The sequence below is a fragment of the Rhipicephalus sanguineus genome, unplaced genomic scaffold (assembly GCF_013339695.2).
Source record: "Rhipicephalus sanguineus isolate Rsan-2018 unplaced genomic scaffold, BIME_Rsan_1.4 Seq8838, whole genome shotgun sequence".
In the NCBI taxonomy this organism is placed as follows: Eukaryota; Metazoa; Arthropoda; class Arachnida; order Ixodida; family Ixodidae; genus Rhipicephalus; species Rhipicephalus sanguineus.
In genome coordinates, this window is record NW_023616208.1 from 13,361 (window position 1) to 85,449 (window position 72,089).

Consider the following 72,089-nt stretch of genomic DNA (forward strand, 5'->3'; position numbering starts at 1 on the left):
GGGTTTCACGAGGTACGCGACAGGTATTTTGCGTTATTCATGTCACGACCAGTGAATCGTGTTCGTCATACACTGATCCCCTGCTATGTCAATTTTGGTATATTACAAGTTATGGAGATGACCAGGAGAGCGCCCAGACGTAGGCGGCTAGATAGATAGATAGATAGATAGATAGATAGATAGATAGATAGATAGATAGATAGATAGATAGATAGATAGAAACGGCCAAAGTGCCTGAGGTTCACTAAGAAATGCTTCGCATTTAATAAACTTCATCTCAAGCCACATATCGCGTATTGGCCGCCACTGTCAAAGTCATGCCGCACAGAAGTAAAACTTACCAGGATAGAATAGGACACACACACAGAACCCATACATAGATTCTATTCGGTGGTGATCCACCCATGTGCGAGAAATGTGGTCAACCACTTACAGTCCTGCACATTCTCATTCAATGCAGTGAGTTAGACCCTATTATAAAAAAGCACTTCCCATCACCCTACCGAGAGCAAATACCACTTCATCCATCTATGTTCAGCGGTAGGGATCCGCTTTTCAAACTTGATTCATTGTTCTCGTTCATAAAAGATCTCAATAGTTTTCACGCGATAAACCCAGGTAATTCGCAGCGCGACCTCTGAACAGAGGTCACTGCTGCGGTAGCTACATTACCGAAAGCACCTGCCTCGCGGCCCTTGGACACAAGGGCATTGACGAGACATTGGTGCTCATACTATGTGTTTATCGTTTTATTATCGCAACCGTTTGCCACTGATTCTCACTGCACACATTTCATGTCATGCCAATGATTTTAATACTTCTATGTTTTACCCGCCTTTTTAGTGCGCGGAATTTTAAGGCCCTTATACAGCCACTTACCGAAATCATTGTTCACGTTTCTTGTTCCATGACCTGGCGCTTTTTGGCCATCAATTGGCCCTTGCGCCATTAAAAACCAGATATCATCATCATCATCATTTCGTCTCTGTGAGCTGTAAAGCCTGTTAACATATGGCAACGATTTGACTTCAAAAGCGGTGCGGCCGCCGTTGGGCGAGTGTTTTACAGTGTTTAGAGACGATTGGAAGTGGTTGAATTTTTGATGAGAGATATATGTTACTAGCCTTCAGAATTGCTTTATTCTGCGATTAGACAATGTATTCTAGTGTTTGGAGACGATTAGAGGTGGTTGAATGTTTGATGATGTAAGCTTCTAGCTTTCAGAAATGCTTTATTTTGCGATTTGACGACGCTTTATGGTGTTTGCGGACGATTGGAGATGGTTGAATTTTTTATAAGATATATGCTTCTAGCCTTCAGAAATGCTTTATCCTGCGATTTGACGACGTTTTATAGTGTTTCGAGACTATTGGTGTTGGTTGAATTCCTCATCAGAGATATAAGCTTGTAGCCTTGAGAAACGCTATATTCTGTGATATCACGACGTTTTCTGCTGTTTTGAGGCAATTGGAGGAGCTTGAATTTGTGATCACAGATACATGCTTCTATATTTCAGAAACGCTTCATATTGTGATTTCACGAAGTTTTATAGGGTTTGGAGACGATTGCAAGTCGTTGAATGTTTGATGAGAGATACGTGGTTCTAGCCTTCAGAAACGCTTTATTCTGCGATTTGGCGATGTTTTATAGCGTTTAGAGAAAATGAAGGAGGTTGGATTTTTCATGAGAGAATAAGCAGAGTCCTTCAATATTCTACTGGTCATGAAGCTGCGCCGTAACTCTATGAGGGAGCTTTGTGCGCTGCAAGCGGAGGCCGTGGGGCGGCGCTGCATCCAGTCCGTTGGCATCGCGCCGACGGCAGCAGAGGTGGCTGCCGGTGTCACTGCGAGATATTGTGGCATGTTAGCACGTCCTTTTCGCCGTATGTCTTTTCATGTGACTAGCGAGTTGTGCCTGAAGGTCGGGAAGGATGCCGCGTATCTGCTGCGTACTGGGATGTCGATCCGGATACAAGGGAAACGACGAAAAAGTGTCGACGTTCTCGCTTCCTCTAGACACCGAACGGCGGGAAAAGTGGAAGCGCGCCATACCGCGACAAGGAACTGGTGGTTTCACATTCGATTCCCCACATGTACGCGTTTGTAAAAAGCACTTTGATGAGAGTGACATCGTTCGCGTGGACCAGTGGATAATAGGAGGTGCTGTCGTGACTCCTGCCGGACGCGAGGATTTTGGATGGCCTCCCGGCGTATTTGTCAAGCGCGAAAACGTCCAGAGCTCACCTGCCTTGACAACAAACGCTTTCTAAGCGTCGTCGGGAACCATCACCAGATGTGGAGACCGTTGAGGCTGCACCGACACTGTGCACGAGCCCCTCTGACACAGCTACTGTGGAGAATAATACAGCTAATGAAGGTGAGCATATTGACCGCCTTGACGCACACTTATCGTTGCATGCCCGTAAAACATGAGTTCAAGGAGTGCAATGTTCGCCGTTTTCTTTTACACAGGCACTGAGACCACCAAAAACGTAGAGGTGGCATGCCAAACAGGCGGAGCTATATGCAGTTCCTCGCACCTTCAAAAATTGGAAGCACACGTTCGTTGCCTGGAACAGCTACTTCAGCACTACTAGCTGAAGCTTGCTAGGGTGACAGCGCAAGAGAGGTGCACCTTCGTCATGCCAGCGAATGATTTCTTTAAAACGTTTAATATACACACAAGATATATGTTGTGCATGTGTACTAGGGCAAACGTCTATACTAAATAAAAACATTTGGTTTTGAGTGCTGGCGATCTAATAGAGTTTCAATCTGATTGACCAATAAAACAGTTCCTAACAGTCGTGCGTAATAAGCCTGGTTCTGACGTGCTAATTGTATATGTATCAACACTTAATGAAGACCGAGACGCTTACGAATGCCGGAAATAAAGAAAAATAATTTAGCGGAAGTCGCAACTAAAGAGCGCAATAAATACGTTATCACGAGATCATTTTATTGCGATCGCCGCCGACGATCAATTTTCGCGTTTGATGAGGCATGTAAGGCTTTCGCTTTGACAGTAAAAACAGTAAAGAAGGATTGGGAAAACTACACAGTACTGCATGAGCAACCGAAGTTTAAACGTGGCACGGCACCGTAGTGATAAATGAACGCGAAATAAAACACGAAAACCTGGGGAAAGCCCTGTGAACTATCCCTTGATCATCGTCAATTTTCAAAGAACTGATTTACTCAAACTGGCTCTTGGTTCTTTAAATACGAGGCTATATTGCGATATCTTCGTATACAATGATATATCCACGTATAGCCTGAAAGATTTGATACGCACGATCAAAAGTTGCCACCACTGCATTTCAGCGACGCGTGAAGATCCGCCAGAGTCCTTGAAGGACTCTCTACCATCCAGAAAGTTCCCCTAGATTTTTCAGGGAAAAATCACAGCATGTCCACGTGGTGAATGATGATGAGTGGGGTGAAGCGAACTCGCGCTGCAGCACGGCGATGGCACTGGCGCGAGCGTGGTCCTTCTTGATAGAAGATATTGTGACTAGATTGTTTGAGAACCACAATCTGTTGCACACACCGCAACTATGGCTGAAACTGTTATCAAGGAAGTCCCGCTTGAAGCGCGCGTCGGCGCCTTCGGGCAGAGCCCGCCTGATGCGTTTTGTAGCCATTTCACGTGCTCGCACAGCCTCGGGCTCTGCCTGCCGGTATGCGCGCTTTCTCGCCGCTTCACGGTCCTTCACATTTTGAAGATCCGATTCGCGCCGCAGCCGTGCAGCTGCGTCCTCGCGGGCTCGAACGGCGGGGTCTTCTCGCCGCAGCCCTGCAGCTTGTCGAGCAGCTTCGGGCTCGCGGGGTCTTCTCGCCGCAGCCGTGCAGCTTGTCGAGCAGCTTCGGCTTCGCGGGCTCGAACGGCGGAATCTGTTTCGCGGCGTCGACGTGCAGCTTCGGCCTCGCGGGCTCTCACCTCAGGATTCTGTCTGCGAGCGCGCGCTGCCGCCGCCTTCCGTGCCCTCCGTTCCGCAGCCTTGTCTTCCATCTAGAGACTCCGAGCTAAAGAGAAAGCGTGCCAAGAGGGAGCCTCATGGCGCGTTACTTCTGAAATGTTGTCTTCGGGTGTCGTTGAAAACACGAGACGTAGTAAAGAAGAATGAACGCCACACAGGCGAACACGCACGAAAGTGTCACTCGTCAACGTTGTCTTCTTCTTCTACTGCATACCAGAACGCGCACAGTAAAGAAGAAAGAATAACACACAGGCGAACACGCACGAGAGTCTCACTCGTCAAAGTCGTCTTCTACTGCATACCAGAACGCGCGCTGCTCACGAGCTAGAGGTGGCTACTACAACGCTACAAACAAATGGAGGATGGAAAGACCCACGGCATAAGGAGCTTCACCCCTAAAAAAAGCCTTCGTTTACAGCGGTAGTATATCGCGCACAGGGGAAGCAGCATGCGTTTGCTGCCATCGAATTTCAAACTTCAAGTGCTCAGTCGATGCTAAATTGCACTGTATTAGACATTCGCCGAATTTCTGTGAGGGTAACATCACTCTAAAGATGTATAAACGTTCACGGGTACAGTTTCAATCACGTTTTGCATTTCCGACGGATGCCTTACAACTTCAGCGCCGGTGCCGCTCCGATGCCCACGCACGGGCGAGGGCGCCCCTAGCGGATGCTCCTGTCCCTATATCAAACTTTTGCGGGAGCTTCATGACCAGGAGTATTGAAGGACTCTGATATAAGATTCTGGCCTTCTGAAATGATTTATTCTGCGATTTGAGGATGTTTTCTAGTGTTTGGAGACGCTTGGAGGTGGTTGAATTTTTCATGGTGTAAGCTTCTAGCTTCCAGAAATGCTTTATTTTGCGATTTAACGACGTTTTATAGTGTTTGTAGGCGATTGGAGGTGGTGGAATTTCTCATCACAGATATGATTGTAGTCTTCAGAAATGCTATATTCTGCGATTTCACCACGTTTTCTACTGTTTCGAGACAATTGGAGGAGGTTGAATTTCTTATCAGACATACAAGCTTCTAGCCTTCAGAAACGCTCTATTCTGCGATTTCACGATGTTTGGTAGTGTTTGTAGACGTTTGGAGGTGCTTGAATTTCTAAGTTTTAAGAGTTCAGAAACGCTACATTCTGCGATTTCACGACGTTTAGTATTGTTTTGAGAGAATTGGAGGTGGCTGAATTTTTGATGAGAAATATATGCGTAGCCTTCAGAAATGTTTTATCCTGCGGTTTGGTGATGTTTTATAATGTTTGGAGACGATTGGAGGTGGTTGAATGTTTCATGAGATACATATGCTTCTAGTCTTGAGAAGTGCTTTATTCGGCGATTTGGCGATGTTTTATGGTGTTGTTTTGTAGGGTTACGTTGAATTTATAGTGTTGGGAGAAGGTTGATTGGAGGTGGTTGAATTATATGAGATATAAGCTTCTAGCCTTCGGAAACGTATTTTGTGATTTCACGAGGTTTTATATCGTTTGGAGACGATTGGAGGTGGATACATTTTTGATGAGATATACACGCTTCTAGCCTTCAGAAACGCTGTATTTTGCGCTTTCACGACGTTTTGTACTGTTTTGAGACAATTGGAGGAGGTTGAATTTCTGATCACAGATATCAGCTACTAGCCTTCAGAAAAGCTGTATTTTGATTTGACGACGTTTTATTGGGCTTGGAGGCGGTTAAATTTATCAGCTTCTAGCCTTCAGAAACGCTCTATTCTGCGATTTCACATTTTCTAGTGTTTTGAGACAACTGAAGGAGGTTGAGTTTGTGATCAGAGATATAAGCTTTGTGGGGATGGGTTTAGCGCAAAGTTTACCCTACGAGGCGACCGTGAAGGGACGCGACGTTCTCCACTGCCGCAGCGAACAAAGACGCTACGGCCGGGTTCGTCGACTCCGGCACGGCGCAGAAAAGGCACTCGAAGCATGATGTCAACAAACAACACGGGTTTATTAACCCAAGATACAGCACAGTACGACTGTCACGGGCTTGCAGGCCGTAAAGGGAACTCCGCAAGACCGATCGAGTACGCTTGCCAGCGGCGCTACGACTATCACACAAAGGGCAGCAGTCGAGCACACGAACGAGAAGCCGCCTGCTAGAGCAGCGTGTCAACCTCTCGTGCCAGCCTGAGTGCATCTCACGCGGGCAAGCCAGCGCCAGACAGACGCGAGCTCAAGGGGGAAGGGGATTGTCACTGGCGGCCAATGAGGACAGGCGTTGCGCAGTGACGTAAGCTAGCGCGTTGGCTTGTCAATACATGACAGGACGCGTGCCTGCGCGCGGGGAAGCCGACACCTGGCTCGCACTAGACAAAAGGCCTGGCGCCGCCGCCGTGGTCACCATACTGCCGATTAACGGCGGTTCCCGGCGCTCAAGCCGCGCGGGGCCAACACGCGCTAACTGGGGAACGAGGCGCCAAAGGGGAGGGCGCTTGTTGTCTTGCCCTACCTTCACAATATTAGTCACAATCTAATGAAAATTGCAAATCGTGTAGGTGTTGATGTTGCGCTATCTGCTCCTTTGAAGCTGTCGAGCTTGTGCGCTAGAGTGAACGTGGGTGTTCGCAAGCAACGCAGATGCAACAAGAATCACCGCGAACCGTTTGTCTCCTGTGTAGAGGGAGTAGTATATTCTATTCCGCTCACATGCGGCAAAGAATATGTGGGCCAGACAGGCAGATGCATGAATGATCGTCTGCGGGAACATAGGTACAATGTGGGAAATCTCGCCTTGTCAGGCCACCTCGCTGCGCATTGTGCGCGTTGAGGTTGCAAGGCACTATTCAACCGTGCGCATTCATTAGCTAGAAATTCGGACCAACTAACGCGGGAAATTATTGAAGCGGCAGGGATAAAACATAGAGACGCGGTAAGTTGCCCTTCAATCCGTCTATCAGAAAAAGAAATGCTATTTTTGTCGCGTCAGCCGCTTGTGTGATATGCTTGGTTGATTGCCTTGTGTGTTCCTTCGCTCCCCTCGCCCCCTTCTGTTTACTTTCGCGCGGTGTCATGTGCGTATATATGCTGTGTCCCGCCTTGCTCTGTCGTCGTCTGTGTGGAATTCTTGCGCAACTGTTCAGAGTTGAATTTATGATCACAGATGTAAGCTTCTATCCTTCATAAACGGTGTATTTTGATTTGACGACGTTTTATAGGGCTCGGAGACGACTGGAGGCGGTTATCAGCTTCTAGCCTTCAGAAATGCTCTATTCTGCTGTAGCGCATCCTCTTACGTCGCGCCCCGAAACCGGCGCCTGCGGCATCGCAAGAAAAACTCTCTTGCTAAGCCGCCGCCGCCGGTCCGGCGGCGCAGGGAAGAGGGGACAACTCGAACCGCGCTCCTTCTCTCCTATTTCTCCTCTTTCCCTTTCGCATCGCCCCGCGCGCCTGCTCGCGCCTTTGGGAAACAATAAACAGTTCCTAACCAGATGTTGTAGCTCTCGGTTCCTCCTGCGCGCGCTCTACAATTTGGTGACCCTGTTGCATACACGCCCTTAATTCAAGTTAGAGTCATGTCCCTCGCAGAGCCGGACGCACAACTGACACTAGGAACCACCATGCCACAAGACCAGGCAGATCCCCCTAACATCGGCCGGAATTCCCACACTGCAGACGCTCCCGGTGACGCAGTCTCTGCAGTGTCCCTACGCCTGCCACAATACTGGGAGCGCAACCCAACCGTCTGGTTCCTGCAGGTGGAATCGCAGTTCCACATCTGCCGTATAACATCGCAGCTGCGAAAATTCCACCACGTCGTCAGTGCACTGCCGCCTACTGCAGCAGAAGAGGTCTCCGACATACTGGTTTCCTTCAGGACGAACCTCCCGGCAGCTCCCTACGACGAACTCAAGGCAGCGCTGCTCGACAGAACCGCTGCATCGGAACGGACGCGAATTCAGCAGCTGCTCTCAACTGCGGAGCTCGGCGACCGGAGGCCCACGCAGCTGCTTCGTCAGATGATGCAGCTCCTCGGTTCGCGCGCCCACGCAATGGACAATGCCGTGCTACGCGAGCTGTTTCTCCAACGCTTGCCGTCCAACGTGCAAATGGTGCTGGCCACCGCTTCCACTATGGATTTGCCGTCACTCGCCGCACTCGCCGACAAAGTCATGGAAGTGGCGACGCAGCACTTGCAAGTCGCTGCCGTCAGCACTCCTTCTACACGACCCCCGTCGTCATGTGCTGCTTCTAATTTGACAACCGCTACCACCTCGCCTTCCCACATCGACCACCTCTGTGACAGGCTCGAAGAAATAATCGTGGCAGCCACGCGACAAGACTATGCTCCACGCCGTTCGCGACAACGTGGCCGATCCTCAACCCCCCACCGTGCTGGGGAACGTGATCGGAGTGAGTCTACAGGCCCAAGCTTGTGCTACTACCATCGCCGTTTTGGAGCCGAAGCCCGCCACTGCCTGTTGCCATGCGCTTGGACGGGAAACCCGCCGGCCGACCACTAGCGGCGACAAGCGGTCAGGGCCTCGAGGAATGTCGCCTCTTCCACGTCGCCGATCACACCACAGGACAGAAATTTCTCATCGACACCGGAGCCCAGGTCAGCGTCCTTCCTGCAGCAAGGTCAGAACGTACTTTGCCTGCCATTTTATACCTTCAAGCTGTAAATGGCACTCGCATTCCTGTGTACGCACAACGTTCCCTCACGCTGAACCTGGGGCTTTGCAGACTGTTCCGGTGGGTGTTTTTAGTCGCCGACGTCGGGTCCGCAATAATAGGGGCCGATTTTCTTGCCAAGCATGGGCTCCTCGTCGACCTCAGACACAAACGTCTCCTGGACTCAGCCACGAGCCTGTCTGTCCAAGGCATCGCTGCGGGTGCAACTACTGATGTGGCACCTTCCTGCGCTGCAGTAGCCTCAGAACCGTTCGCCGCCTTGATAAATGAATTCCCATCCCTGACATCCCCACCAGATTGGACTCAACCTGTTGCTCACGACATTCAGCACCATATAATAACATCCGGCCCACCTGTTTTCTGCCGTCCACGGCGCCTTGCCCCCGACAAGCTCAAAGTGGCCCGTGCTGAGTTCGAGCACATGTTGGAACTTGGCATAATTCGACCGTCATCCAGCAGTTGGGCATCCCCCCTCCACCTGGTCCCTAAAAAGTCAGGTGACTGGAGACCATGCGGAGACTACCGGCTCCTGAACACCAAGACCGTCCCTGACCGGTACCCACTGCCCAACATCCAAGATTTCACCTCTGCTCTGCACGGTGCCACCATATTTTCCAAAATCGATCTTGTTCGTGCATACCACCAAATCCCCGTGGCTGAAGAAGACATCCCCAAAACAGCCATAACGACACCATTCGGCCTTTTCGAATTTCTGCGTATGCCATTCGGACTCCGAAATGCTGCGCAAACTTCACAGCGCTTCATTGACACAGTGACACGCGGACTACCATTCGTGTTTGCCTACGTCGACGATTTGCTCGTAGCAAGCTCATCCTTTGAAGAGCATGTGCAACACCGCAGTGACTATTCTGTGGTCCAGACCACGGAATAGAGTGCAGCTTTATTCTGTGGACCAGACCACAGAATAGAGTGCAGCTTTATTCTGTGGACCACACAATAAACTTGCGCGCTGTGGGCACTGTACTGTGGGCTGTGCTGAAATGTTCTGTAGCCCAAGCAGCCCACCTCTCTTGACGACGGTTTCTGCGCACCAGACCACAGAATAGAGTCCCAATCTATTCTGTGGACCTGACCACAGGGTAAACTGCAGCTTTGTTCTGTGAACTAGACCACAAAATAAAGTGCAGCTTTATTTTGTGGACCACACCAAAGAGACTTGCTAGAGCCACCCTAGACTTGTGCTGTGGACCGTGCGCACCGTGCGCACCAGACATCGCTGTAGCCCAAACAGCCCACCTCTCTTGACGACCGGTTTCTCTCACAAATTGGTAGGGTTTATTCTGTGGTCTAATTCACAGAATCTCTCGCGAATCGCAATATTCGTTCACAGCTTTGTGAATAAGTCCGGACCAAGGAGGCCATGTCCGGGCATAGTACGCGAGATGGAAGACGCTTATGCGTGAAAGGTTCGAAATACGAAGGCGAAGCCCACCTTTGGCATGCTTGCTGGTCTGACATGCCAAAGCAGGTAAACTTGTCGTGAATTGAAGCAGCAAAAAGAAGGCGTATAATAACAAATGACAGCGGTTCTAAAAATTTCTGGACCTGATCTATCGAGAGCGGAACACTTAAGTCACTTTCACCACAGTACATCTGTGTCATGCAAAAAAGAAAATGTGCACTAAGATCTGCACGGGAGTCTCAAATTTTGAGCGATCCCCCCGATTGTGCGAACACAGCCACAGATCTCCTTAAGAACAGCGTCAACTCCACCGCGAGAAGGGAATCATAACGACAGAGGGCGACACTACTAAAATAGTCTGGCCCTGATCTCTCGCGTCAGGACACACTTCAGTCACTTTCACCGCAGTGCATTAATGTCGTGCAAAAAAAGTGCACTGAGATTGGCAAGGGGCTATTTTAGCTGTTTCTGTAAAGTTTTCAGACGTTGACGATCATACAAGTACTCGTAATTATACGGCGCGTGCAAGTGTATCTAATTAAGTGACAAAGTGTGCTGTGTGCAGTGACAACTAGTAGGTTCTCGCCAATCTTACTGCGCTTTTTTTTTGCTTGACACAGGTGTACTGCGGCGAAAGTGGCTTAAGCGTTGCGTACTCGATGGATCAAGGCCAGAAAATTTTATACACGCTGTCATTTGTTATTATTGTTTTCTTTTCGCGGTGGCATTAGCGTTCTTTTACGGGTGATTTATGGCCGCGCCCATTCAGAAGGATTGCTCAAAGTTCGAGTCTCCCGTGCAAATGTTTGTGCACTTTTTCGCATGACACAAACGTACTGTGGTGAAAGTGACTTTAGTGTTCCGCACGCGATAGATCAGGTTCACAAAATTTTAGAACCGTTGTCATTTGTTATCATTATACGCCTTCGTTTTGCTGCTTCCGTTCACAATAACAAGTTTATCTGCGGCTGATATCAATACTGGCATATGTCAAAACATTGGAATCTTTCACGCATACGCGTCTTCAATAGCGATTCACAAAACGGCGAGCACATATTGACATTCGCGAGAGAAGCTGTCGTCAAGGGAGCTCGAGCGTTGGCAAATCGAAGACTTCATGGGGTGGGTTCAGTTCCTTCTGAGGGCATTAACAGCGCCTGTTCTGGACCAGACCACAGAATGAACCCTTGCAATTTGTGACAGAAAACCGTCGTCAAGAGAGGTGGGCTGCTTGAGCTACAGAACATTTCCGCACAGCCCACAGCGCGCAAGTTTATTGTGTGGACCACAGAATAAAGCTGCACTCTATTCTGTGGTCTGGTCCACAGAATAAAGCGGCACTCTATTCTGTGGTCTGGACCACAGAATAGTCACTGCGGTGCAACACCTCCGGCTTCTCTTTGACAGGCTGGCAGCCAACGGAATTGTCATCAACAGCGGGAAGAGTGAATTCGGAGTGCACGCTCTTGCATTCCTCGGCCATTATGCGGACACCAACGGCATCCGCCCACTTCCCGACATGAAGTGAATGCAATTGTAGAGTTTTCCAAGCCGACATCGCTTACCAAGCTCCGCCAGTTTCTTGGTCTGGTGAATTTTTACCAACGCTTCGTAAGAAACTGCGCCGCGCTACTGGAACCGCTCGATCGTTTGCTTTGCGGCAAACAGCAGCCTGCCACACCACTAGCATGGGACAGTGCCGCGGAGGACGCCTTTCTTTCAATTAATCGTGCCTTGGCCGAAGCCACCCTCCTCGTTCACCCAAATCCGGACTCTCCATTGGCGCTCATGACCGACGCATCCAGCTCGGCGGTGGGAGCGGTTCTTCAACAAGAAGTTGATGGAGACTGGCAACCTCTTGCCTTCTTCTCTAGACGCATGAACCCCGCCCAAACCCGCTACAGTGTGTTCGGCCGCGAACTCCTCGCCATGTACCTGTCCGTGCGCCATTTCCGCCACCTGCTCGAAGGCCGATCGTTCACATCTACACCGATCACAAGCCCCTGACCTACTCCATCGGTCGTTCCGAGTCCATATACACTCCACGCGAGGTACGCCAGCTTTCCTTCATATCGGAGTTTACGACGGACATTCGACACATCAGCGGCTGTGATAACGCCCCGGCGGACGCTCTCAGCCGCGTGGACGCCGTCACGCGCAGCCGTTCGAACAGCTCGACAGCCTCGTTTCCATTCAACCTCCGAGAGCTCGCAACAGCGCAAGAGAGCTGTCCGGACTTGACATATCTGCGCAACGCGACGACCTCTCTGCAACTGGAGCCAGTGACCTTTCAGAGTGTACCCATTGTTTGTGATACCTCCACCTCAGGAGGCACACCACGGCCATTTCTACCCGTCGCCTTTCGCAAGCAAGCCTTCAACTCACTGCACAATCTCGCCCACCCTGGAATTCGCGCAACGCAAAAGCTCATCGCGGCTCGATTCGTCTGGCCTCGCATGAACGCGGACGTTCGCGATTGGGTGCGCGCGTGTGCACCTTGCCAGCGTGCTAAAGTTCACCGCTACCCGGTACCGCCACCCCGTCGCTTCCTGCAACCTGATGAACGGTTCGCGGTGGTGCACGTTGACATTGTCGGACCGCTTCCACCTTCTCAAGGCCACCGGTATTTGTTGACATGCGTTGACCGCTTCACCCGGTGGCCCGAGGCAACGCCACTTGCTGACATTACAGCAGCCACAGTCGCCGAAGCGTTCGTCTCCACTTGGGTTGCACGGTTTGGCTGCCCGACAACAATACTCACTGACCGTGGCCGTCAGTTTGAGTCATCGCTCTTCGCAGAACTTCTAAAGCTCCTTGGAACGGCCCGTTTGAGAACAGCTGCTTACCACCCCCAAACAAACGGCCACGTCGAACGCTTTCATCGGCACCTCAAAGCGGCATTGACAGCGCACGGGTCCCGAACAAATGGGTCGAGACACTTCCCCTCACTCTTCTGGGCATCCGATCCGCATACAAAGAGCTGTCGAGGGCCACAGCAGAGCTTGTTTATGGCACCACACTTCGCCTCCCCGGCGACTTTTTCGACGCCACAGCAACCCCAAGCGCTCCTACAGCCAGCGAATATGTGAGCCTGCTTCGCACAGCTTTCCGGAATCTTCGACCGCAGCCGACGCGTCCAAACCCAGCCCGGGCAGCTTACATCATGCCAGACTTGGAAAGAGCATCGCACGTGTTCGTGCGATACGGGCCTGTGCGTGGTTCACTGCAGCCTCATTACCTCGGACCCTTCCCTGTGCTGGAGCGTCTCCCCTCGAACTTTGTGGTGGACATGAATGGATCGCGTGAGACTATAGCACTCGAGCGGCTGAAGCCAGCGTACAGTGAAAACGCGCTCTCTTCTGTTTTGGCATCTTGCCTCACTGTGCCCCCCTCCCCTCTGTCCCTTTATCCCTCAGCCCCATCCCGTCCTGCGCTCAGGGTTCACTGGGGCCCGCTTTGATCGCGGCAATGGTAATCGTTCGTTGCAGTGGCCTCCTCACTTGGGGGGAGCTCTGTAGCGCATCCTCTTACGTCGCGCCCCGAAACCGGCGCCTGCGGCATCGCAAGAAAAACTCTCTTGCTAAGCCGCCGCCGCCGGTCCGGCGGCGCAGGGAAGAGGGGACAACTCGAACCGCGCTTCTTCTCTCCTATTTCTCCTCTTTCCCTTTCGCATCGCCCCGCGCGCCTGCTCGCGCCTTTGGGAAACAATAAACAGTTCCTAACCAGATGTTGTAGCTCTCGGTTCCTCCTGCGCGCGCTCTACACTGCGATTTCACGACATTTTGTAGTGTTTTGAGACATCTGGAGGAGGCTGAATTTCTGATCAGAGATATAGGCTTGTAGCCTTCAGAAACGCTTTATTTTTTTATTTCACGAAGTTTTTTTATAAGGTTTGGGGGATGGCGCTTTGATCGCCACAATGTGATGACGCGTCTCACCTAAGCTCTTTGATGTTTTTATGATAAATTGTGCAGCTTATCGCACAGTGAGCGGAGAACTGAGCAACGTCTCTGTGAACGTTTTTGGTGAGTGTACACTGCCTTTTCGAAGCATCAGCAGCCGTTTTTTTCTTGACTACGACCAGCGCTTGAACGGCGGACTGCTCCATTAGGCTTAACAGTGCGAAGGCCCAACTCGAGTGCAGTCCCGGTGATGCCGGCTCGGTGAATATATCATCATGCCGCCGACGCCACCGCACCACTCGCATTCGAGTGAACCGAACGCTGGAGCTTCGTATTCGCCTAGCAGGAGAGAGGCCGGAAAATTGGACAGCAGCCCCTCCAGGATGCAGACAGCGCGTCGAGCGAAGCACGCCGAGGACAACGGAATGCCAAGCGGACGCCGAGTAGCAGCAGAAGATGCCGGAGTACGCCCCTTGAGGGAGGTGACCAGGAAGACAGGGCCACCAGTAAACGACCAAATGGATACCGAGGATACAAGCGACGATGGCGTGGGTGCCAGAGGCGCGCGCGACGACGAAAGGAGCGCAGATTGGTCTCTGTTTACCAAGCGGAAACCGATCCGGAAAGTCAAGCCCGAGCAGCTTTGCCTCGAACGGGTAAGTCGAGTTCATTTTGCTCTCTCGGTCAGGCCACTTAATAAGGTATGTGATGATGGGTTTGTGGGCCCTCAGACACAGACAGAGTCAAGGACAAGAAAACATTTATACACAGCACTCATCAAAAGACAAATACATACACATACACTTGCTGGACACTAACATACACGCGTACTCTTTCCTAAAGCCTCAGTCCTAGCAGTCCTATACGTCTACGCGAGTATCCGCGCGTTCTGCCTAGTACGGAGTCTATCGTTCCGTAGACGTCACTCACGGCACCGACGACCGCGTAGCTGACGCATGCTCATAGCAGGAGAGGCACGACGAGACGTCGACGTGGCAGACCCAGATCCCGAGCTGCTCACTCACGACCCACCGGACCACGATGCACCCGGAGTAGCACCGAGTCCACTCAGCATTCGGTAGTGCCGGAACGGAATACGTGGCACCAGGACCACGCCCTCAGAAGTCGGTAGTGCCGGACCCCAGAAGCCTCAGCACCATGGGCCGACTCGGTAGCTGGCTGGTCTCGGACACGCCATCTGGCACACCATCAGTAGCTTGGCCTGGCCCGCTCGCACGTCCACCGCAGGAACACGCCGCAAGGCCTCGCCTGGGACACCAGTTTGCCACAGGAACCGCCAGGCTCGTCCCGGCTGGTCTGATGGCCCCCAGCTTGCGGATCGAACGAGCTGCTTCTTGCTCGATCGCTAGCCACGCACGCTCTGTCGTCGCCCTTCTGAAGCTCACGCGCTTCACGTTGGCCTCTCGCGCGCACTCCGTCGTCTTCTTCACTTTCGTTTTCGCTTCTTAATAACACCTTCTTACTACATTCCCCCCAACTTTCAGTACGTTGTACACACTTAACACACAGTTCCCGAACATAACACACAAGTTCAAACGCTTTAAATATCGACCGATACAGAAAGAACAATTGCACTATGCTAACAACATGACAAAAGAGTGTGTACAACGGCAATAAGTCACTGCTCAGTAAAAGCCGCACGACTCATATAGTCAGCACCAACGTTGTCCACACCACGAATATGTTCTACGTGAAAGTCATACTCCATAAGAAGGAGACTCCACCGTAGGACTCGATTATTTAGGTGCTTAGCTGACTGAATATAAGTTAAGGGCTGGTGGTCACACTGCAACGTGAATGGCTTGCCGTACAGAAAAATGTGATATTTGCGCACAGCCCAGACTATAGCAAGGCCTTCTCTTTCAATTGTGGAGTAAGCTGCTTCACGTGGCAGTAATTTACGGCTCGCGTAGGAAACTGGGTGCAGACGGCCTTGGTCTTCCTGGAGTAATACTGCTCCTAAGCTCCGTGAAGACGCATCAGTGCGCAGAACAAATGGTTTATGCAAGACGGGTGATTTTAGCACAGGCTGCATGGACAATAGGTTCTGCACGTGTCGAAACGCTCTCTCATGTTCTTCGCCCCAGACTAACTTATTGGGGTGGCCTTTCTTTGTAAGTTCTGTCAGCACAAAGGTCAGCTCAGCGTAATTAGGCAGAAAGTCACGGTAGTAGCCTGAGAGGCCGAGAAAGGCTTTCAATTCCTTCTTGGTGCTTGGCGGCACAGCTGCTTGTATCTTATCAGTAATGCTCTTACTCGTCTGCAGCATACCTTGCCCAACAATGTGACCCAAAAAAGTGGTAGTCCGACAGCCGACCTCACATTTCACCGGTTTTATAGTTAGACGAGCCGCTCTGACACGCTCAAACAATCTCTTTAGGGTTACCAAGTGTTCTTCCCAAGTTTCCGTAGCGACGAGCACATCGTCAAAGTAGTATAACACATTGGGAATCCCCTCGGTGACGACTCGCATTAAACGATTAAATACTGCCGGCGCAGTCTTGATGCCAAAGGGCATAAATGTTAAGTGGTACAAGCCAGATTCACAGGAGAAGGCCGTGAGCTCTTTCGACTGACTTGCCATAGGTACCTGCCAATATCCTTTAGTGAAGTCAAAGCGCGAGAAGTAGTTGCATCCCGTAAGCTTAGCGAACATCGTATCTGTACGAGGAATCGGCTCACAATCCGGAAGTATGACCTTATTCAATTGTCGGAAGTCAATACACAACCGCATGGTGCCATCTTTCTTCTTGACGACCACTATGGGCGAGTGATAGGCTGACGTGGACCTTTCAATGACGCCTAACTGCAGCATGTCCTTCACTTCCTCCTCGACGGCGTCTTTGACAGCAAAAGGTAGCGGGTACTGTCGCGCCTGTATTGGAGCCTCTGATGTAAGCTTCAACTCACATTGAACAATGTCAGTCTTCCCAGGTATATCTGAGAAAACGTCTCTGAAGTCTTTAAGAACCGCTGTGGCTTGCTCTCGCTCGTCAGCGTTGAGTTCCGATGCTATGCTAACGTTAGTCCAGTCCTGTGTCTGTTCTAGTGTGATATGTGGCACTTCGTCGGACTGCACCTCGTCTGTGTCACTTGGCAGCGTCGTGATAACACCTGCGACCGTTCGTTGGCTTAGCGGCTTGCGCTCCTCATACTTCTTTAACATATTTATATGAAAAAGCGTAACCTTGTGGCCCAGGTTTACGAGGTAATCCAGTTCGCTGCGTTTCTCGATAACAGGAAAGGGACCCTTCCAGGAAAGCACCAGCTTGTTAGCATCGGCTGGTAATAATACCAGCACCTGGTCACCAGGGACAAGTTCGCGCTTTCTCGCTTTCTTGTCGTAGTACCCCTTTTGCAGCTTTTTCGCTTTCTTCAATTCTTCGTGTGCAAGCGCACATGTGCGTTCTAAACGTTGCCGCAGCTCCACCATATGTGTATATGTTGTCTTGGTCTCTTCATCGAGGCCAGCGTTCGTCCAGAGCTCCTTGAGCACAGTCATTGGCCCTCGCACGTATCTCCCATATAATAATTCAAATGGTGAGAATCCAGTGCTACATTGAGGAAGCTCTCTGTAGGCGAACAGTAATGGACCAATGTAACGGTCCCAACTTTTTGGACGCTCTTGACACATGCGCCCTATCATGCGTTTTAATGTGCCATTAAAGCGCTCAATCAGACCATTAGCCATCGGATGGTATGGCGTAGTGGGCAGCTGTTTGAACGAAAGCAGTCGACTGAACTCCTTCATGACTGCTGACATGAAAGATGTGCCGCGATCACTGACGATCTCTCTTGGTATGCCGACGCGGGAGAACATTTCCAGGAGACCCTCTGCAACCTGCCTCGATTCAATAGAGGGAAGTGCTACCGCATCGGGGTATCGCGTTGCAACATCTATCATTGTCAGTACGTAGCGATTGCCCTTTTCAGATGTTGGTGACAATGGACCAACAATATCGATGCCGACTCTCGTAAACGGTGTCTCGATTATAGGCATGGTGCCCAAGGGAGCGCGTCCTACCAGGTGACGTGGCACCGTCCGTTGACAGATGTCGCAAGATTTCACGAAGCGTTTTGTGTCGGATTGGACACCCGGCCAGTAGAAGTCTCCAGTGACCCTGCTCACTGTCTTCGTGATACCTTGATGGCCCGCTAAGATGCCTTCGTGGGCTAGTTTCAGTACCACCTCACGCAACTGTCGTGGTACAACAAGTTGCTCCAATTCAGTCCCATCTGGCAACTTGTGCTTGTGGAATAAGGTTCCGTGCCGAATGAAAAAAATCACAGCATATCCACGGAGTGAATGATGATGAGTGGGCGAAGCTGCGGAGGTTCATCGGTAAACCGTGAATCTTCCGTGAATTCTGCCCAGTACATCATCACCGACATGAGATCGGGCGCGTTTATACTAAAGGTTCGATGAGTTATGACGACTTGCAGCTCACTTTAATTTTACATGTACGCTGTGAATTTTCATTGTTTAGAAAACCATTGCTTTAGAAAAATCTGGCGTCTTTCGTTAAGCAGCTGGCGTCTTTTCGTTTTGCTTTAGAAACATCTGGCGTTCTTTCGTTTTGCCTTTACAAAACATCTGGCGTCTTTCGTTGGTTTATTTCATCAATCAACGGCGTTTTGAACAAAATTTTTATTGTTTAATCACGCACAGGAGAAATCTCACCAGGCACTACCTTGGAGGTAAACAATGGCTGCTAATGGGAATGAGAGACAGAAGAAGTCGGCTTTTAGCTAACACTTACACTTCTACTAACGTTTCCTACTCGAACATGCCAATGGCTGCTAATGGGGAATGAGAGACAGAATTCGGCTTTTAGTTAACGCGCACGCTGCGAATTTTTTATTGTTCAACAACGCACAGGAAAAATCTCCCACCGGCACCACCTTGGAGGTCAAAGCGTAAGACTTGTTACGGACTACGACTACTACTACTACCACTACTACGACGACGACGACTACGAGGGACGAACGGGTGCCGCCTTACGGAGCTTCGCCCCTAAAATACCGTCTCCCGATTGTTCGACACGATTTTCTTGCCAACTGCCTCGAAACAATTTCGTAAAGTTTCGTCATCCGCCTGGTATTTTTTAAGCGCCTCACTTCCCACTTCTAAAGCAGGCAGCGTCATCACAGGTAAGGAAGTATGCTTCCTCGTTTCTCCTGCTTTCCCAACGAGGACTTCTTCAGGTTGGGGCCGCTTTTCCATGTCTTCACGTGAGAGTTCATACGCTTCCTCTGCATTCGATCTTGGTTGGGATGCGGGCAAATCACCGGGTACTTTCTGCGTACCGCTGATAAAATTCCCTTTGCCGGAGTCCGTGCACTGCTCGGTTTTCACATGGGCATGGTCATACTCTGGTGCTGATGCATTTGAAGGTAACGTATCCGGCAATGCCGCGCCCTTGATGTTACCCAAAATGACGTCATATAATGGTTCCGCCATGCATTTAACGAGTACCTCTCCAGTAAAGAATGCACATTGCAAAAAACAAATCGGCAGATCCCACGTACCGTGGGAGTCGATGTTATGCGAAGCATGCGGCGGAAAGGTGACTGTGGCTCAATTTTTTTTACTGATCGACACGTTACAAAATGACGCTACAGATTTGTATAAATTTTATGCGCACACATATACGTTGAAGAGCCGCATATGTGTTATATAACCAATTGTTTACGGTTGGGCAAGGCTGCCAACGGCAACGGGGGTATTACCAACAGCAGAAGCGGTAAGCTGATATGTAGTGCTTATACTTGGCTCTCATTATGGAGAACGCACGCACGTTTCACGAACCCGTGTGCATGTGTGGAAGAAGTCCTTGACAGTTCTTCAACAAGGTCATCGTCACCATGATCAGTGAGCACCAGCAGTTGGTCATGACTTGTTATCGGATCCGGTCGTGATCGCGGTGACGAGGGGTCATTGTGTAGTGAAGTGTGTGATATAGTAGAGCTGTTGGAATTCGTGGATGCATCGGTCATTTCGTCGACAAATTGTCTGTCAATAGAGCCGGTGACATGTCGAAACATGAAACCACCCTTCGCGTTGGTGAGGTATAGGCCGTCGAGGCTCGTAGGCCTGGATAGTGCTACGTAGACCAACATCTGTGGATGGCGCTTGTCGTATTCGTAGACTACCTGGGCGTATGCGGCCTACGTCGCCTAGTATACAAAGTGGCTGTCAATCAATCTGAAATCATCCTCGGTCAGCAAGAGGCCATCGCGCAATCTCGTGAGAAATGAAGAGGACACTGCGTCACTCTGGCGGATGAATTCACTTTACGGTGTGGTGATGTGGATACCATATGTAACGTTCGTTAATGTATTCCTCCGGGGTCGAGCAATGCTTCAATTAGCCTGCTGAAGCATAAGATTACAAATGTAATGTAATTACAGTGCTATAAAAGCGGAGCCAACACTGAATGCACCAACGTTAATCTGATATGACGCCTGTATCGTAGGAGTACACATCGTAGGAGTATCATGTAGTGTTTATTGCTCTCTTGTAAAATAAGATAACGAGCGCCACAACAACAATTGACGTTGCACTGATTTACGCCTGCGTAGGCTGTTTTTCCAAACTAGTTTATAAACCTGACGTGGCTCAGTGGCAGAATACCTGATTGCCACGCAGAATGCTTGGGTTCGATTCCTGCTGGGTTCCTAATTTTCATTCTTTCCATTCGTCAAGTCAACGCTGCCGATGTTGGTTTTTCTTAACGCTCTCGCATTTAAGTTACCAATTTCTGTTCTCGCCGTTCCCGGGTAGATATAAACTTTCAATCACCTGTGGCGCATACCCGTACACTGCAGCCCGTGGTAAACGGGTATGTGCCACACGTGTCTAGTGGAAAGGGTTTGACGACGTACCCGACAGGGTTTTCATGTTATTCATGTCATGACCAGGCAAACATATTCGTCAAATCCTCTTACCCTCCCATGCCAATTTTGGTCTACACCAAGTTAAGGAGGTCATCATGAAAGCACCCAGACGTTAGGCGGCTAGATAGATAGATAGATAGATAGATAGATAGATAGATAGATAGATAGATAGATAGATAGATAGATAGATAGATAGATACGTAGATAGAAACGTTCAAAGTGCAAAAGGTTCGCTAAGAAATGCTTCGCATTTAAAAGACTTTTGCCTCTGGGAGGTATCACACAGTGCGGTCCAGTAAGTACACTGGGCTCGTTGTTCCCGTGAACTTCTCCTTCGGAACTAAGGATTGCCGCACGACGACCGTGTTGCAACCAGTGTCTCGAAGTATATGCACTGGTCTGTTCTCTAGGAACCCCTTCACAACAGGCATGTCAGTGACTCCAACGGTCTCAGATCGTCGACTTAATGTGGCATTGACGATGGGTATGGTTTCGCCGTCTTGGAGAACAACGTAGCCACTCCTCTGCTGTTCAGGTGTCAAAGCTTCACGTTTCGCCGACAGCATACATGATGCCTGGTCTTTGCCAAATTTCCTACTCGGGCATCTGTCACTGCTGTGACCGCTTTTTTCACATACTCCACATCGGCTGGAAGTATTCCCTTTCGTGCGGGACCAGCAGTCCGCTGCGCGATGGCCTGCCTTGTCACACAGGAAACAGCGACTTGCGGGCTTCTCCATCTTCTTCGCAGATTCTGACTTCGAAACCGACGGTCCTGGTTCCTTGGGAATACGTTCTTTTCCTAAGTTTGTGAGCGCCTGCGCTTCCATGAAGTTGTCCGCAGTCTCGCACAGCGAACTCAGTGTCTTGCAACTTCTTTCCTTGAGAAAAATCCTGAGTGCTGGAGAACAACCCTTCATGAACTGCTCACAAATAATTAATTCTCTCAAGCTAGCAAAGCTTGTCTCCGTTTTGCCCATCTCCAGCCAACGGTCAAAGTAGCCGGAGAGTCTTGCAGCATACTGCAGACCAGTCTCGTTCTCTTCGGATTTGGCTTGACGGAATTTTTCACGGTAACCTTCCGCAGTATAGCGGAACCTCTGGAGAAGCGCTGCTCTTAGCGGATCATAATTCAGCGCGGCTGTTGGGTCTAACCGACCTATGACGGTTAGTGCTTCTCCCGTCATACATAGGCTAAGCGAAAGAGCCCACTTTTCACGCGGCCACCCTTGACACGTAGCCACCCGTTCAAATCGCTGCAGGTACGCGTCGAGGTCGTCCCGAGCTTCATTGAAGGGCGGAATTAATTTATGAGGACTGCACACATCCGGTGCACGTGTAGTGCTCGTGGCAGATCCCCCTGGTTCACCAGCCTCGGCTGATTGTCTTCCCGCGCTTTCCTGATGTCGAAGCTTCAGCTCCAAAATCTTTAGCTCTTGTTCCTGCACTTTCTGCTGCTGCTCCAGTAGCTTTTGTTGTCGCTCTACATTTTCTTTCGCAACCTCACGTTCTTTAGCGCGTTCATCGCGAGCTTGAGCGCACTCTCGTTCTACCCACTCTCTCAGCTCAGCATTCTCCAACCCTAGCTCTCGGCCAAGTGCAATAAATCTTTCCTTCTCCATGACCCGGGCTGTATCTGAGTAATGGCTTCAGATTTTAATAAGCCATCCTGGCATAGGCTCGCCAAATTATGACGATGGGTTCGTGGGCCCTCAGACACAGACAGAGTCAAGGACAAGAAAACATTTATACACAACACTCATCAAAAGACAAATACATACACATACACTTGCTGGACACTAACACACACGCGTACTCTTTCCTAAAGCCTCAGTCCTAGCAGTCCTATACGTCTACGCGAGTATACGCGCGTTCTGCCTAGTACGGAGTCTATCGTTCTGTAGACGTCACTCACGGCACCGACGACCGCGTAGCTGACGCATGCTCGCAGCAGGAGAGGCACGACGAGACGTCGACGTGGCAGACCCAGATCCCGAGCTGCTCACTCACGACCCACCGGACCACGATGCACCCGGAGTAGCACCGAGTCCACTCAGCATTCGGTAGTGCCGTAACGGAATACGTGGCACCAGGACCACGCCCTCAGAAGTCGGTAGTGCCGGACCCCAGAAGCCTCAGCACCATGGGCCGACTCGGTAGCTGGCTGGTCTCGGACACGCCATCTGGCACACCATCAATAGCTTGGCCTGGCCCGCTCGCACGTCCACCGCAGGAACACGCCGCAAGGCCTCGCCTGGGACACCAGTTTGCCACAGGAACAGCCAGGCTCGTCCCGGCTGGTCTGATGGCCCCCAGCTTGCGGATCGAACGAGCTGCTTCTTGCTCGATCGCTGGCCACGCACACTCTGTCGTCGCCGTTCTGAAGCTCACGCGCTTCACGTTGGCCTCTCTCGCGCGCACTCCGTCGTCTTCTTCACTTTCGTTTTCGCTTCTTAATAACACCTTCTTACTACAGGTACATGTACATGATATACATAAAGAGGCTATAACGGCTGCACGAGAGATGACAGCTAAAAGTTGGGAGCTAGCACAATTAGCGATCTTCCGTTACGAATCTGCAGCGAACTGCATAAAAGTTACAGTGAGGAATGAAGAACATGCAGAACGGCTTACAGCGCTGACACGATTGACTGAGAAAATGTGCGGCCGAGTTCGTACGTATGGAGTGCGCATCGAAAGAGTTCCGACGCAGAGAGCACGTAGCAGTCGGGGGGTTATCAATGTGCGTCCGGACCAGACTATCGACCACATCATGGACCACTTGAGATGCAAAACGGCCACTATCCTTGACGCGCGGCGACTTGGAAAGTCGAACATGCTGCTCCTGCCGTCTAATACGCCATCACCCTTAACGAGGCTCGTATTTGACTATGAGATCACAAGGGTGTACGAGTACAAACCGAAAATCATAGCCTGCTATAATTACCACGGATTGGGACACATTGCCAAGTACTGCCCTTCAGAGGAAGTTTGTAAGCAGTGCGGTCGAAAACATCCTGAAAATGCGGAATGCGATGAAGAGCTGTTCTGTTTTGCTTGTCAGAAGCAGAGCCATATATCACTAAACTCAGCCTGTCCTAGTCATGCATCGAAAGACTTTCACATCTCAGGCATAATGCAGGGGTACCGCAGAAGACAGTCAGCTGTTCTGAAAAAGCACAAGCGGGCATCCCCAAACAACCTGTGCTATTAGATGAACATGAGCAACAAATAAAAGAGCTAAAAAAGAAAATCGGCAGCTGAGCGCCACGCTGCAGGAATTGCTCGAAAGGCTAACACCACGGCAGCGAGATATGCAACCCCAAACGCCATCTCGGGAAGGTGAACAACCTTCACCGACAGCTAAAGCACAACGCGGCCGATCAAAAAGTCGCGTCGGGCGTTCTTCGAGTAAGAATGTTACGGCGAATTCTAAAACACCGCCTTACACAGCAGCTGCGCCGTCCCAGCAGAGTAAGACGCCCTCAGCGTGTCAACCTGTCACTGCTCAAGACTCGGCATGTGCACAGATGTTGAGCATCCTAAGGCAAGAAAGGTACACTGAGACTCAGCGTTTAGAAAAAATCTACGGGAAGAATTTCAGGCTGTAACTAATGCAATACAAACGCAGATGCAAGCACATTTCATGGAAATCCACAAAATTCTGCAGACTCCAGATGACGAACCGAAATGACGTAAGCCGGCAGATTAAATATGGCTACACGACCTATAATCACTGAATGGAACTGTCGCAGCTTCACGCAGAATGGTTCCACAGTAAGACAGCAAATTAAGCAACTCAAACCTCTTGTATTGCAACAGGAGACAAGAGGACCATGCAGAGTTCAAGGTTACCGAACCTTTCAAAAAGCTACCATACTAGATCAGGGCAAAGGAAATCAGCAAGCGCAAGGCCAGGCAGCTATTTTAGTTAGGCAAGACTGCACTGCTACCGAACTCCAAATTCCACACCTAAGTAACGAATTTAGAGAGGTAGTGGCAGTTAAGCTAAGTCCGCCAGGACATCGTCCAATGGTTGCAGTCTCCGCGTACTACAGGCCTTTAACGAGCAATGATCGGAACGACTCCTTTGAATGGCTGCGTGAGGTAGAGGCACAGGCGGGAAGCCTTCCTATCTTAGTGGGCGGCGACTTAAACGCCAAACATCCAACCTGGGGCTACACCACGGCTTATCCGAGAGGGTGCGCATTCCACGATGTAATAGAAATGTCGACTTTGAAGATATGCAGCTCACTGAACGCGCCAACCCGTATAGGGCTGCACGCGAAGCAGCAGGACACGACACCCGATTTGACGCTAGCCTCTGCCGGGCTCCTGCGGCAGTGGGAAGTTAAATCGACAACATGGGGAAATGACCATCTACCCATTATCATTACGCTCAATCGGAAAAAGGTTAGAGAGAAAAGAGAGGTACTTGTTTTTGATTGGGAAAAATTTTCAGTGGCCACCGGGGATTGTTTTACAGATTTCGAAGGTTTCAGCGCTGCAGTCGCCGAGGCGCGTCCATACGCCAGGGAATATATCCCATGCAATGACACCGCGACGCACATGGATATGCACCTAGCAAATCTCCACTTACGTCACCACAATTTATAAAAGCATTCAGCAATGCCCACAAAATGACAACGCGGCCTTCATATATTGATGCACATATTTGCTCACAGATATCTGAAAACTAACGTTAATTTCTGGAATTATGCTTGGAAACTTGTCGGCGTTATCACATGACTACAATGTACCAATACTTCTATTATGCATAATTAGTACATCTATGTTTACAATATAGCCATGCCAGCTAGTGCCATCTGCAACTTAATGTTCTTCATATTTAATTCCTAACTTCATGGCTTATGCATAATTGCCACATTGAAAATTAAGCCCAGCATTATGGCTTCAATATGAACTTGAAATTAGGCAATAATGTGCCCAAAAATAAAACTTTCCTATAAATAGCGGCTGATGGCTTGGCACATTGGATCCTAGGACTTGATATGCCATGATGTTGAATAAAATTTGACCACACACTTATAGAGACTGTAAAGCAGTCAGGACTTAAGTTCATAGTAAAAGAAAGCGGAAAAACAAAACCACAACACATGTAGAAATGAAGGGGACAGGACGACACAGTACTAGCAACTGAAGTTTAACACGTGCTTCGCTTTTTAGGGGCGAAGCTCCTTAAGCCGTGGGTCGTGCGTCCCCGATGTATGTAGTCGCCACCTCTCGTTTAGTTCGTGGAGTGTCCGCTAGATGGCGGTACTTGTATATGATGAAAACACGGCTCAAGGCCGGCTAGATAACTGAGGACGACAAAGTGGGAAGCTCGAGCAGCAACCACGATTTCTATGAGGAATACGACGCTCGGGTCTTCGGTTCTTCGGACTTCAACGCCTGATGCTCACCACCCCTTCACGAAGCGGTTCTGCCAGTGCGATCCCGCAACCCGTTCCTGCAGTGGATACTCCTGTCCACCGCTACACAAGCCCTACATCAGGAGAAATGGCCACCGCCGGCGCTTCACAGGTGACAGTTGAGCAGCCGATGCGAGATGTTATAAAAGTATACTGTAGTACGATGTAATATGATGAAAAGATGTGATGTTATGAAAATATGAATGATGTCATATATGGCACCTGCCATTGGACGCCTGCGAGCATAAAAGGCACTCGCTCTTGGTGCGCACTCGGAGTCGTCGGATTGATAAGGCTGCTGCGGAGCGGCGAGCGCGCAAGGCGGCGGCTGCTCGGCGACGCCGCAAAGATCCTGCCGTTCGAGAACGAGAGGCCCAGGCGGCACGGCAGCGGCGCCAAATCCTGCCGTACGTGAAAGAGAGGCCGAAGCGTGTCGTCAGGCTGCACGGCAGCGTCGCCAAGATCCTGCCGTACGTGAAAGAGAGGCCCAAGCGTCACGGCAACGGCGCGAGGACCCCGCCGTACGCGAAGCGGCACGGATGCGGCGCAAAGCGTATCTCCAAAACGTCCGACAACGGGAAGCGGCGAGAAAGCGCGCGTATCGACAGGCGAACCCAGAGGTGAGAGTTCGAGAGGCTTCTGCAAAACGTGCCAAGAAAGAAAAAGGAAGGTGCTGACGCGCGTTTCAAGAGAGACTTTGTAGACGTTTCGTTCGGCCACAGTTGTGATGTGTGCGACAGATTGTGGTTCTCGAACAGTCTAGTCACGATATCTTCCATCAAGAACGACCAGGCTCCTGGTTCCATCAAGAACCAGGAGCGGCATCGTCATTATGACAGTATACCTTGCAATCTCTCTACTGGAGACGTCAAGGCGTTCATCGACGAGGCAATGCGTAAATACGACAGGAACAAACCGTTTCTACTCGTCGGCGATTTCAACGTTGACGTTGCAGACGCAAATAAGCACTAGTTGATGCAACACATATGGCATTCAGATATGGACTCAGATGCATATCGTTTGACCACCCGAAACCAACCACCATCAGGGGGACTTGCATCGATGCAGTGTTTGCCAACTTCAAGGTAACACCCATACAAGAACCGCTTTCCCTGCATTTCACCGATCACAAAGCGGTGATAATGAAGGGACCACGGAAACCAACAATAAAAGTTTGATGTTTAACATTTCTCACGTGTTTACTTTAGTGGGGCGACTTACTAGTACTCACGGTTTACCGATGATGACCTCCGGAGCTTCGCCCCACTGATCATCATTCACCCCGTGGATATGCTGTAATATTTTTTAGACATGTTTTTACTCTTTCTGCGACTGCGTGACTCTTTAATTTTGTAGTTTTTAACACGAAAGTGTTTTATGCCGGTGTCCACCAAGTACTTCCGTCACGGTTATGACGTTGATAAAATGGACGCCAACGGGTGAGAAAGAAAAAAAAAGCTAAGATCCCCCGCTGGGAATCGAACCCACGACCTTCCGGCCGCGACGCTAAGCGCCCGACGCTCAACCGACTAAGCCAACTTGCCTGACGGACACTCCACGAACGCGCCTTATATATTTCACACATCCTCTTTCGCACGGTGCTCTCTGTTGGCGGTGTAGGTAGGCGGGGCGGAGCGGGGCGGTGCCGCCGTCTGTGAGATGTGAAAAGAAGTAATGCGTCAAGATCGACATTTACTAGCGCTTACTCCGAGATTGCCTGCGATATCGGAGGTCATGGTTAAAGCGTCTCGTAACCAGCGAGTGACACTGGCCGCGCTGGCGTCGCCGAGGGAACCTAGACGCAGTTACGTCGTTACGTTCTTTGCCTCCCGCTTCGTGTTAGCGTGCGCCGGCTCATCGGAGTAGTGCAGCTTCCACATGCACCAACGGGATTTCTCCGTCTCCGACTGCTTCGATTGCGAGAGCACCGACTAACAAAACTGCTGCAATACGCGTTGCAAAAAGGACACGATTTCGACGGGCGAATGTCGTGCCTTGGTGGAGCGAGACAGAGGCCAGCGGGACGCACACGCTTGCGGCTCAAGCGACGAACCTCTGCCTCCGGTGTTGCTGAAGAGCAGTGTGGTAGTGTATGCATGAACACAGGCGTCGGTAACCCATTACTAGTAAGCACACACTGCCGCTTCTCTCCTTAATTGACGACGTTTTGAAGAAGTGCATATCGGGTACCAGTGTTGAATATGAGCTTGTTGATGTCATCTTTACGCGCGATTCACGATTCGCTGATTCCAAATATATGTTCACAACTTCAGCTACCACAACGGTTTAATCATGATCATGAGCGTTAGTCGTCGCGATGGAGACATGCCACTAGGCGTCAACATGGGTGCATCGACGTCAAACGGTGCTACAGCTGCCAAACACCAATAGACATTGTAGAAGCTCTCATATATACTACACGATAAGCAAAACTTCTGTGAAGACACGTTTCACTTTCGTGTTTATACCGATTCCTATGACGGAGGGATCAGCCATGTTTTTTTTTTCATACAGTGTGTGTATATCTTTCTGCGGTTTGCATTAAACTTCAGTTGCTAATAGCACATCATCCTGTGCCTTTCATTCTCATTTCTCTGTGCTGTGGGGTTTTTTTCCGCACTTTCTTTAACTATGAATACACATCAACTCGCTCAACTGTCCATTTTAGGATAAAGTTTGCTGAATAAAGCCGTTTCCACTAAGTGTCATTTTGAACAATGCGAAATTTTCAAATGCACATGCTACTGGAAAGGTTGCATGCAGTATCATGCATAACCCTCTGCATCAATCCCAGTATTTGCCCAAATGCTGTAAGATGTAAGAAATATGTTCGAGATAGTGTACAGTGAGGCACAGTGTAATGTTCCCACAATACACTGTCTCGTACACAAGCAGTGGGCGAGCAACTATTGCTGCTTTGCCAGAAATGTCTTCCTGAAAATGATATCAAAAAGAAGTTCATTAAGCTTTCTGTGTCCATAAAAATGAATTTCTCGCCAAGGACTCACACTTCACTATACTTATTGCAGACCTTTTAACAAAACGTGAAACAAATTCAAAATTGTGAGGCTGCTAAGTAGTTCCTTGTCAACTTTTCAAGTACACAGGGCGAAAAATACACGAAGGTAAAGAAATGCAAAACAACACGAGAAGTGTTACTCTTGTCCTGTGTACCACCATTCAGGTAGATTTCGATGTCAGTCAAGTTATCATTATAGTGTAAAGGGGTGTGAATGTTAGTGAGGTTCACGTCGTATTTAAACACGTTGGACACTAGATTCTTGATCAACCACGAAGGTTCTGTTTAGGACTGAATATTGGGCAACTTTGGCATTGATTCATGGCAAAAATTAACAGCATACTTATAATGTGGACAAAAGAAGACCTGGACACAATGCCAGCGTTTTCACCTTGTCAGAAATCGTGTCAACAGTGAGAACACTGTGTACAGATAATAAACACTATGGCAACATAATTGAAAACAAAATAACGAGAGGGAAGAAACAAGGTGATTCAACAAGCTGGTTCAACAGGTTCAACTGGCTTATATCAATGTGATTAAAATAGACTTGCATAACTAATATATCTCCTAAAGGCTATATATATGCATATGTAACCCTGGCAAGTTCTAGTGCTGATATTTGACTAATGAAGTGACAATACCATAAAATGCATGCTCTTCACAACAACACACACTGTCACTTAGCGGATGTCTGTCACATCATATGGCCATAATTATGTTTCATCATATGGTCATAATTATGCGACGATTATGCCACATGTCAACGCGCACAGATTGACATCGAGACTGAGGATCAAAACAAGCAAATCAAGCATGAAAACAGCATAAACAGAAAACAAATTTGGCCTCAATGCACATTTCCTCACATGACAGCGTGATAATAGCGGCTTTTTTTTGCTTTAGTGTATACTCCTTGAAAGCTGTCTGCTTCATTTACGTTTTATCGCGAGGAAGGGAATTATGTTGTACAAACATCTTTTTTCACAGCGCACTCGCGCATCGATTAGCTGGCTGTGCGAAGCATGTGCTATATTCACAGGAGTTTCTAAACACGCATGACACATCGTCGCTATGTGAGCTTAATGACTGTTATTTCTTTCTTTTACAGCGAAAGCTGTTATGAGATCATTTCACCGGCCGTTTCTGGCGCCGTAGTTGTCCGCCGCCGCCGCCGCCGGTGTCTGTAACCAGTATAGCTCCAAATAAGAAAAAAAAACGAAATAAGAAAAAAAAATCCGGCAGATCCCACGTACCGTTCCAGGATGGAACGAGGTTCGAACCTGGGCCCTCTGCGTGGGAGCCCAGTATTCAACCTCTGAGCCATGCCGGTGCTTGAAACTGCTTTGCAAAAAGGTCCTATACAGGCTTCATGTCGGGAAGGAACCACATTAGCATATGCAATATAGCGTGGTAGGAGAGTAAAATAAGCACCAAGCGTCGCACAACGCGAATTCTGTAACCAGGCGTCACACAATGCGAATTGCGCAGCGAGTAGGTTGTTGAATGCTTCCAACCCATTACAAAGGGCTCTGCCATAATTATTCGTCGTCATCATGCACAGCATCAACAAAGTGCGCATAACGCCTTACATGCGTTTAGCAGGTACCACGGCTCTCCGTCAAATGACGAAAAATGACGCAGTGCCTGCTGCCCTACTTCTCCAAAGTTACAATGATTTAGAGCGTAGTGGGTTTCTCGCAAGTGCACTTGTATTGGTTGCCAAGGAGCCCGTAAGCGCATGATCCATTTCCTCGGGGTCTCAGTGAAGTTCTTCGCCCCCCCCCCGTCTCTCTCCCACGTCAACGTATGTTATACAGCATGACGGGAGAGGGAAATAGCGAGCGGGCGTCACCCAATGCAAATTACATAACTGGTGGGCCGTTTAAAGCTTCCAACCCATTACAAAGGGCTGAGCCATAATTCTTCATCGTCATCAGTCGTCGCGTCAACGAAGTGCACATAATACCTTAGAGACATGTAGCTGGTGCCTCGCTTCTCCGCAGAATGACGAATAACGGCTTAGTAGGTGCTCCCAAACTTCACAAAAATTGTGAGTTATGGCGTAGTGGGTACCTTTCTAGTGTACTTGTATTGTAGCCCCAAGAGTGCTTACAACGGACTCTACAAACGCCGCTCTTCCAGCTTTCACTGTGACTGTGCTGCGGTTTCAGCGCAGGCCTGGCGTTTTTTTTTTCGATTTTTAAATGCGAAGCATTTCTTAGCGAACCTCAGGCACTTTGGGCGTTTCTGTCTACGTACCTATCTATCTATCTATCTATCTATCTATCTATCTATCTATCTATCTATCTATCTATCTATCTATCTATCTATCTATCTATCTATCTATCTATCTATCCATCTATCTATCTATCTATCTACAGTGAAACCTCGGTGATACGATCACAGCTCATACGAATTTCGGGATGATACGAATTTTTCGTTGTTCCCGGCAAAGGCCCATTAACCTGCAATGTAATGGAGTACAGGTGTTGCGAACCGATTTTCACCCAGCGACGTTTGATACGAACGTACGCTACCGTCCAGGTACGAAGAGGTGCTGTCCGCGCTTTCGCGGAAGGCGCGCCAAGCACGTGTGAGCGCGGGAACGCAAGCGTGGGCATGCGCGCCGCACCGCCAAATCGTTAGAATCATGGTGTAAGAAAAACACTTTTCTTACGGTCAGAATAAGCCTTCAGAGACGCGTCACGGCCTCCGAGATTGTGTGCGCGAATCACTGAGGCTCTTATGTGCCTCCGTGTGCCTCCGCATTTAGATTACAGAGGACATTAGCACCATGTTTTTTTTTTTCTAATTCGTAGACGCGGGCTGCGGTCATTGTACTGTGTTTACGCGTGCCTGCCTCGTGCATCAGAGATCCCATGAAAGGTGGACGAGGACCGAAAGAAGGCGAGGACGGTCTTGTCGAAGGAGTCAGGCCTCACAACGTCAACATGCGCGACCACTGAGGTCGCACTTGTGTGGGCACGGCCGTAAATCTCTGCAAAATATCCCCAACACCTCCGCGATAACAAAATCATAACACAGGACCGTGGTTCTGTAACTTTGTGGCCTTGATTCATCGCGTCAAAGCGCTTCTTTTGTTACTTTCGCTGCAGTACTCCGGTCTCATGCAAAAAGCATACTAAAATTTGATAGGGGCTCTTGCTGTCGCGGGTCACAACGCACCTGGTTCTTTAATTAAATACGCGCGTACGGGCGGTATATTTAAAAGTGCTGGTATGATTACCGACATCTAAGAACTTCACTGACAATCATTCAGGGTTCTTCCTAACGTTGCTTTGGCCCTGAAAAACAATAAATGAAAATGTACGCCAGCTTTCTTTTGTCGCATGCTAATTTCCCATGCTTTCTGGTGATACGAATTTCGGATGGTACGAATATTTTTGGTGGTCCCGTGAGATTCACCGAGGTTTCAATCTATCTATCTATCTATCTATCTATCTATCTATCTATCTATCTATCTATCTATCTATCTATCTATCTATCTATCTATCTATCTAGCCGCCTACGTCTGAGCGCTGTCCTGGTCGTCTCCATAACTTCTAATATACCAAAATTGGCATAACAGGGGATCAGTGTATGGGGAACACGATTCACTGGTCATGACATGAATAACGCAAAATACCTGTCGCGTACGTCATAAAACCCTTTCTCTCAGTAACGTGTGGCACATACCCGCATACCAGAGTTTATGATATGCGGGTATGTGCCACAAGTGATACATAGACTCAACCAGCACAGTGAACGCGAACACACACATTGACACGCAAGCAAAGTGGTAATATTAATAATTGTTGGGGCTTTAATTTTGACTATTTGGTATTCTTTAACGTGCACCGAAATCGCACAGTACACGGGCATCTAGCATTTGCATCCATCAAAATTCGACCGCCGCGGCCGGGATCAAACCCGCGACCTTCGGGTCAGCAGCCGAGCACCGTAACCGCTACACTACCGTGACGGACACAAGAAAAGTGAGGAAGCTGAAGACAGAACATCCCTGGAAGACGCTCAACTACCATGCACTCGTTCAGGTGGTCCGCAACGTGGACCACATGGATTACGCAAAAACCGGGGTCAATGCTTCCTACAATAAATTTGCCGAGAGAACCAGGCCTCTCATCATTACCGGTGACTGCAACATTGATTTATCAAGACCTAACAACGCCTGGTCTTTATACTGCATGACAGACGGCTTGAATGTGGACAGGGCATCAAAAGACCTCGCTGCCACGTGCAAGACCGGAGGTGTCATAGATCATTTCATCGTAAGAGGCATCCAGGATTTCCACCAGCTGTGTTATACCTCGCACTTCACTACATTTAGGCCCCTCGTAGCCGCGATCACGGACGGATCCGATTAACAAGTCCGGTTTAGCTGCTGGTGCTCACTCATCACGGTGATGAGGACCTTGTTCAAGAACTGTCAAGAACCCCTTCTACACATACACATGGGTTCGTGAAACGTGCGTGCGTTCCCGTGATAACAGATAAGTATAAGCATAACAACTGTAACGCAACTATAACAAATGCAACTGTGACTGTAACGTACGTGCAGTGCGCCTGCGTGTGCCACTCGGCTGTGTGTATCCAGGGGAACTTTGCTGAATGAAGCTTAGTTGCGAGTAACCCCTGTCCTGTGAATTTGTGTTTCTTATTTGTGCTGTTCGGATTCGCGCTATCAAGTATTGAAGAATATAAGCACTACATATCAGCTTACCGCGTCTGGTGATGGTAACACCCATGTTGCTGTTGGCATCGTTACGCAACTGTAAACAAATGGTTATATAATACATATGCGACTCTTCAACATATGAGTGTGCGTATGCCACTTCCACATTTCTCTAGCGCCATTCCGTAACGTTTCGCCACAGTCACCATCCCGCGCATGCTTCGCATAACATCGATTCCCACGGTGCGTGGGATCTGCCGAATTTTTCATTGCACTTTTCACTCGACGCAATGTACAGGACGATACCTTCAGCTGCCCGAGCAACGATAAGGACGCGCGAACAGAGGAAACATTAGTATTACCAGAGTCCTTCAATGTATTACTTACCATTGTGTTCCCGATGGTACCGCGAACGCAGCGTGCCCATCATCTGCTTGGTAATATACACAGCGGCAGGCTCGCTTGATCGCCGGGACAATGTCACACCATATTCCACCCGCAGTAAGACCCGCAGTAAGGCATATTGAACTGTCGTCAAACCACGCATTTCACGTCCAGCGGCAAAGAGCAGGCACAAAACGCACGCACACGGCCGACACAGCTGGGCAGTTCAGAAGCGGCGTTCACAAGGCCGGGGAATGACGGCTTTGCTTGGTCATCCCGCACGCTGCTGGGGCCAGCCTAAAACGACTCTCTTCTCGCGTTTATTTCTTTTTTGCTTTTTTTTTTTCCTTCGCGCGGGCATACGTCGCGACGCTTTTTCAAACCTCGCTTGTATTCCGACGCGTCTGATTGTCTGATTTCCTCGCTCTCGCCCACGGCAGGCGGGCTGCAGCCGTCCGAAGGTCGAAGGGCATTTTATCTCGTTTCCTCCCGTTCACAGTGGCCGCTTAAAAAGAATCGCGTTTTTATTTGCGTCGCGTTTTCTCCGCACGGGATTTTATTCCGTGCGATGAGGCAGGCCGCCTTGGCCAGTTCGTTATCTAAAAGCGTATACTGAGTGTACATGCCGTGCTAATCGGCTGCATCGAGGGCTTGCCGGCTTTTCCTTTCAGTTTAATTTTGATTTGATGGAAAAACGACATAAGCGAAGTCACGAAGCGAAGTAACGACAGTACCAATGCGAAGTATCATTATCAATGCGACATACGCGAAGTAACGACAGTATCAATGCAAATAGATCGCGTCAGCGCTTACAACCCAGACGCGATAGACCGCGCCGCGCCGCGAGAAGCAGCCGACCGGAACTATTAGTTTCCAGCAGCAGCCGTCAACACCGTCAAGTTACGCGGAAAGGAAACCACACAACATTGAAGCGAGGTGACGTAAGGCACTGGGCGGGGCTCCTCGAATGGCGCTGTCCTTTCCTCCGGAATGAAGCGAGTTTAGAGGGAGTTGAGAGGGGAACCAGCGCTGGAGTTTCCTTGCCGCCCTGGCGGTAAAAGCGCGCACTTCTCAGCCGCTCCCGCGGACGACACGCACAAGGATGGCTAGTAGCGAAGGCGGTGCGGGCACTGAACGCCGAACAAAAAAAATGAGGCTGACGGTTACTGCAGCGTATATAAGTGTCATAACTACGTAGGAATGAGAGGTGATATATCTTTCTACGTCTTTCCTGCGAAACCATACGAGCAAGAACGGAGGTAACGTTCGATACAAGCTGTCAGGCGAGCGGGGTAAGTTCGGTCCTCTCTGGCGGCGTCGAGCTGGGGTCTAAAGCGAATTTCGCGTGTTTCATTGTTTTATACAACAGTGAAGACGGCCAGCTATGGGAGCACTTGAGGCATGTCAGTTGACGACGTTGCATCGGCTAAGTTACTGAGCTCGAGTGCTACCGCTGCGACGTGCTTGCAGGCGCCGTCGCTGCCGGCCTTGCAGGAACAGGTGGCCCCACTTATCAGGCGCTGAGACGACAGCTAGAGGCGAACACATAAAAACTGCATTAAGTAAACGTGCACAAGTTTTCGTTCGAAATGAAAACATGTAGTGCCAGCGTTGCGATCACGCACGGAAGTCAACTCGCTGTACGATTAAACCAACTGTGCGATTTACTGCGTACAGCTTCGCGCTTATTTTACACAACTACACGCGCCGTAAAGAAACAGGACAGGAACACGCGGTAATAACCGATCTAGTATCAAATGCTCGCTTACCTGAAGTGTGACATCGTAGCTGGCTTGGTGTACTTGCGAGTGGCATTTCGCTGCAACTTGATAATCGCTGTCACGGCACGACACCGTCTCTTCCACATCGTACACGTATTTCGCCTTGCACAGCTTCGCCCCGTTTTCAAGTGCCTTTCTGCGGAAGTGGTCCTCAGGCCATATTATTTTACTAAAACCATAGCGGAGCACAACTGGCGCCATAGCTGTCAACCCGGGAACCACGCTAGCGGGTTTACGCAGGCGCGCTCGCCGCGGCACACTGCGAAAAATATATAAAGCTTTGCAAATTTTCTTCAGTATTCTTTCGCTTGATGGCGCTAGCTGAATGAGCATTGGCAGAACCTTGTTAATGTTTTATTTTCTCTCTCTCGGAAGCTTGAACCGAAGCGAAACGACGCGCACAGCCGAAACATATGCGAGCTGCAACAAACGTCGTCGGATCGAGCGGCGGACTTATGCCGCGACTTCCCGCCAGGCGCATTTTTTCGGCGCGCCACCTATCCAGCGCTGGTCTCCCATATCTCCGGTCCTGTGGCGGCACGGTGCGGCGCCGCTTCTGCGCCTGCGCGCAGCGTCGACACTACTAAACCGAGCGCCAGTGTGATAAGAACGCTCTCGCCCTCAGAAGAGAAAAACTGTGTGTGCTCCCGCAAGGTTCAGTTGTTGCTGTTACGTCTTTTCGTGTGGACGCATTAAAGTTATGTGTACCCACACTTCTTTATCTTTTCAAAAAATTCTTTCGGCTAAATATTTCTGGGAAGGGTCCGACTCATTCCCGGGTGTTTTTCACGCCAAGCCCGAGGAGTGGTTCATGACCCCTTTAAATAATTGCCGCCGTTTCACTACCTTCAGCAAAAACATTTCGAAATTCAGAAATTACGAATTACTGTTAACTTTGAAAACATTATTTCCCTTGGGGCATCTTCCCTGGGTCACAGCAACAGGAACATTTGCTTAGCCGTATGCGAATTCCTTAGGGACACAAGAAGAATTCCTTGTTAATTATTCCCAATTGAATTTGGTACATCGGACTTTCTCGCGCTATCATTGTATGCTATATGATTGGCCCTTTCCTATTTTTATTGGTACAGAAACTAATAATTCTTCAATTATTCTATATACCTTACACGGCCGATTAGTTCCTTTCCTTCGTCTACATTCTAAATTTCCCCACTTATATTAACCGCCGGTTTCATGGCCAATTCCCCGTAGTGGGTACCAAGCAAGCAAGCGCTCGGTGTGTTTCTGTGCTGAAGCTGTCTTGTCTTCGTGACCCTTTTGCCAGGCACCGTGCCAAAACTCTTCAGAAGAACCCGCCTGTTGCAAACGATACATACATTATGCATGTTTGAAACGGACGGCGCACAAACAAGGACAAAAGAAAGGTACGACACACCACAGAGCGCCCGTTTCAAAGATGCATAACCAATTCCAACTTGCCCAGACATCAATTCTTCTGCAATACATACATTATCTGTAAAATATAGCAGCATTTGCAAGTACTTGGCACCGAGAAAAAATTACACTATCTCCCACTAAAGGGAACCATGTGGGGTCGACTTGAACTTCCGTTCATCACGGGCACCTTGCCCGATGTTAACGCGTCCTTGCAAGTGGAGCACACTATGAATTCACTGTAGTTGCTGTTTCTCGTCTCGAACTCTTGTTGGAGCACGCCACGCGGGTTCATCGCGCGTCTGCAGAATCTCGTTCCCCGACGCCATCACGTGATTGCTGAGAGTGTAAGGGGGAGACGCCACAGCATCTTACCCAGCGCGTGCCAGCACTCATGGTTTTGTCTGCGTTACGCCAAGCTAGGACAGCATACGGCAGCCCGGGCCCCTAAACTGCTCTGCGCCTATCATCATCAAGGCGGTCGAAGAACAAGAGAAAGAAGACTTCTCCTTGGCGCGAGCGCGCGCTCAGATGGCTATGCTAGGTGGACGTTCGCCAATGGAACCACGGACACAGCCCAGCGCAAAGCTGCTTCGCATCTAATATCTGCTGAATTATTAGAGAGTTTGAGAATTGGGGACACAAGACGATGGGCCCCCAAGATGCGTTTGGCAGCAGGCTGCCAAACGCATCTTGGGGGCCTGCTCTTGAGTTCGGATGATCAAGAGTTTGAGAATTGGGCCAACGCAGGCTGCGTTGGGTCAAGCGCACGGAGTGCCACGCGTGACAAAATTTAAAATCGTGCGAGACGCAGGCCATACTGCGCCGTCGCCCGCGCTGCGTCTTCTCGCTGGTAACCCAAGACGCCTTGGGGGCCCACGCTAGTTTTCGATTCTTGCGTCTTGGGTTAACGCGAGCGCAAGAGCCCAATAGTGGCTTGGGTTCTGCGCATGCGCCCTCGCGGCTCGCAAGCTTCTTGGGTCCCCAAGCTCCTTGCATGCGCCTTGGCGGCTCGCAAGCTTCTTGGGTCCCCAAGCTCCTTGCATGCGCCTTGGCGGCTCGCAAGCTTCTTGGGTCCCCAATTCTCAAACTCTCTAATAGAGAGCTTGAGAATTGGGGCCCCAAGGAGCTTGGGGACCCAAGAAGCTTGCGAGCCGCCATGGCGCATGCGCAGAACCCAAGCCACTCTTGGGCTCTTGCGCTCGCGTTGACCCGAGACGCAAAATTTGAAAACTAGCGTAGGGCCCCAAGGCGTCTTGGGTCACCAGCGAGAAGACGCAGCGCGGGCCACGGCGCAGTGTGGCCTGCGTCTCGCATGATTTTAAATTTCGTCACGCGTGGCGCTCCGTGCGCTTGACTCAACGCAGCCTGCGTTGGCCCAATTCTCAAACTCTGCTGACTATCCGAACGCAAGAAGCAGGCTGCAGGCTGCCCAACGCAGCTTGGGGGCCCAGCGTCTTGGGTCCCCAATTCTCAAACTCTCTATTTTGTCCACTGCACATGAACACGTGTCAAAAACAGTTGCACACACAACAGAATCAGCGGGTGGGCCACCGGGTTATCACGTCAGAGAGAGTGAGAAAATACAACTTTGTCAAGAGTCCAGTGCAGACCCTGAGGTTGCCCCGCGCCACCCGGCTACTCCCACGTGGGGACCGGCATGTCTATCCTAACGGCCCTGTCATAGGATCGCTTTGTATTGTTTAGTGTTAATACATACCTGTAGATTCCAGCTTACCATTTAGTAAAACTTGCGCCGACATGACAATGCCCATGAAGTTTATTATATGGTGAAATTTGTGGCGCACAAAAAAGACACGGACAAAGGAAGTGAAGACTGGACGATGTGCTTACTTAAAGTTTTCATCGCATTTGATTTTGCTTTGTCGGCCCAGCCAGGACTCTCAGCGCCTGCGCGCACTGTTCAACGGTATGTTCTGCCTCTGTTGAAAAAACATTCTGTTGTAAGTAAGCGCATCATCCAGTCTTCACTTTCTTTGTCCGTCTTGTGCGCCACAAATTTCACCATGTATCACCACCAACAAACTCATTCTTACGTTCTTTCAAGTTTATTATGTCAATATGTCGAATTTGGAACAAGACAAGGATGTGCGAAAAAGCAGCTCGAAAATTTTCAATAACCAAATGACCTCGAATACTCTTGTGGAGATTATGTTTAACTACAGCAGTCACTACCGGTGACATGATCATCAGTAACTATCATCAATAAACTACCACAAATATCCTTCAAGGGTGAAAAATCAGCACTTTGAGCTCAACTACAGTTACCACTTAGAATCTTTATCTTCTCCGATATGATCTCAGAGTGTTTCTCCAGCCAGCTGCTACTAAGGCACTGAGCGTCTAGCTTCAGCGCAGAAGCTAAGCCTCCCTTGGTCCCGCAAACGCCCTCAACTCGCACGCCATTATCAGACACCTCAACCACGTTCTCGCAGTACTTGTCGCACACATACACGCGGCCCTCTACTTTCAGAGTGTCACTATCCAGGCATGCCCTGCGGCCGGCGCGCCGCTCCTCGTGCATTTTCTTGACGAGCAGTCGGCGTTGCTGACGTACAGTATAGGAAAAGTCCTCGCGTATCCCGATGCCCGTTCCCTTAAGCTTGCCACTGGCATTGAGCACTTCCCACTTCTTCGGCTCTCCACTGAGCTTTACCAAAATAGGCCTGGGGTTCGAAGCAGATTTTAGTCTATACGCGCTCACGATCTGATCCAAAGTAAGAGGGAAGTTTAGGAGGTTGTTGACGAGCTTAAGCACAAGCTCACCACACCACTGTGGATCCTGTTCGGACTCCGGAAGACCGAACACAACTACGTTGCACTTTCGCTGCCTCTCGTCGACTTTATCGAGATCAATCTGGGCACTGTTTATCTGCTTGGTGAGGTTGGAATGCTTGTGGTACAGCTCGCGTAGTCGTTGCTCTGTCATTTCCATGTCACGAAGCAGAAAGCGCATTTCGTTGCAGGCACGGTCCAGGGTGTCCAAGCGGTATACTGACTGTAGGTATAGGGCCTCGTATTCTTCGGCATTCACCGAGCCTGTATCGAGGTATGGCGTCATGAAAGACTCGTCGAAGCCGGCCGATTCCATGAAGTTTACGGCAAGCACTGTTACATGTATCCTTGCACAAGTCACTGCACGTACACTAGGGTCGGCAGTGTGCTTGTTCTGACAGGACTGGATGTCATGAGCTTAAAGATTGCCAGTTTTCCTTTCACCCCTTGTCCGATGAAAAAGTGAAGCCGAGCGCAATTCACATCCTGTAAACAATGAAGAAAAATGAGATATTTGTAAATCAGAAGCACAGAGGCGATGGGCGATTCTTAAGGTATAAGCAAAGTCCTTCAATAACTTTTACTGATCATGAAGATTTGACGGCAATTTTGGTATATGCGTTTATGTGCATTTAGGCACAAATGCCCAAAATAGGCATTTATACACACAATAAAAACACTGTAAAAGGTTTTCTTAACCTCCCATTCCCGCTCATGCATCAAAGCGGTGCGATAGGAGCGCTAGGAACAAAATACGCATTTGCCTAAAATCCGTTCTCCAGTCATCACCAATGACAGGCGCGCACATCCGGTTAGGCAGCATTGCGCAACCGAAATTATGGATGTGGTGCACGAGAGGCAGTTAGCATGAGCACATCTATCTCTAATTATGAGGCTGCAAACTGCGCCACGCGCACCACTGCTTGCGTTTCATTCGGCGCCGATAGCACGTGTGACAAGTTTTAATATGCAATTCCAACTCGTCCAATACACGCTAGTTGTGGGCAATAACCCACTTGTCGCTGAACTTATCGGTGAACTTAACAAAATGCCAAGAACTACACAGGACAAGCGCTGACTGCCAACTGAAATATTTACTGAGCATAACCCATGCTTAAATAACAAGGCGGCAAACGACGCGTACATGAGAGGCCGGTTAGAAAACAAGTTACAAAAATAGCAAACTGATAACTATCTGAGTAAGCTCTTAACCGGTCGCAGAAGAGTGGTAAGTTGGGCGAGTTGGTAATGATCCATTATGTAACTGCGCAAGAAACGGACGGTGACACAAGAGGAAGGAAAGCACAAACAGGCGCAGACTATCAACTGAAGCTTTATTGCAAGAACAATGGCAATATAAAGGACAGGATACAAGCAAGAAAGGGCAAAGGGGGAGGAGGAAAAGCCAAGAGGGACCCATATGCCGAGACATTCCCCTCGCACCAACGTAACAATGTACGGACGTGGGTTGGTAACAAAAATAGCGGTTCAGAATGGGGCATAGCGCTAACACACACGGACGAGGAAGAGACAACAGCCTCCGTGTGTGTTAGCGCTATGCCCCATTCTGAAGCATATAACCAACTAGCCCAAAAATCCACGTTGACAAAAAATAGCGGTGCTGCCCTGAGTGACTTCAACGGTCGCGAAAGGTACCAGCAAGCCTTTCCTAGTGCAAAAGCGGTCGGATGGCGAAATGAGTGCAATGGTGTCGGGCAGACCAGCGCAGTCGACTGACACAGCCATCGACGAGTTTAGAGGCACTTTGGTGTCGTCTTTGACGAGGATCTTGCTCGATACCGATGAACTGTCTGCTGGCGTAAAATCTGAGAACAGGGAGAGTTCGATTTCGGCTGGTGCGCAATGAATTACAGCGTCGTGGCGAGATCCCATCCCAGGATGACGTCGTGGGAGCATGCCATCCCACGATGACGTCGTGGGAGCATGCAGCAATTATTATGAACTCGACGTCGTACAGAACGTCCTGAATGACGACAGGAGCTGTGCGTATTGCTGTAGGATGAATACTCTGGGAGCTGGCTGTACGGAGGGACATCCCAGAAAGTGGCGTCGTCACTTTTCGTAGTAATCGGCTCAATGTTTTGTCCATAACGGATACGGTGGCTCCAGTGTCGACAAGGGCAGATGCGCGAACAGCGTCCACAAACACGTCTATCACGTTCCATGGGCTTCGCTGAGGGCTTTCGCAGTTCGATAGCGTCGCAGCCCTTGCCTCATGGACTGAGACGACTAGTTTTCCTGGTCGCGTGCGACCGGACGTGGCCGCATCGGCGACAGTGAACGACGTCGTGGAGACGGAGAGCGCCGAGTAGATGGAGCTTGACGTGACGTCGGTTACAGCGGCGTAGGTGGGTCGCAAAATGGGCGGTTAGACTGACTGGTGGCGGGCGACGCGACTCGAGGCGGCTGCACGCGATTGAGGTAACGCGCCACGTGGCCGGCGTAACCGCATGCGAAGCATATGGGGCGGTTGTCAGATGTGCGCCATCGGTTCGCTGAAGCAGGGCCCGCCCATGGCGCAAGATGTGATTGACGGAGTGGCAACTGAAATGACGGCATGGTGGGCTGCAGTCGTGGCTTATACATGACGTCGGCGTAGACAGCCGGCACACCTGCTTCGAAGGACTGAGGTCTGGCGGCGGTTTCGGCGTAACTCCGCGGGGCAGCCGGAGGGATTACTGGGGACGTCCTTGCCATTCACTTGGGCATAACTCAGCGGTGCAGGAGCCGGATGGCGCTGGTGGTACTCAGTGTGTGAGGTCCTGTCTCTTTCTATGTCGTCCTTTGTGCGTGTTCGCTAGCAATATGGAAGCAGGTTATATAAGAACTTTTATTCATTTTCTTAGATGAGATTTGGCTTCCGTTGTCCCTTCCAAATGACGGCTTGATGGTCCGTGAAATATAAGGAGAGCGGTTCTTGTATGGGTTGCGGTTGGACGTTCGTGAATGCAATGTCTATGCACCTCCCTCGGATGTTCGTGGGTTTCAAGTAGTCATAGGATGAGCACGTGAAAGCATATCTGCAAGCCATGTGTTGTATAAGCCAATTATTATTCCTGTCTGCGATATCCACGTTAAAATCACCAACCACTATGAACGGTGCATTCTTGTACTTTGTATTGTAATCTTTCAATGCCGGGTCGATGTATGCCTTGATATTTCCGACCGACAGGGCTCTCCGCTCCGCCGCCTTGTCTTCCATATGGCGCAGCGACTCCGAGCGAAAGAAGCGTGCCAAGAGCGAGCGCAGAGCGCATTTTATAGTTCTCACCCCTAGCGGTCTCCCATCGCACTGAATCGAAACATCTCGAACGATCGCCTCCATCCAATGATCTAGTGATCGCTCATCACATTATGCGCTCCCATACATCTGAATGGAGCCAGCGCCGCAGCGCCATCTCGTATTTTAATTCGTCAACTATGCTGCGCTAGCGCCATCTAGTGATATCCCGTCACACTAGCCTTTACCATGTATCTCTAGGAGCGAGCGCCACCAACGCCATCTAGTGATCACTTCACGAACTAGACGAGGTGGCTACGACGGAGGAGGGACTGACGCACGGCGTAAGGAGCTTCGTCCCTAAAAAATGGCTGCCATTCTGCCCTGCGAACGTGAATGTCCAGCGAATCTGAATCAAACACCACACATGTTGATGGGGGGTATGTCTTATTATTACTTTAGAGTAATGGTAGGTGATAATCGTTTTGTGGTCACTTAAAACCGCATGCTGAAGCATCAAAACCGCATGTTGGATGATAAGACGCCTGTGAACAATGGGAAAACCTCACGTGTTCCCGGTAAAGATTTGGTTGCAGCTGCTTTGCACTTCACAATAGGGTTTAAATGACGTCAAACGGCCCTTCCTTCTACCCGCGTGTTTCCCACTTTCATATATAGAAGGGAGACCCGTCTAGCAACTCATTCACTTCATTCTAAGACTGCCATGGGTAGACCACGGAAATTAAAGACACCAGAAGAACAGCGTGAATACAATGCTCCACGAAAAGAACAAATTCGACTAGGTGAAAATGGCCGCGGAACCAATCACGATCTACCACAGCGACCACAAAGCGATTTTCACTACCATAACTCTATAGCAATTATATAACGATTTTCCATGGGGACGAAGCCGTTCCGAGGTAGAGGTATACAGCTGCGCTGTGAAAATAGCGCTCTCGGTGGCAAAAACATGGAACTATTGGCGCGGACGCGTTTATTGCAGGAAGTCTGGCTAGCCTTCACAGCGTCGCAGCTGATGTATAAAACATAGTTACAGCTAGCTGCAAGTGCGCTATTCCTACTATACTCGAATGAAGGAAAGATTACTTTAAAGTGCTCGTTTTTCTTTGTTAGACACAATATTATTGAGAACTAACAGACAGCAATGCCAAGGAAAGTATAGGGGTGTTATTTGTAGTAATTAGAATATAAATGTGAAGAAAGTAAAGTGGACGAAAAGATAACTTGCCGCCGGCAGGGACCGAACCTGCGACCTTCGAATAACGCGTCCGAAGCTCTGCCACTGAGCTACGCCGGCGGTCATCTCCCCGTCCACTTTATAGGGTATATATGTGGATTGAAACTTAGGAGTGTCAGTCAGCGCCAGTCGCAGCCATGGCGGCGAGTGTGGAACACTCTTTTTTCTGCCTTTATGGCGTCACGTAGCACGTGATCTATTTACGAGCAGGCAGCTGACCAATAGTCCCTCACATACTACCTGAAGGCATCATGTCTGCCAGAACGAGACCCTCGCTATGAATGAAGGAAAGATTACTTTAAAGGGCTCGTTTTTCTTTGTTAGACACAATAATATTGAGAACTAACAGACAGCAATACCAAGTATAGGGGTGTTATTTGTAGTAATTAGAATATAAATGTGAAGAAAATAAAGTGGACGAAAAGATAACTTGCCGCCGGCAAGGACCGAACCTGCGACCTTCGAATAACGCATGCGATGCTTTACCACTGAGCTACGGCGGCGGTCATCTCTCCGTCCACTTTATAGGGTATATATGTGGATTGAAACTTAGGAGTGTCAATAAGCGCCAGTCGCAGCCATGGCGGCAAGTGTAGTAATTAGAATTTATATTCTAATTACTACAAATAACACCCCTATACTTTCCTTGGCATTGTTGTCTGTTAGTTCTCAATAATATTGTGTCTAACACAGAAAAACGAGCCCTTTAAAGTAATCTTTCCTTCATTCATAGCGAGGGTCTCGTTCTGGCAGACATGATGCCTTCGGTAGTATGCGACGGACTATTGGTCAGCTGCCTGCTCGTAAATAGATCACGTGCTACGTGACGCCAAAAAGGCAGAAAAAAGAGTGTTCCACACTCGCCGCCATGGCTGCGACTGGCGCTGACTGACACTCCTAAGTTTCAATCCAGATATATACCCTATAAAGTGGACGGGGAGATGACCGCCGCCGTAGCTCCGTGGTAGAGCATCGGACGCGTTATTCGAAGGTCGCAAGTTCGGTCCCTGCCGGCGGCAAGTTATCTTTTCGTCCACTTTACTTTCTTCACATTTATATTCTAATTACTACAAATAACACCCCTATACTTGGCATTGCTGTCTGTTAGTTCTCAATATTATTGTGTTTAACAAAGAAAAACGAGCCCTTTAAAGTAATCTTTCCTTCATTCATAGCGAGGGTCTCGTTCTGGCAGACATGATGCCTTCAGGTAGTATGCGAGGGACTATTGGTCAGCTGCCTGCTCGTAAATAGATCACGTGCTACGTGACGCCAAAAAGGCAGAAAAAAGAGTGTTCCACACTCGCCGCCATGGCTGCGACTGGCGCTGACTGACACTCCTAAGTTTCAATCCACATATATACCCTATAAAGTGGACGGGGAGATTACCGCCGCTGTAGCTCAGTGGTACAGCATTGGACGCGTTATTCGAAGGTCGCAGGTTCGGTCCCTGCCGGCGGCAAGTTATCTTTTCGTCCACTTTACTTTCTTCACATTTATATTCTAATTACTACAAATAACACCCCTATACTTTCCTTGGCATTGCTGTCTGTTAGTTCTCAATAATATTGTGTCCTTCTATACTCAGTAGTACTTTCATGTCTCGCTGCCTGGCGCTGATATGTTGTCACTTGTGTATGGTTAAATTGTATTTCAGTATTCACTGTAGAGTGCTAAATACACAGCTGCGTGGACAGCGGCCATTTGAAGTCTCGTTCAAATTCTGACAAAGCCTACTGAAGAGAGCTTCCTGAAAACAGCATCGAAGTAAAAAAAACGCCAAGCCTGCGCGGAAAGCGCAGCACAGTCACAGCGAAAGCGAGAGGGGCGGCATTTCTAGAGACTGTTGTAAACTCTCTTTGGGCTACTAAAAATTCGGGGACCCTTAAGCTTCGCCTTTAAGAGTTCAACGCGATAGCGAAATCCGGCCCCTAGTGCGCACTTCAACCACTAAAGGCATACTTATTAATGTGCGTTTTTACACACACACGCACAAAACACACACACGCGCGCGCGCGATGTATCTATAGTGATGGTACAGGTTTTCGATCTAAATCACTTCCCTGTGCTAGAGTCGAAACATGTTTCTCATGTGGCGAAGCCTTGGTACTGTTTAATGGGTAGCGCTCTCCAGAGGCTTCTAGTGGGACGTCATCTTCTGAACGTCGCTCGCGCTCGGAGCCCGTGCTTTTGCCTTGACTGTCGCCACTACGTATTGCCGCTGAGTGCCGTCCAATAAGCACCTTAACAAATTGGTGGAGAGGGCTGTACCGTCACAACTTCGGTCCTCATTCGATACCCCTGGCGCTTCGATCCCGTACCCTGCCATCTACCATGCCTGAAGACGCCGGCCAGCAGACGCTTCCGCCTGCACCGACCTCATGTCCCGGTGTCCATGGGCGTAGGCAGGAGGGTGCAAAAGGGGCACTTGCCCCCCCCCCCCCCCCAATCCACGCCGGCACTTCTCGTTCTACTAGACAACTAACCTTTGGTAAATGGAATATTCCACGAACTAACAATGTATATGGCGAACGGCTTTTGCAGTTCGTTGGTATTAAAATCTGGAATGTTATTCCTTTTGAAATAAAAATGTGTTCTAATTTCACTAAGGCACTAGAAAAACACTACTTAGAAGAATGTACTGATTTACTAATGTCCTGTCATATTTAGTCTAATAACTGTCTTAATTTTAGTATGTAAGTAGGTGATTTTCTTGCTTCGTTCTTACCTGTGTTGTAACGGTTTTGTGCGGTTATTTCATGTACTGTAATGTTTCTTTGCTGGATATTATATAACTTTTTAATTACACTCTTCCGAAGTGCCATTATAAAATGCTTCTTTTTGGACCAAAACTAGCCTATGGCTATGGGTCCACACAGTGTATGCAAACTTTTTATAAAAAAATGTGAGCAATAAAATTCAATTCACTTGCCCCCCACCCAAGCTACGCCAGCTCTCCCCCGTCCCCCAGCCTCGATGCAACACGGGTTTGCACCCCAAAGGCAAAATCCTACCGACGCCCATGCCGGTGTCGCTCGCATTCGCGATCCCCCTATCTTCACTGGAGCAGATGGGGCCGACGTCGAGGACTGGCTGACGATTTATGAACGCGTAAGTGTTCCCAATAATTAGGACGACGCAGGAAAATTGACGAACTTGGTCTTCTACATCGCGGGTATGGCAGGCCTGTGGTACAACAACCACGCCTCAGATTTTGCGGCGTGGTCCGACTTCAAGACCGCCATTATGAACGTGTTTGGTCGCCCTGCCGTTCGCAAGCTGCAGGCCGAACAGCGTTTACCCGAACGAGCTCAGCAGGCTGGCGAATCCTTCACCAGCTACATAGAAGACATCCTCGATTTCTGTAAGATAGCCGACGCCACCATGTCTGAATCTGCAAGATCAGGCACATTATAAAAGGCATCGATGACGATGCCTTCACGATGCTCCTCGCCAAAAACCCCAGCACAGTGGCAGAGGTCATAACGCTCTGCCAAAGCTATGAGGAGCTGCACCGGCAGCGGTCGATGACCTGTCGCTCTCCATCACGCGACGCCGAGCTCGCTGGCTTGTCGACCATATCCGACCACTCCGCGTTGCTCGCGGTGGTGAAGTCATTCATGCGCGAAGAAATCGCGCGCCAGTTGTCTCTGCTGGACTTTGCTCACCCTCAGTGCGTTCCACAGCCGTCAACAACTTTTCTCCCTCCCCTCCGTCGAGCGATCAAGCAGGAAATCGCGGAGGTCATGCCTGAGTACCCGTTAATGCATTAAGCTGGGCTAGTTGGTATTGATCGTATGCTTCCATATTCCTAGCGAACACGCACGACATAACCTCACACACTGGTTCTCACATCTTTCATGATGATGTAATGGGCGAATTTTCACGGAAGAGTCATGAACCTCCGGAGCTTCGCCCACTCATCATCATTCACCCCGTGGATACGCTGTGATTTTTTTTATTTAGGCTGCGTAATAAATAAAAATGCTTGGTGCCTCAGAAATAGACGGATTCCGCTATACGAGTGACGATAGGTATTTCTGTGAAAAAATCCGTAAACAGGGGTTGGGTGCTCGAGCCAACGTTTCGACAAGTGGACTTGTCTTCAAGGCTGGAACTGATTTCCTTAGCTATCATGTGTATATGCTTCGTGCCCTCTCCAAAAGAAGGGGTGGGAAGGGGGGGGGGGGAGAGGCCACCGCGACGACTGGGTGAGTCATAAGGAACGCGAAAAAAAACGAACAAAAAGCGGGGGGGGGGGAGGGGGGCACGGGAAGGTGTACGTTTCACTGAATGATTGTCAATGGAAGCACGTGGCATTTTAACAATACTAGGTTCGAAATGCCTAGAAGAAGTGATTAACTCTCATTCGTTTTCGTTGTGTATGTACCATATCGAATAGATTCAAGAGCCCCTTAGAAACGTTAATGCCTGCTGGCTGGAGTGTATTGAACTTGTGAATAAGGTATGACTCAGTATATTTTCTGTCTCTTGGGGACCGGCAGTTCGACTGAAGTATGCAAAGTTTGAGATCTTCGAAGTTGTGACCTGCTACATTAAGAATGTAGAATGTAGAATGGAGAATGTAGCAGGTCACAACTTCGAAGATCTCAAACTTTACATACTTCAGTCAAACTTCCGGTCCCCAAGAGACAGAAAATATACAGACTCATACCTTATTCACAAGCTCAATACACTCCAGCCAGCAGGCATTAACGTTTCTAAGGGGCTCTTGAATCTATTCGGTATGGTACATACACAACGAAAACGAATGAGAGTTAATCCCTTCTTCTAGGCATTTCGAACCTACTATTGTTAAAATGCCACGTGCTTTCATTGGCAATCATTCAGTGAAACGTACACCTTCCCGTCCCCCCCTCCCCCCCGCCCCCCGCTTTTACAGCGAAAGCTGTTATGAGATCATTTCGCCGGCCGTTTTTGGCGCCGTAGTTGTCCGCCGCCGCCGCCGCCGCTGCCGCCGCCGCCGCCGGTGTCCGTAACCAGTATAGCTCCAAATAAGAAAAAAAACGAAATAAGAAAAAAATTCCAGGATGGAACGAGGTTCGAACCTGGGCCCTCTGCGTGGGAGCCCAGTATTCAACCTCTGAGCCATGCCGGTGCTTGAAATTGCTTTGCAAAAAGGCCCTATACAGGCTTCATGTCGGGAAGGAACCACATTAGCATATGCAGTATAGCGTGGTAGAAGAGTAAAATAAGCACCAAGCGTCGCACAACGCGAATTCTGTAACCAGGCGTCACACAATGCGAATTGCGCAGCGAGTAGGTTGTTGAATGCTTCCAACCCATTACAAAGGGCTCTGCCATAATTATTCGTCGTCATCATGCACAGCATCAACAAAGTGCGCATAACGCCTTACATGCGTTTAGCAGGTACCACGGCTCTCCGTCAAATGACGAAAAATGACGCAGTGCCTGCTGCCCTACTTCTCCAAAGTTACAATGATTTAGAGCGTAGTGGGTTTCTCGCAAGTGCACTTGTATTGGTTGCCAAGGAAGCCCGTAAGCGCATGATCCATTTCCTCGGGGTCTCAGTGAAGTTCTTCGCCCCCCCCCCCCGTCTCTCTCCCACGTCAACGTATGTTATACAGCATGACGGGAGAGGGAAATAGCGAGCGGGCGTCACCCAATGCAAATTACATAACTGGTGGGCCGTTTAAAGCTTCCAACCCATTACAAAGGGCTGAGCCATAATTCTTCATCGTCATCAGTCGTCGCGTCAACGAAGTGCACATAATACCTTAGAGACGTGTAGCTGGTGCCTCGCTTCTCCGCAGAATGACAAATAACGGCTTAGTAGGTGCTCCCAAACTTCACAAAAATTGTGAGTTATGGCGTAGTGGGTACCTTTCTAGTGTACTTGTATTGTAGCCCCAAGAGTGCTTACAACGGACTCTACAAACGCCGCTCTTCCAGCTTTCGCTGTGACTGTGCTGCGGTTTCAGCGCAGGCCTGGCGTTTTTTGTTCCTTTTTTTTTTCGCGTTCCTTATGACTCACCCAGTCGTCGCGGTGGCCTCTCCCACCCCCTCCCCACCCCTTCTCCCTTCTTTTGGAGAGGGCACGAAGCATATACACACGATAGCTAAGGAAATCAGTTCTAGCCTTGAAGACAAGTCCACTTGTCGAAACGTTGGCTCGAGCACCCACCCCCTGTTTACGGATTTTTTCATCGCAGCTTCCATCTTCCACTTCCTGCCGTTTTAAATGCGAAGCATTTCTTAGCGAACTTCTGCGACTTTGAGCGTATCATTCTATCTATCTATCTATCTATCTATCTATCTATCTATCTATCTATCTATCTATCTATCTATCTATCTATCTATCTATCTATCTATCTATCTATCTATCTATCTATCTATCTATCTATCCGCCTACGACTTTGTGCTCTCCTGGCCGTTTCGTTAATCGGATGTATACCAAAATTGGTGTGTGATAACATGGCCTTATTACGAACGTAAACGATAGGTCATATCATGAAAATCATGACACGCATGTCATGAACAGCATGATTTACATTCCACGACCTTAGGCTCTTGCGGCCGTTCCGTTAATTTCATATACACCAAAATTAGTACGGCGTGACACGAGTTCATGACGAACATAATGACTGGTCCTAACATGCTAATCATGACGCGCATGTCATGTGCAGCATGATTTACATGACATGGTCTCTGGGAGCTCGCGGCCGTTTAAATGAAGGGATATATACGAAAACTGGTATGACGAGACATTTCTGTATGACGAACATAACTGACACGTGGTAACATGAAAATCATGACATGCATGTCATGTATGACATGATTTACATGCCACGCTCATGGCGCACTCGCGGTCGTTTCGCTAGATTGATATACACCAAAATTGGTATTGTGCTATGGGACTTTATGAAGAACATGAATAACAGGTCGTAGCATGCAAACCATGACATCCATGACATGTATGTCATGATTTACATGCCACGCTCATGGTGCGTTTGCGGCCGTTTCGCTTGTGTGATATACACCAAAATTGGTATTGCGCAACACGACCGTATGACGAACGTAAGTGAGAGGTGGTAACATGACAATCATGACATGCAAGTCATGTACAACCTGATTTACAAGCCACGCTCATGGTGCGCTAGCGGCCTTTTCAGTAGATTGATATACACCAAAATTGATATTGCGCGAAGTGACTGTATGAAGAACATGAATAACAGTTGGTAAGGTGAAAACCATGACATGCATGTCATCTATGTCATGATTTACATGCCACGCTCATGATGCATTCGCGGCCGCTTCGCTAGCTTGATGTACACCAAAATTGGTATTGCGCGCAGCGACTGTATGATGAGCGTAAATGAGACATGGTAACATGAAAATCATGACATGCATGACATGTAGGACATGATTTACATGTCATGGTCATGGCGCTTTTGCGGCCGTTTCGCTAGCTTAATATACACCAAAATTGGTATTGCGCGAAGCGACTGTATGACGAACGTAAATAAAAGGGGTTAACATGAAAATCATGACATGCATGTCATGTATGGCATGATTTTCATGCTATACTCGTGGTGCACTCGCGGCCATTTCGCTTGTTTGATATACACCAAAATTGATATTCCGCGATGTGACTGTATGGCGAACATAAATGAGAGGTCTTAACATGCGAATCATGTTATGCATGTCATGTACGGTATGATTTACATGCCACTGTCATGGTGTGCTTCCGGCCGTTTTGTTAACTGGATATATACCAAAACTGGTATGGCACGACACGAGTGCGTGATGAACATAAGCGACAGGTCATGCATTGTATATACCAGAATATGCGTTTCATTGGCATGGTGTATACTAGATTCTGCATGCATGCGTGCATGGCAAACATGCGACATATGGTGGACTAGATGCCATGGCATGAATGATTTCATTTGCCTCAAAGACAAACAAGGCGATGTATGCAGCTCTTTGCTGGTTGCTTCGCATTACACCGATTCCCACAGTGCGTGGGATCTGCCGAATTTTTTTTTTTTGGATAGGTATTTCTGTATCACATAGCGTCTCGCTGTTTTCGTTTTCAGGTTTTACAGCAGAGCAGTTATGTTCGAGGTTTGGCGTGTGTCGTAGATAGAAAATTCTAATCATCATGGGCCGGCACGTGCTCAATGACCACCTTAGCATTCTATGCAGACGCTTAAGAAGAGAGACCAAAACGTGCCCATCGCTCTGCTGTGACCCAGCCTTGCGCGACTTAGAGCAAGCCGCCCTAATTTTAAATGCGGAGCATTTCTTAGTCGCACCTGCGGCGTCGGCGGCGCTGTCCACACCCCCACTGCGCATGCTCGGCTCGTCTCGTGCCGGCAGCAAGCCTCTCTTCTCCCTCCCTCCATCCTCTCGCTCGAACGCGGGCGGTGTGTATAAAGCGGCGGAGCGCGCGTTCGGAATTCAGTCAAGGGCGTCTTTACTTGGCTTTCGCTTGACTTGACGCTTTGCTTGACTCGAGTAGATGCGATGGAAGCAACAGTACCTTCAATCAGCGTCCCACCATTCGTTGAAGGCAACGTCACCCCACCCTCACCGTCGTCGGCGTCAACAACAGCAAGCAACGCAGAAGACAAGGCTGCGAAGAGACGAGCATATATACGACGCTGAACGCAAGCGTTTGAAGCGAGCTGCGGACTTGGAACTTCGTGCACGCTGGAGCCGTTCAAGTCGTACTTGGTGTGCGCATCGTGTAACAATTAAGCATTCCCAAACCATACCCAATTACGCAACATTCACGCGATACCCCCACCACTCTGCGACGCATTTACTCGAGTTCCCCCCGTGGGAAGTTGCGAGCGACTTTTTTAGATGCGAAGCAGCTTTTGCGCTAGGCTTTGTCCGCAGTTCCATTGGCAACAGTCCGCTTTCTAAAACAAACCATAGCCATCTGTAACATATTGACATGCATATTGAGCCCGCGCTCGCGCCAAGGAGAAGTCTTCTTCGTCTTGTTCTTCGACCGCCTTGTGATGATACGTGCAGAGCGCGCGCTCGCGTCAAGGAGAAGTCCTCTTCGTCTTGTTCTTCAACCGCCTTGATGATGATACGTGCAGAGCACTTTAGGGGCCCGGGCTGCCGTATGCTGTCCTAGCTTGGCGTAACGCAGACAAAACCACGTGTGCTGGCACGCGCTAGCGCGTTCGGGCCTGTGTAAGGGGCTGGGTGAGACGCTGTGGCCTATCCCCCTTACACTCTCTCAGCAATCATGTGATGGCGTCGGCGAACGAGATTCTGGAGACGCGCGATGAACCAACGCGTTGTATCCTAGTCACAACGCGCTGGCACGCGCTGGCGCGTTCGGGCCTGTGTAAAGGCCCGAACACACGTACGCGTTGCAGCGCCTCAACGCGTGACCTTTTGACGCGGCGCCGCGCCCTCTCCCTACGGGGAGAGAAGGCGCGCGGCTACGCGAAGCTACGCGCCCTCCCTCTCCATAGGGAGAGGGCGCAGCGCCGCGTCAAAAAGTCACGCGTTGACGCGCTGCAACGCGTACGTGTGTTCGGGCCTTAAGGATCTGGGTAAGACGCTGTGCGCTCTCCCCCTTACACTCTCTCAGCAATCACGTGATGGCGTCGGGGAACGAGATTCTGCAGACGCGCGATGCACCCACGTGGCGTGCCCCAACAAGAGTTCGGGACGAGTAACAGCAACAGCAACTACAGTGAATTCCTGGTGTGCTCCACATGCAAGGACGCGTTAACATCGGGCAAGGTGCCCGTGATGAACGGAACTTTAAGTCGTGTCACGCGCTTCTTCGCATCCCCACATGGTTCCCTTTAGTGGGAGATGGTGAAATTTTGTTCGTTCGCAGTTAGTCGCGACCCCTCGCGCGGAGGCTTGTGCTCAGCTCGCATTTATAACAATGAAAGCCAATGACGAGACGCGTGAAGTTATATATTTTGGCGGCTGAACGTCTTGCATATCTTCCAGAGCGTTGCACTACATACATGTATAAAATAGAGTACAGCCCCAGGCGGAGTCTGAACAAATTCTACAAGGCATTGCTTCGATTCATACACAACACGAGCCTTATTTACAGCACACGATTATAGAACACACATATTCGCAAAAAAAAATGTACACACAAGGTTTAAGGACACCATTTTATAGCAACTAAGAGTAAATAAATAAATAAATAATGCGCTGGCGTGAAGACGAGCGCCGCCAGTGCTGTTCTAGGCGTCGTGACTTTGTGGCGTACGAGATGAGATCGACATGGAACTGTCAACTTAGAGAGCGCCCACTGCAGTATTATATAACATTAGCTTTGCGTTTACACTCCGTTTCCTTGACACTAATGCATGCACACATTGACTCAGTCGGAACGCCAGTTGGCTCATGGTGTGAGTGCACACGGTGTTCATACCAGCATGGAAGGCGGAATGCTACTTGGCGCTATACCACCCAGCCAATTCAATGAAGCACTGACGGCGCATACAATTTGCTTTCGTTTTCGTATTGCAGTCAAAAGCGGCTCCTCGTGTCTTTGAGACCCTCTCACACTGCGAAGCAGTGCGTATAGTGGGGCAGCATGATCATCTCTAAGGCGTTGCCGGCCGCCCATATCTGAAGGTAGAAGGGTAAAGCACTTCTACCTTCGGAGGTAGAAGGAAATTACCTATATATCGCATTTACAGAACGCCCATATCACAATAATGTGAAATTTGTTCGACCAGACAGGGCAGCAGGTCTCTTTCGCCACAACAGTTGGAATAAGGAAAAGGAAATATGCGCTTACCGAAACATTCACACTGTCCTTCCGCAGCAATCAATGAAAATTACAGCACAGTGGCTTGGAGCACACAGGATCCACCAATACAAAAGACTTATCGTTGAAACAGGAATTCCGTCCCTGTTTAACACACCCACGTCAGCGGCCACAGTAAGCACTGACTATGTGGCCAGTGCAGTGCCTACGGGCACTGTACAATCTTTTCTATCAACAAAGCAGGTAGCGAGGGCAGCATCGAAATGAAGTTTATGCAAATCCGGAGCAGTACAGAGGCGACGAGGAGCTCTAACGTAAGTGGAGCACGGAGTGCGCAACGGCGGACCACAGTGAGCGCGGAGGCGTCCTATGTTTAGCGCCTTTGGTACGCGTTGGGGCGGCGGCGCAAAAAATAGGTCGCCAGACCTCTCGCCACGACGCAGGTTTGCGGAGGCGAGTCACTTGCGCGATGACGCTCATCCGCAGAAATGCCACGCATTTTCTTTTTTTTCATGGCTCTAGCTTCTAGCGATATATGTTCCTTCCTGAGCGACTCCGGTCCGCTTCATGTCAAACGGAAGTTGAGATGTCTGGCTGTTTCTCAAAACCCCAATTAACATAAAAAAAGGAGGTAATGGTTTAATAGTTACATTGAATACATATGTGGCGCCTTTTGTTTCTGTTTTTTTCAGAGCCAGTCCACTTTGAGTGAAACCGGAAAATGCAGTTTTTTGCTACTGACGAGCGATAGCAGACGACGCGGGTACGTGTCTCGCGCCTTCGCGCGAAGGAAACCAAGATCGGCGCCGAGCTCACGTGCGCTCGGGCATAGTAAAAAAAGAAAGAGGGTCAGTCAGTACCTTCCTGATCTCCAATGTGTTTGGATTTCTCTTACGCCGCCTCGGAAGCCATAGAAACCGATGACCACAACCGCAAGTCACACTGCCGAAGCGAACTTAGCGGCAACAACCACTTCTCACCAAAAGTGTCATAAGCGGTAGCAAGTTTCAAGTTCTTCTCAGGACATAGGCGGGACAGAGAGGCGTTCTTAGTGACAGAATTTTGAAGGCGAGATAAATTGTGGTATAGATTTGTGTGGACACATCATCATCTACGAAATACAGTAAAACCCCGGTGATACAAATCCCTCGGGGTTACCAAAAATATCCGTATCATCCGAAATTCGTATCACAGAAAACATGGAAAATTAGTATGCGACAAAAGAAAGTTGGCATACGTTTTGATTTAGTGTTTCCCAGGGCCGCGCCGACGTCATGAACAGCGCTAAATGATTGCCATTAAAGTTTTTAGACGTCAACGATCGTACTTGTACTCGTAAATATACGGTGCGTGCGCGCGTGTGTAATCAATGAACCAGATGTGTTGAGACCCGTGACCGCTAGTAGCTCCTTATTACGCTTTTCTGCATAACATCAAAGTACTGCGGCGAAAGTGACCTTAAGAAGCGCTTTGTACGCGATAGATGAAGGCCAGAAAATTTTAGAATCGGTCCTTTGTTCCTGTTACCTTCTTATCGCGTTGGTGTTGGGGGTGCTTTTCGGGATAATTGCAGCCGTGCCCGCAAAATCGGGAGGTTTGCTCAAAATCCGAAAGTCTCCCGTGCAAATCGGCGAGTTGGCATGTGTGCGCGTACGCTGCGAGGCCTAGCTCCTTCGCCAAGACCGTCCGCTCCGTCTCTTGGGGTCTTCGTCCACCTTTCATGGGACTTCATGATGAACCCGCAACCCAAATTTCAGTCTTGTTTCATAGAACGTCTGATTGCGAGGACATGGCTTGCATCAACGTTAACACAGTACAAATACGCTGCTGCCTCGAGCACGGCAGCACGCGTCAACGCAGTGGAAAAAAAAAAAAGAAAACAAACGCGACGTCAACGCCACCTGAAATCTAAACGCGAAGGCGCAGAAAGGCCTCCAAGATTCGCGCGCACAATCTCTGAGGCAACGACGCACCGTTGACGGTCGCGCAGCGCGCATGCCCGCACCAGCCGCGTCTTTCGCAACAGCGCGGGCAGCCCCTGTTCGTACCTGTGCGCTAGCGTACGGTCGTATCAAACGTCACCGGGTGAAAATCGGTTCGCAACAACCGTACTCCAATACATTGCAGGCTAATGGGCCCTGGCCGGGACCACAGAAAAATTCGTATCACCCCGAAATTCGTGCGAGCCGTGATCGTATCGCCGAGGTTTTACTGTAATACAGCCTAGAACATATTTAATATCAATATCAAGTGCGTGTCGTGCCACTGCACGAGAAACGCGCATTTAGTTTTCATGAAAAAACCAACCGCCACCTGCGTCACGAGTTGGCTGCCATGATCCTTGCGAGAGCTCTCTCCTAGCCGACCATTTTAGCGGACAGAGGGGGCAGACTTGCACGGGAGTACAAAGGCAGACGTCTTTGCCACGGCAGTGCATTTTTGGGGGGTCACGCATATTTGCAACATCCCAGAGGGAATTATAGCAGCACTCAGGGAGCCTTCGCTTGAAAAAGATGTCCGCGCGTTGCTTATGTCAGCACTCAGGGAGCCTTCGCTTAAATAAGAAAGATGTCCGCGCGTTGCTTATGTGAACACGATTTTTTGTGATCACGTAGCCAGCTACGTTTACATGAAAACCATTCTGGATGCCACCATGCTCGGCGCTCTTTGAAACCGAAACTGCGACTGGCGCTATAAAACAGTCACAAAAAAAATTGACCATCGCGCGCTCGCTCGTGCCCACAGGGTTTAACACTTTCGTGACCACGCCTATTCTCTTCGTTAGTATGTTAACGATGACTTCAACTTCAAATTTTCGCGCTCTCTGAGCGCTTCTGCACAGCTAACGCCATCCAAAGGGCAAAAGAGCATGTTGTTTATCAATTTCGCTTGGGGGTTTCTTTATTGCGCCGCGGGGAGATTTTTAAAGCTCGTTCGCAGTCGGGTAGATGAGCGCCGTGACGTCGACGTCGCTCGTGGGTGCTCCACGGAAACGGCGAATTTCGACTAATTCCGATGAATCTGAGCGGGAATCTCTGGATGATGGTAGCAGCACATACACGGAAGACGACTTCGATTCGTCAGACTTCAGTACGGACGGTGAAAGTGCGTCAAACCGCCCCGGAACATCAGCAGCTATCCGCTGGTAAGTTTCGTCCTCTCCTCGGGCCGTTTCATCGCTACCGCGCGTCGACGTAAACCTATCCGGTGCGTACTAAATGTCACAGTTCTTATCTGCGAGGTGTCAACTTCGTTTGGGCGGAAGCATCTGGCGCCTTCTGCAGAAAGAGCGGAGTTCTCTCCGCGAAGACGGCGCGGAGTGGACCTTGACCTAGCGCTCCAGAGTGCCACGCGGCGGCTTCCTCATGTTGTTTTTCACTGCAGAAGTCGTCAGAGAGATATGCAACCACACAAATAAGCATGCGTGGATGCATATTTTCGAAAAGCCGACGCACAGTGAGACAACCTTTGTTTCACCGCATCGAGAAACTGCTTCGCGCGGTGGCATGATAGGCACCAGTGCTTATATTTTTTATGTATGTAAATAACCTTTGTACCTACAGATCTTATATTTGCAGTAGTAGTCTTTCAGGGCCTTGCGTTCAAAACGTATATCTCGATATCTTTAAGTTTACCCTGTGCAGAGTAGCATTGATATTTTCTTATGATTTTTTTCTTTTTTATGCATTTTTTTGCTTTGATAATTTTTGATAGTATTCAGAATAAATATGTTACTTGAAATTAATACTGTTAGAAAGACCAATTCTTCTTCTATCATTTGACGCCCTACACTTCAGCATCAATGAACTTCTGTGGCAAGAAAAAAAAATATATCCTGGACCATCCAAAAACAGCCGCTTTTTCCGCGGTCACGAAAGTGTTAAAGCCGTGATAAGTGGGCCGTTAGCTACTTATTGCAAGAGAAAAAACAAGGTGTAAAATTTTTGTGTCAGTACTCTGTTAAGCGACTGGCCGATGACTGCAAATATGGGTCATTTCGACACCCCATGCTACGAGACCAAATCGTCAGTGGAATTACCGACGTGCCAATGCAAACGCGGTTAGAGTGCGGTACGGGCCATAGAGGCTGCTCGCATGGATTTCCGTACGCTAAGCCCTCACCCAACGCCACAGTCGGAGCCAGCGCAACTGACAGTCGAAACTTCCATGGTAGCAACAAACGTAGTAGTGCAATCTGGGCGTCGCGAGCGCCGGTGCTTCCGCTGCGGCGGTACCCATCAAGCGCGCCAGTGCGAACACGTCAACTCAGTTTGCTACAAATGCGGGCGGCAAGGGCATTTGGCAAGAGTGTGCAAAAGTGATAGCAAATTAAGTTAGTGAATAGGCGGGTGCGCCACGCAGATTCGGCGCGTGAATGCCGCGGATGAAGTGCTTGGGGCGCACGAAACGGGTAAAACGCCGGAAGCGTACGACATTAGGGCACTTCAGGCGGCCGGACCAGCGCCGATGCGCATTGCGTTTATCATTAGCGGCGTGTCGCTAGAAATGGAACTTGATACGGGCGCCAATGTCTCAACCATACGTGAAACAAAGTTCACGCAACTGTTCCCGTCGGCCGCCTTGGTGGTGGTGGTGTTAAACATTTTATTCAAGAAATTCACAAGAGAGCTGCTGTGTGCCTGAGTGGCAGTCCCTAGTCCGGGACGCCATTGGAGATCGCCGCTGCCCGGGCGCGCGCCACCAAGGAGCGTTGCGCATCCAAGGTAGAGCAGCCGAGCAGGTACTCCTCCCAAGCCTCTCTAGTTGGGATGGGGAAGGGGGATGAGAAAGGAAGTGGAGTTGCAGGACACGAAGCCACGACGTGAAAGGTGTCGGCGAGGACCTGACAAGTCGAGCACGTGCCAGAGATTTCCGGGATGAAGTGCCGGGCGACCGCCGGACTAAGGAAAGTATTAGTCTGAAGGCGGCGTAGTATTCGTTCGTCTGCTTTCGCCAGACCGCGAGCAGGGCCAGGGTAAAGTCGACGCGAAGTGCGATAATAATCCAGAATATTACGGTAGCGTGTGAGGCTCGAGTTTCCAGGATCCGACTCAGGATCCTGGAATCCTGGATCCTGGATCACTTGGCAGTGGCAACGGAACTGTGAACGTCGTACTAAGCAATCTGCTTTCTGTACAGGCTGATGCACGTTTTTCACCGGTGATACCCGACCCTGGAAGGACAAATGGCGTGGTCCCTGGCTGCGTAGTTGCGCTGCTGAGTGCTTCATTGTGCTCCTGCGTGCTGCCGTGACCTGCGCGGTACAGCTTCGTCCACGTCACCAGATTCGCCCTACAAGAAGAGCGCTCAAGTCGCCGGCTGCATCACTTGGCAGTGGCAACGGAACTGTGAACGTCGTACTAAGCAATCTGCTTTCTGTACAGGCTGATGCACGTTTTTCACCGGTGATAACCGACCCTGGAAGGACAAGTGGCGTGGTCCCTGGCTGCATAGTTGCGCTGCTGAGTGCTTCATTGTGCTCCTGCGTGCTGCCGTGACCTGCGCGGTACAGCTTCGTCCACGTCACCAGATTCGCCCTACAAGAAGAGCGCTCAAGTCGCCGGCTGCATCACTTGGCAGTGGCAACGGAACTGTCAACGTCGTACTAAGCAATCTCCTTTCTGTACAGGCTGATGCACGTTTTTCACCGGTGATAACCGACCCTGGAAGGACAAGTGGCGTGGTCCCTGGCTGCATAGTTGCGCTGCTGAGTGCTTCATTGTGCTCCTGCGTGCTGCCGTGACCTGCGCGGTACAGCTTCGTCCACGTCACCAGATTCGCCCTACAAGAAGAGCGCTCAAGTCGCCGGCTGCATCACTTGGCAGTGGCAACGGAACTGTGAACGTCGTACTAAGCAATCTGCTTTCTGTACAGGTCAGTGACCAAGTATACTTAGCTGCTTATAGCTTCTTTTTTTTTTGCTTCGAACTGTTCCGTCGTCGCTGCCCAATTGTTTTGAATTTTCTGTAGTGCTTTCTTGCCTTTTTGTACAGGCGCTCTCAGAATAATTCGGAACGCCGGACACGCAGCAGCGCGCCGGCAGAGTATGCGCGCAGAAAAATAGTACTATGGTCTGCGCGTGCGCGGTCTCCCTAGCATGCAAACGTTGCTCCGTATTGCACCTAGATTCGCGTTGTGTTGCTACAAAACGGTGCCCTGTGTGTCCCTTAGCGTTTTGATAAAGGGCGCTGGGTGGGTGGTGTCTGTGAGAAGCCGCGTGTGCGCATGCACGTGCGTTGGAGCAGAGCCGTCGTGCGTGTTCGTGTGCTTGGATGACACTTTTCTTTTGCTACTTTGCTTCATATTTATTATTTGATCAGATTATTTCCGGTAGGCGACTGTGACTAGCGCTCGCAAAGGACGGTGGTTTCATCTGATGCAACCGTGAACATATCGGTGGCCAGATTGATAAGGAGATACGAATATATTTGGAACACGGTGTAAGAATATTCAGGTGCTAACACTGCGCGCGCCTAAGCGGCCAGAAAATGTTCGGTCGTCGGTCCGTTGAGCGGTGCGCCATCTAATGGCTTGAGGCGGAGAGCGCCCGCGAGTAGCCGAATCACGGTGGTGCTGCGTCATCGCCGCCGCGCTCGCCTTGTGATAATGCTAAAGAGCACCTAGCGCTACCCTTTTGCCGCAAGACAACGCCAGTCTAGATGCACTAGGGAGCGAAACTAGCTCGCTAGGGAGGCCGCGCATGCGCACACCGTGCGTGCATTTATCCGCCGGTGCGCTCCGCCGGCGAGCGGCTGCATGCTCGGCGTTCAGAATTATTCTGGGAGCGCCTGTACATCATTAGAAAACTGAAATATTGTCACGTGGTCGTGACGTCGACGAAGACAGCAGTCAGCACGTCCGAGATGAAACTGTTTATTTGGCCGAACTTGTGGCCGGGAAACTGAAGGTCAAACAACAGCAATACACTGATAGCGTCGAACAGAGCGTCGACCATCGATCAACTGACAAGTGGTCAAGCGTGTCGGCTTTTATACAGGCGCTATCGAACTTTCCAGCGATATCCCTGGTGGCGGCGTTATCTCTCGACAAAGCTGGAACATTCGCGTGCGGCGCGCAATCTTAACAAAACGATCTACAATTATCGGGAAGCTTCGCGAACAATGTGGCGCGGTTTGCGCTGAGCGTTGCTGACAGTCTTGGGGGGTGTAGCTTCAACTCATGAAACATAAGACACGCGGCAATGCCCCCCTCTGAAAAAGCATCGTCCCGATGCTTAAAAACAGAACATGAATACATGCAATACTATAGAAAACTAATAAAGAAAGCAAATATTAGAGTCCTCTGGTGCGTTAACGTGCATAGTACGGTTTAAGGCGCACCACATGCACGACCTCGGGTCGAGCTCGGCGCCTCTGAGAGTTCGTGATGCCGTCGGGGACAACCTCGTAGTCGAGTGCGCCGAGACGTCGAAGTACCCTGTACGGTCCGAAGTATCGACGCAGAAGCTTCTCGCTCAGTCCGCGTCGTCGTATTGGTGTCCAGACCCAGACACGGTCGCCGGGCTGGTACACCACGAAGCGTCGTCGAAGATTGTAGCGACGGCTGTCGGTGTTCTGCTGGGTCTTGATGCGCAGGCGGGCGAGCTGTCGAGCTTTTTCGGCACGTTGTAAGTAAGCGGCGGCGTCGAGATTTTCTTCGTCGGTGACGTTCGGTAGCATGGCGTCGAGCGTCGTCGCCGGGCTCCTTCCGTAGACCAACTGTACGGCGTCATCTGCGTCGTTTCTTGGACGGCCGTGTTGTAAGCGAAGGTCAGGTACGGAAGGACGGCGTCCCACGTCTTGTGCTCAACGTCGACGTACATGGCCAGCATGTCGGCGATGGTCTTATTTAGACGCTCGGTGAGGCCATTGGTCTGCGGGTGGTAGGCGGTGGTGCGACGGTGGCTCGTCTCGCTGTATTTGAAGATCGCCTGAGTGAGGTCCGCAGTAAAGGCGGTACCTCTGTCTGTGATGAGGACCTCTGGGGCGCCATGACGCAATACGATGTTCTCCACGAAGAACTTGGCTACCTCGGCCGCACTACCTTTGGGCAAGGCCTTTGTCTCGGCGTAGCGGGTGAGGTAGTCAGTTGCTACGACGATCCACTTGTTGCCGGAAGTCGACGTCGGGAACGGCCCCAGTAGGTCCATCCCGATTAGCTGGAACGGCCGGTAAGGTGGTTCGATTGGCTGCAGAAGTCCCGCTGGCCTAGTCGGCGGTGTCTTCCGTCGCTGGCAATCTCGGCAAGTCTTAACGTAGTGGGTGACGTCGGCAGCAAGGCGTGGCCAGTAGTATTTTTCCTGTATTCTGGCGAGCGTGCGGGAAACACCGAGGTGTCCAGCCGTCGGGTCGTCGTGTAAGGCCAGGAGGACTTCTGGTCGCAATGATGAGGGCACGACAAGAAGGTAGTCGGCTCGAAGTGGCGAGAAGTTCTTCTTCAGTAGAACGCCGTTCCGCAAGAAAAACGACGGTAGTCCTCGCTTGAATACCTTCGGAACATCGGCGGTCTTGCACTCGAGGTACTCCATAAGGCCCCCAAGTTCCGCGTCGGCTCGTTGCCTTTCGGCGAAGTCATCGGCACTTATAGTTCCGAGGAAGCAGTCATCGTCGTCGTCTTGCGGCGGCGCATCGACGGGGGCACGAGACAGGCAGTCGGCGTCGGAGTGTTTCCTTCCGGACTTGCACACGACGGTAATGTCAAACTCTTGAAGTCTTAGGCTCCACCGTGCGAGGCGACCTGAAGGGTCCTTCAAGTTAGCTAGCCAACACAAGGCGTGATGGTCGCTCACAACTTTGAAGGGCCTGCCGTAGAGGTAGGGGCGAAACTTTGACGTAGCCCAGATGATGGCCAGGCGCTCACAACTTTAGAGGGCCGGCCGTAGAGATAGGGGCGAAACTTCGATGTAGCCCAGATGATGGCCAGGCACTCCTTTTCTGTTGTGGAATAGTTGATTTCTGCCTTTGATAGCGACCGGCTAGCATAACTGATGACCCTTTCCAGCCCGTCAGTCTTCTGCACGAGGACGGCGCCGAGTCCTACGCAGCTTGCGTCGGTGTGGATTTCCGTATCGGCGTCTTCGTCGAAATGCGCTAGTATCGGAGGCATCTGAAGGCGTCGTTTAAGTTCTTGAAATGCTTCGATTTACGCCGTTTCCCACTTGAATGGCACGTCGGTCTTCGTGAGGTGCGTTAGTGGCTCGGCTATTCCTGAAAATTCCTTGACGAAGCGTCTGTAGTAGGCGCACAAGCCGAGAAAACGGCGTACGGCCTTCTTATCGGTGGGTGGCGGGAAGGCAGCGATGGCAGCTGTTTTGCGCGGGTCCGGGCGAACACCATCTTTGCAGATCACGTGACCCAAAAACAAGAGCTCCTCGTACGCGAAGCGGCACTTTTCAGGCTTCAGGGTGAGTCCAGAGGTCCTGACTGCTTGAAGTACAGCTTCAAGGCGCCGAAGGTGTTCGTCGAAGTTTGAGGAAAACACGACGACGTCGTCCAAGTACACGAGGCACGTCTGCCACTTCAAGCCAGCCAGTACTGTATCCATAACGCGTTGAAATGTCGCAGGTGCCGAGCAAAGACCAAAGGGCATGACCTTGAACTCGAACAGGCCGTCTGGTGTTATAAAGGCAGTCTTTTCTCGGTCTCTCTCGTCGACTTCGATTTGCCAGTAACCGGTCTTCAGGTCCATCGACGAAAAGTACTTTGCGTTGTGTAATCGATCCAGGGCGTCGTCTATCCGGGGAAGGGAATACACGTCCTTCTTCGTCACTTTGTTCAGGCGACGATAATCGACGCAAAAACGTAGAGTTCCATCCTTCTTCTTCACTAGCACCACGGGGGATGCCCACGGACTCTTCGACGGCTGGATGATGTCGTCGCGTAGCATTTCGTCGACCTGTTTCTTAACAGCCTCGCGTTCTCGCGTCGAAACTCGGTACGGGCTCTGACGGATTGGTCGGGCACCTTCTTCTGTTATGATGCGATGTTTCGCGACTGGGGTCTGTCGAATTCTTGACGACGACGAAAAGCAGTCCTTGAATTGCAGGAGCAGGGCTTGAAGCTGGTCTTGCTTGTGCTTCGGGAGGCTCGGGTTGACGTCGAAATCTGTTTGGGGATCTCGATCCTTCGAAGCAGGTTCGGTAGCATCGAAGAAGGCGAAAGCATTGCTGGCGTCCACGAATTCGTCGATGTAGGCGACCGTCGTTTAGGTGCCTATATTCGTGGCTGAAGTTTGTCAGCACTACCTTTCCTTTGCCATCGCGCAGCTCGGCTATGCCTCTTGCGACGCAAATCTGACGGTTCAGAAGCAGGTGCTGATCGCCCTCGACGACGCCTTCCAGGTCTGCTGATTTCTGAGTGCCGACGGAAATGATGACGCTGGAGCGAGTGGGAATGGTGACCTGGTCTTCCAGCACATAAAAGGCGTGTTTTTCCGGCGGCGTGTACGGCGGTAGTGCTTTTTCTGTGGATAGTGTTATCGACTTGGATCTCAGATCGATGACTGCACCATGAAGGCTTAAGAAGTCCATACCAAGAATGACCTCTCTCGAGCAACGCTGCAGGACTACGAAGTTCGCGGGATAAATCCGGTTGTTAATGGTGAGTCTCGCTGTGCAGATTCCCTCCGGTGTTACTACATGACCTCCAGCTGTCCGGATTTCGGGGCCTTTCCAGGCTGTCCTTTCTTCAGCTTCGCGGCGAACGGTCCACTGATGACAGAATAGTCGGCTCCGGTGTCGACGAGAGCTGTGACGCTGTGGCCGTCGATAAGGACGTCGAGGTCGCTAGTTCGTCGTCTTGCATTGCAGTTAGGTCGTGGCGTCGGGTCACGGCTACGTCGGTTTGTTCCGCTGCTTCCCCGTTGCGTTGTCAGGTCCACTTCGGTCCGCGAGGCTTCGTCGTCAGGGCTCTGTCTGTTTCGCGTCGGGTCTTCAAGGTTTCGTCGTGGCGTCGTCGTCGGCGGCGGAGGATCTTCGATGTTTCGTCGTACAGCAACCGCACCTCCATCGGTTGCTGCCCTCAGTTTTCCGGATACGGGCTAGGCGACCGGCCCCGGAATGGGCCAGTATACTGGCGGCGTTGGGGAGAGGCGTAGCGGCCTGGCGACGGCGATCGGGAAGGTCCTCGGGGGGTCCACTGCGCTCCTGCCAGATAGTCGGCGATGTCACGTGGTCGTTCACCCTGCTGTGGACGCGGCTCGTCGATGGCGAACCCGCGCAGTCCCACCCGTCGATACTGGCAGCGGCGGTAGGTGTGGCCGGCTTCTCCGCAGTGGTGGCAGAGTGGACGATGGTCGGGGGCGCGCCAAACGTCGGTCTTCCTCGGCGTGTATCACTGGCCGGTTGGCGGGCGGTATGGCGTCGGTGGTGGCGGCGGTGGTGCCTGGCGGCGGAACTGCTGGGGCGGCGCGGCGTCTTGACGCGGGCGAGGAGGGGGGGCGTTGCGTCGGGCTGCAGCAGCATAACTCATTGCTTGAAGCTGCGGCGATGCCGGCTGAGGAACACCCAGTGACTCTTTGATTTCCTCGCGGACAATGTCTGCGATCGAATCTACTTGAGGCTGCGGCGAAGGTAACAGCTTGCGCAACTCCTCCCGCACGATCGCTCGGATGGTTTCGCGCAAGTCGTCGGTGGCTAGTGAGTGCACTTCGGAATAGGTTGCAGACAGCGGTGAGCGGTTGTACTGTTTCGTCCGCATGTCCAGTGTCTTTTCAATAGTCGTAGCCTCGGTGAGGAATTCGGCGACCGTCGTGGGCGGGTTGCGGACAAGTCCCGCGAAAAGTTCTTGTTTGACACCCCGCATGAGCAGGCGAACTTTGTTGCCTTCCGCCATCGCAGCGTCGGCCTGACGGAAAAGTCGAGTCATCTCTTCCGTGAAGATGGTGACGTTTTCGTTTAGCAGCTGCACTCGGGTCTCCTGCAAGCAGCGGCCTTTTCCTTGCGGACGATGCTCGCGAAGGTATTGAGGAACGTCGTCTGAAAGAGGTCCCAGGATTGAAGGCTCGATTCATGGTTTTCGAACCACGTCTTCGCGGCGTCTTCTAAGTAGAAGTAGACGTAGAAGTAGTCGAGTAGTTCGAGGTAGAAGTAGTCTTCATTGGTCCAGTTGTTAAAGGCGGCGACACGGTCGTATGTTTCAAGCCAGGTTTCCGGTCTTCAAACCGCACCTTCAAGGTTTTTCAATTGACATCACTGACCTGTTTTACAGTTTACCTCATGAGGGTTTACTAGGCGGCGTTCAAAGCGCTATTGACGATGTCGGCGACGTAGCGTTTCAAATGCTTCCGGCGTTTCGAGCGGCCACTTTCTTGAGCTGCTCCAGTTTTATCTCAGATCTACCTCCATAGAATGGGAGGACAAATGCTTTTTGCAGAAAAAAGGCATCTGCATAGGTTCGTGTACAGCACCCGTCCTGAGCGATCTGTTTTTAGCTCGACTTGACAAGGCACTCGCTACTGATCTGACGTCCACGAAGGTGGTAAAAGCTTTTAGATTCGTTGATGATTTTTTGTTTCTTTTAGAATGTGACCCGGCAGTTTTAATCAGGAAGCAGAAAACGTTCTTTCTGTTGCTAGAAGTTGCTTGAAGCCCTTACAAATCACCCATGAACTTCCTAGCCAAAATAGCATTCGTTTCCTAGATGTCAGGCTCTTCTTTGAAGGAAGCCACGTATGCTGGGGCTATGAGCCCCGGGCCAATAAACCCGTTCTACCCTTCAGGTCGGCCCACTCGAAATTAGTCAAAAGAGCTGTCGCGAACCTCTGCATGAAAAATCCTTTGAAAAAGTCTTGCCCCCCCCCCCCCTATTGGACCAATGCCCTTGAACCAGCAGATAACACGGCTCTTAGAAGCAGGGTATCCGAAGCTCTTAATCGTGTCGGTAGCGGAAAAGCTCCTGAGGAATCTCAGGGCGTCTAGCACGTGCGACCTACCCACTTCCCGAGAGGATGGACAAGAAAGGAAGAAGTTCGCGGTTATTCCGTATGTCTACCAGGTTTCCCACAACATTAAAAAGATCGCCCAAAGAGAGATGTTAAAGTAGTGTTTTCCGCTCCGCAGAAACTTGCCAAGGTGTGCAAGATGACAAACCCAAATCGTAAAGATAAGAAACCTGCACTAAGAACCATAAAATGAATATTTGAAATGCAATGAAGGCCTCGTCTATGAAATTCCTTTAACATGCAGCCGTTCTTACGTAGGACAAACGGGCCGTTGTATAAACGACAGGCTTCGTGAGCACGCCAACAATGTAAAAAACAAAACGGGGGATGGCTTGCAATTCATTGCAATAGTTGTGGCTGTATTCCGGAATTTCACAAGTGCAACATAATCGCAAATAGCAACAACGAAATGTCGCGTCTGATTATCGAGGCTCACAAGATCTCGGGCTTAAAGAAAAATGCGTCAGCCAAGCGTCCATCTCACTTCCGACAAGGAAATCGCGTATCTCTGTGGCACAACACGTGTATATTGATTGGACCGTGTTGTTGGTATGTACTTGCTGTCATGCGCATTGAGTTTTGCCAGGTATATAAGGTCACGTCGCTCTGCTAATAGAATTTGTTGACAGTGTGCGCTCCGTGTGTGTCTTTTTGTGTTCCCGTCTACGTCTTTCCGCGCAACAGTTTACGAGTATGACAAACCAACAAGCCCAAGTCGACACCCTTCTCAACTTCAAACGACGATCCGCGGAAGGTTGGCGGTTTCTTGGGCTGCCGAAGAAGGATCGGCGCAGGCTGCACGGGGTCGTTCATCGTCGCTGCGGTCGATCTTGGGATCTGCGGCTGTCTGTCTTTTTCGGGAAGGAGCCCGTGCTCTGGCTGCAGTCCCTTCTGCCTGCGGCTTGTTCGACGATCCGGGTTCTCCTTGCCGTCGTCCTCGTCGCGGCTTGGGCTTGGGTCAGCACCCCGCGGTGGCGTCCGGATCATGTACCCCACACCTCCACCAGATGTCACGTGGTCGTGACGTCGACGAATAGAACAGTCAGCACGTCCGAGATGAAACTGTTTATTTGGCCGAACTTGTGGCCGAGAAACTGAAAGCCAAACTACAGCAATACGCTGATAGCGGCGAACAGAGCGTCGACCGTCGATGAACTGACAAGCGGTCAAGCGTGTCGGATTTTATACAGGCGCTATCGAACTTTCCAGTGATATCGCTTGTGGCGGTGTTATCTCTCGACAAAGTTGGAACATTCGCCTGCGGCGCGCAATCTTAACAAAACGATCTACAATGATCGGGAAGCTTCGCGAACAATGTGGCGCGGTTTGCGCTGAGCGTTGCTGACAGTCTTGGGGGTGTAGCTTTAACTCATGAAACATAAGACGCGCGTCAATATCGTGGTTTTGGGACGTTAAACCCAGACATTATTATTATTATAGTTCATGGAATGCAACATCAGGAGTCGTCGGCCGCCATTATCGCCAAAAACCTGCGTGGCCATAACCCTGCACCCTAAAATAATGACGTTAGAGGCCTGCTCAGTAAACGCATGGGGAAGATTTAGCACCCCCCTTCGATTAATAGAGGTGCCCCCCCCCTCTCCCCGTGCGCATAAGGTGAACTTGACGGATTATTGTCATACAAGAAATCTGAGATTGCAGTATCAGACAAAAACCTGAAACCAGACGGTTGTCAAAGACGCAGGGCAGAAGTTTGGACGAATCGATGCACTGCACCATATTGCATACGTGGATGAAGCGCTGTACCTGCGGAGCACGCTAATTCTTCTCCTTAGGCCAACGAGGCATATCAAATATAGTGTGGCTTGAAAGACACGAACGAGCAGACAGATGCAGTACACAGAAAATGTTCGCTGCCTCTGACAAATGCACGAGCGAACAAGACAGGACATGCTGAAGGGCACTAACACGTAGTTCACGTAAAGGTTATACCAGTTTATTGTATGTGATACGATTCAATTACCGTTTTTAGCTGTAATATAAAATCAGCGAACTTAAGTAGGCCACATATTTGGGATCGCGCGATTGGCATGGATCCTGAGGCTGACACTTTACTAAAAATGTGTTTATTTGAAATATTTGTTGTCAATCGAGAGTAATACCTTTTGAGCCCATTATCTAGCTATATACTAGGGAAACATTGTTTTGATGAGAAATTCGTGACTCGAATGTCAGCTATGGATGATGAAATGAAGGCATGTTTCCAACGATCGATGACCACTCAGGAAATAAAAACAACAGTTGAACACTTCCCAAATGGGAAAGTACCACGGACTAATGGATTACGTAATGCCTTTTAAAAGGTTGTCACAGCGGATACAGTGGTAAGAATGGTGGCTGAGGAGAACGAAAAAAATACAGTATTTAAAATAGCTACTTCTTTCTGTTTCACTGTGTAACATAATGTTCTAAACCGTCGAACCGGAAAAAAGGCTGTTATTGCGTGCTTCTGTCAAACAAACGCCCAAATACAGGTAATTTTTTTGTAGATATAGCCTCCAGTTCTTTTAAACACTGTCCTTGGAATATTAAGTACTTAGTAGCGTTCATATCAAAGTCATCTTTTCGACGGTGATTCAAAACAACAAGAAAATACACATTGCTCGTTCAAGGGAAGTAATATTTTTTTCAGCGAAGTAATAATAACCTTATATCATTGTTGTTGAAATTTTCTATGAGCGCAGCATCACGAAAATGCGGCGTAACGATCTCAGTGGCATCCTGTCACCCGATTATCATGTAACGTTCATTGAATGACATAATGCAGCGCTAAAAACACACACACCACAAAGTAAGGAACACAAACCGACGGGACAGTGTGGGTGTGTGTGTTTTTAGCGCTGCATTATGTCATTCAGCAAGCACCAACTCGCCCACAACACGTTCTTCTAACGTTCATTGAAATGCCGAGGCCCCAGACGGACCGTTTCGAAGCGTGCGTAGATTTAATTTCATTAAAATATCATGCTGCCTGGCAATTCTACAGTTGAAAAAAATTACATCAGTAAACGCCAGTGAAACCATCCGTCAAAACACAATTCCATAATTTAAACGCTGACGCTCTTCCCGTTAAAATATTATTCCAGGAAACAGCGTTATTGTGCCGTGGACCACATACAGATTAAAACAAAATAGCACACACACACACACACACGCGCGCGCACACACACACACACACACACACACACACACACACACACACACACACACACACACACACACACACACACACACACACACACACACACACACACACACGCACACACTCTATTGAGAGCAAGAAATACAAACAAAAATAAAAATGAATAAAAGAGCGTGGATTATGGTTGTCGTCGATTATCTTCCGCATTAAATGTTGAACATAGTTCCGATTCAGGTTTGGATATTGCAGTTCGGGCTTACAGAGGCACGAGGCGACTTGTTATCGCCGTTCATGCCTCCATAACTTTCCGTCTCATTGTGGTAATTACTTTCCGAGGCGCGTGCGAAGTATGCAATG

The 72,089-nt window shown here is 49.9% G+C and overlaps 2 protein-coding genes across 2 annotated transcripts; one reads left to right on the top strand and one right to left on the bottom strand.

Annotated features, from left to right (window-relative positions):
* Nucleotides 1-7,512: 7,512 nt before the first annotated feature.
* LOC119378584 (uncharacterized) lies at nt 7,513-8,460 on the top strand. Its single transcript, XM_037647668.1, has one exon. The coding sequence runs from the start codon at nt 7,513-7,515 to the stop codon at nt 8,458-8,460; it is 948 nt and encodes a 315-aa protein (XP_037503596.1).
* A 31,150-nt stretch (nt 8,461-39,610) lies between these two features.
* LOC119378583 (uncharacterized) lies at nt 39,611-55,967 on the bottom strand. Its single transcript, XM_037647667.2, has 2 exons — nt 55,661-55,967; nt 39,611-40,864 (listed from the first exon to the last, which is right to left on the bottom strand). Exon 2 carries the CDS (start codon nt 40,692-40,694, stop codon nt 39,858-39,860), a length of 837 nt encoding a protein of 278 aa, XP_037503595.1. The 5' UTR covers nt 40,695-40,864; nt 55,661-55,967; the 3' UTR covers nt 39,611-39,857.
* Between the last annotated feature and the right edge of the window lie 16,122 nt (nt 55,968-72,089).

Bases quoted from the DNA above. Each gene is read 5' to 3' on its own strand.
- LOC119378583 (XM_037647667.2), bottom strand. From the start codon at position 40,694: ATGGAATCGGCCGGCTTCGACGAGTCTTTCATGACGCCATACCTCGAT.
- LOC119378584 (XM_037647668.1), top strand. From the start codon at position 7,513: ATGTCCCTCGCAGAGCCGGACGCACAACTGACACTAGGAACCACCATG.